This window comes from Sciurus carolinensis, unplaced genomic scaffold (assembly GCF_902686445.1).
Source record: "Sciurus carolinensis unplaced genomic scaffold, mSciCar1.2, whole genome shotgun sequence".
Lineage (NCBI taxonomy): Eukaryota > Metazoa > Chordata > Mammalia > Rodentia > Sciuridae > Sciurus > Sciurus carolinensis.
Window position 1 is genome coordinate 28,802 of NW_025920133.1, and position 72,089 is coordinate 100,890.

Below are 72,089 nucleotides of genomic sequence, written 5' to 3' on the forward strand. Positions count from 1 at the left end.
GCTTCGTTAAAGTTATCAGAGTCAGGCACATCCAGGGGCGAGACCTGGGCCAGACCCAGGCCTTTCAGAATAGCCTTCCAGGTTGCATCCTGTCACTTCTGCTTAGTGTCTTTGGAAAAATGGAAGTTCTGCATTCGAAGAAGCCCAATCTGTCTGTATATAATGACTAGCACTGTTGTCCCAAAAACCTTTGCCCAGTTCCAGCCATGCAGATGTCACACCTATGTCCCACCTAGAATCGATGCATGCCAATCTCCCTGCCAGCACATACATGTCAGTGCAGACCCAGGCATCAGGCCTCCAGTCCCGTTAGCATGTGTGGCCCTAGAGATAAGTTTGGGAGGAGCTGACAGTTTATATATTGGATTTTTCAGTCCATGAATATGCCACATTTTAATGTTAATTCTGATATCCTTTCTTTCAATAATGTCTCACATTTTCTATGCAGAGGTTTTAAATATATGTTTATTTCTACATTTTGATGATTTTGATGCTGTAATGAATGTGGGGGTTTAGGTTTTGTTTTCTCATCTTTTCTAATTGGGATATAGAAGCAAGGTCAGTTTTTGTATATCGACCTTATGTCTGAGAAGTGCTATTGGGTTGGTGAGGCAGTTACTTTTCCTCAGGATTCTCTGTGACGTTTGCTCCTGTAAGGTGCTGTTGTCAGCAGGAGCCACTGCCCTTCTATCTCTGTTTGCCTTTCTCTTATTTGGAATTGTCTGGTGAGGCTCTCATGCTTTATCATTTATGCATTCACTGTCAGCTTTTTTTGGTGCATGCACATTATCAGATTATAAAAATTTTCTGCAATTTCAAGTTTGCCAAAACATTAAAAACTTTTGTGTGTTGGTTGTATTTTATTAAATGCACATCCTCTGACTAAGACAATCTTACATTTATTCTGCTTTATTCTGATCATGTGTTGAGTTATAGTAACTTTTCCAAGTGGTTAATCAGTCTTAGAGTCCTAGAATAAACAAAACTGGTCAGGAAGCATTTTCTTTGGATATATTTTTGGATTTGATGGCTATATTTCATATAGGACATTCGTGTCTCTTTTCACAAGAGATATCAGTCTGTGCTGCAATTTTATTGTCCTATAATACTCTTCCCTAGCTTTGGAGTCAAGAAACCATAGACTAAGTTAGGCAGTATTTCTTCTTTCCTTTTTCTCAGAAAATTATCATTTTTAATGTATGACCATATTGGTGTTGTGTGTTTCTTTAAATGCTTAGAAGAATTCACCATCAAAGCCACAAGGGTGTATGGAGTTTTCTTTGTGAGAATAAAGTCACATTTTCAAAGATTTTGTCTGTTTCCTCCAAAATTTTCAGTTTACCAGCATAGAATCATCACAATTCCCTTCCTATGCTTAGGTGACTGTGGACCCTCTGCTGAGCTGACGTTGACCTTCTCCTTCCTGAAATGGGTTATTTTCTACGTGATTGATTTTACTAGGGGTGTATCAGTTATTAGTCTTTGAAAGTAACTCAGATTCTTTTGAGTGTTCTCCATTTTACTTCCCCTATTTTATTGATTTGTGCATTCTCATTTGTTATAGAATTTTGTTTAATCTGCTCATTTTTCTCTTGGTTCCTTGAGATGGATACTTAGGTTGGAATTTTTTATGTATTTAAGGACCCAAGTTTCCCTCTGAACTTAGTTCTGACTTCATCCATGATGAAACTGGACGCCATGCTTTTATTTTCATTCAGTCCAAAATTTTTTAAAGTTTCCTTTAGGACTTGTTCTGACCCAGGGGTCAAAGATGAACACATTGCCTGATGTGCAAGAATTTGGGGTTTTCCTCTTGTATTTTGAAATTTGTGGTTTTCTCCACAGTGGTCTGAGAACACACTGTGCCTGAGGTCAGTACTCTGACCCTTTCAAGACCCACTCTGAGGGTTACTAACTGGTTACCTTGGCGAATGCTCCCTTGCATTGGAAGCGGCATACTTGGCAGGAGTGGGTGTGGGCTGCTGTTGGAGCCCCTTGGGGCAAGGTCCCCAGCAGTGCACCCCACCCTTGGATCTGCAGGTGCCTGGTCTACTTTCTCACCCTCACAGAGGGAGAGCATGGCCATCTTGGGCAGCACCTGATTGCTAGAACACTTGGTGTCTGCCTTCCTCTTTCCATCCTTGCTCCTCTCACTAGGATCTGATGTTACACAACATCGTTTCTTTTTTGATAATATTAGTTATCTATTTGTCAAATTACAGAAACCTCACATTTTAATTAAATCTATTTTTCTATTATGCATCTTATTGATTTCACTACACCTTTACCATCTTTTCTGGGGGATGTGTGTATGTGTGTGTTTGATTTATACTGCTGCTCCTTTTCTAACATTTTGGACTGACAATTTAATTCATAATTACTTATTCATTTATATGGATACATATTTTTAAGGTTATAGATTTTTTTGTGCACACTGTTTAAAATATATCCCACACATTCTGTGACGTATTGCTGTCGATATCCTTATTTTTCATATATTCTGCTGTTTTAGTTGGCATTTCCACTTGGGCCCGCATAGTCAAATAGGACATTTGCATGTTGTTCATGTTTTCACTTTTGATGGGCACATGATAACACTGCGTACGTTTGGGGCTCAGTCTAACACCTGAATACTGATACTTGATTGATTAGGGTGATGGTGTATCTGTCACCTCGGACATATGTATTTCTTGGTGTTGGGAAGGTTCAAAATCCTCTCTACACCTATTCTGAGGTTTCAATTGATCGTGGCAGCCCTGGTAACCCTGCTGTGGTGCGGGACGTGGGCAGCCATCCCTCCTGTGCTGCTGCACTTGCCCCTGTCCATCCTCCCTGTGCCTCTGTGCGCTCTTCCCTGTGTCTTTGACAAACGACCCACTTACCTCCTTGAAATCTGCCTTTCAGCTTCTTCAGTAGGGCAGCTATGAGTGCTTGCTTTCTGCACTGCCTCCTTCCATTGACAGAACCTCCTCTGCTCCTGCCCACACTCTGGTCAAGGAGGGACCCCATCCCCTGCATGCATCCCTGCCCTGGCTCTCCTGCTGCCCCACCAATGGATGCTGGTTTGCTCCCTATGCTGGTTGCTGGGGTGCTGCAGGTACACTCATGTTCAGATGCCTGGGTACTGATTTCCACCCCTGGATTTGCGCTGGCAGAGGGAAGCAGGCATCTGGTTGTGGTGGTTCTCTTCTGAGGCACCTCCACAGGTTCCCACAGCCGTCCTGACTGGCAGCCCCATCAAGAGTGCAGGAGGCCCCTTCCCCCACACCTCTCCAGCACCTGGTTTCTGTCCTTTGGCAGTGGCCATTCTGAGGTGGAACGATTGAACTGTGGCTCTGAAGCAGTTTCCTGAGGGTTCTCCACAGGGAGCAGCTTTCCAAACCTTATCGGCCATTGCTGCATCTTGTTGACATCAGGGAGGTTGCTAATTAGCAGTAGGAAAGTAAGAAAGGACAGTTTCATTAATGATTCCTGGGTTTAGTGCCCTGTGATCAGACACCACTTGCTGTGATATTCTGATTTGTGAAACTTACTCCTGTGATCATTATTAACTCTCATGTGACTTTTGTGAATGCTCTGTGTGTACTTTAGAAGAAAGCAAGTTCATTGTTATCAGGGACACACACACACACACACACACACACACATACATACATACACACATATGCCTAGTTGATGCTTGTGCTGAGACACACTGGTATGCTAAGGTCTCCTATTATTTTATTTCTGTATTTTATTGCATCTAATTTGTTATTCTTTGTATAGTTGGCTGTTGTGTTATTTTCTGCAGATGATGACCTTTACACCATTTTGGTTAATCACCCTTTTATTATTAATGAGTGTCTGTCATTCCTGGTTACATTTCAGTGACATCGGTTTGAATTCTACCCTTTGATACTAGTAATGCTAGACTTGCTTTCCTGTTGGTTATTATATTATTAATTTTCTTTTAGGGACATACTAAAATTCAAATTTATACCATACCCATTACTTTTGAGACCTTCCACTTTTTTTTTCACTTCCATAATTTGCTTATGAAAGTCAACCTTTAGTGCTATTGTGGCTCTATTGAGGTAATGTGTCCTTTTTTTCTGGATATTTAAAAAGTGTTCTCTTTGTCTTTTTCCTCTAAGCAATTTCTCCATGATATACTTAAATATGGTCTTTATCTTGCCTTGGATTTGTAGATTTTTCAATATAATGTTTGCTGTTATTTTTTAGTCTAGAAATTTTTGATCTCTATCTCTTCTTGTTTTAGTTCTTCCTTTTTGTTTTCCTGGAGTTCCATTCAAAGAGTACATTTTTGAGTTTTGAACCATCTCATATTCCCCTTTTCCTTGCTTTCTAATTATCTGTCACTTTTCTCCTTGTGCATTGGTCTCAATATTGTTAGTAGATTTATTTCCCAGTTCACTAATCCTTCTTATGCTTACTTAAACTACTTTTTTACCCATCTATAACATATTTACTTTAGCTAAATTTTAGCTTTTAGCTTTAGAATTTCCATTCAGTTCTTTTTTATAGATTACATCCAATCATTTATTTTTTAAATGTATTGTTAATAGCTATTTTACATTGTATGTTTGCCAGCTGCATTCCATTTTTGCCAATATTTATGTTATCTACCTGTTTTCTTATGATAACTTCAGTGAGATGTAATTTATAAGCTATAAAACTTTTCTAAAAGAGCACAAGTTTGTAATATCAGTGTATTAAAGAAGTTGCACCACCCTCATCACAATCTAAATCATATCATGTAAATCATCACCTGTGAAGGAGCCCCTTATCCATTAAGAGTGACTTCTGTTCCATTTCACACCAGGCCCCTGTCAACCATGGGTACTGATTCTGTCCATATTAATGTGCCTGCGTTCAGCAACTTAACAGGTAGAGTCATAACTGTGATTTACTTCTTTCACTAAGCACAATGTTTTCAGGATTCATCCACATTGTAGCAACATTACATTTTACTGATGTTTTTGGATGAATAATGTTCCATTATGTGAATATAACACATTTTACCCATACATTCATTAGATGTTGAGTAGTTAGGCTTACATTTTGGGACACTATTAACGGCATTGTTACGAATATTTATGTGCAAGTTTGCATGTACATTTATTTTCATTTCTTTTGGGGAGGGAAGTGGAATTTCTGGATCTTACCTTTACTCTGCTTCCTGCCGGGCAAGGTGGCCAAAGGCACCCGATGGCTCTCAGCTACCACTGCTACCACCTCAGATGGCTCTGTGGGGGAGTGCCTCCAGGGACCCTCCCTGGGAATGCCTTCCCTGGCTCCCCAGTGGGGTCTTCCCAGCAGGACCCAGAGGTACTTCCCCACCATCCAGAGTGCAGGCCACACCTCTTCAGCTAGGTCTGGACCCAGCCGAGGGCCTTCCTGGCACCTCAGTGCAGCCCGGCTGGTGGCAGCTCTGCTCTGCTCTGCTCTGCTCTGCTCTGCTCTGCTCTGCTCTGCCCAGGGACGTTTCCTGCCCCATTAGAGACCTCTTCGCATTCTCAGTGGGTTGCTCAGTTCTGCAACCCTGGTGTGACTGGAGATCCTTCCTCCTAACCACCCCTCTTCCAGTCCCTACTCTGTCCTCTGTCCTGTGTGAACCTCAGATGACACACACTCACAGGTGTGCAGAGAGGTGCATATGGACAATGGGAACACCTTGTAGTGGGGTGACTGGCACACACATGTCAGCGCCTGGGGGACCTGGGAGTAAGTCTCCAACATGCTGCATGGTCCCCTGGTGGCATTTGAAAATATTTAAATTTCCTTTCTTTCATTACTGTGGATTGGACCTAAAGAACTTTAATTTCTTAATCTGCCCTCTGGTGTTCTGAAATTCTGTGATTCTGTTTGAATGCCTTTTGGTATAGAGTGAAACAAAATTTCTGCCATGTTTATTCAGGGTGAAATCATTTATAAAGTGAATGTATTCTATAAGATTCTGCACCAGAGGTAATCAGATGAGCATGTTTGACTCATACAAATAGAATCTTGGGCTGGGGATATAGCTCAGTTGGTAGAGTGTTTGCCTCGCAAGCACAAGGCCCTGGGTTCAATCCCCAGTATTGCAAAAAAAAAAAAAAAAAAAAAAAAAATTAGAACCTTATGGCCATTTTTTGGCATTTCTTGCTTTTATACTGGTGCAAACAAGCACAAACTAGTAACTCCTTGTAAGTGGGCAGAATGTCCACTGCATTCTGTAGCCTGCTCACCCTTCATGCAACTAGAGGCCAAGCTCTTGGAAGCAAGGCAGACACTTTCCTGCTGGTGGGTTGGCTTGTGGGGCAGAACATGCCAGTGTCTCAGCATTTGCCTGGAACATGAGTCTAAAAACCTCCTCAAGAAAACCCACTTTGCCTGGGCACCTCCACCCCATGGTGGGTCTGCTGTGGACACTCACATCCAGGTCCCCCGGGAACATGCAGTGTGTCTCCAGCTGCCAATATGCTCACCTGGCCTTGCTGCTGGAGCAGACGCTCTCGGAAAGCTCTGTGCTGCTCACTCGAGTCCAGAAGTGACCCGGTGTCTCAGAAGTAAAGGGCAGTGCCTGGTGCTACCCCAGTTGGCATCGCTGCCCAGCTAGGGGTTGACCCTTCGGCAGGGAAGTCTTCCCAGGAAGGCGAGTGTGGTTCCCCCCTCACTGCTTCCTTCTTGGTCACTTGGTGGTATCATGATATTAATCATTTAGAATGTAAACACTGAAGCCACATCCAGAGAGGAAGATTTACCCTTTCTGCTCCTTTGTTCCTTGAATCCAGAGCATGTTGGTCAAACTTTCTGAAACCCCTGAGGACGTCCTTCAGCCATGTAAGGGGTGGAACTTGAGCAGACCTCTGTCCAGCTGGGTGAGGCCAGAGAGTACCAGTGGCTGGTGGGCAGGTAGACCCCTGCACACTGGTCAAGAGTCGTGGGTGGTGCCTCTGGCCTGGTCTGTCTTCCCTGCCTGCTGACCAAGGCCTTTCTCTCCAGTTTATGGAGTCTAAGTTTCATACACTTAATAGTGGCGAGTGATGCCAGAGCTCTGTGGTATAGTAAATCTCTAGCGTGAGATAATCTCAGTTAATTATCAGCATAAAGCAGGGAGAGGTCACTTTTTTAAACATGGCCATAGAGCCTGCGTGTACTCTGATGGAACTGGAAGGAGACAGTCCCATTAACCTTTGTATTGTATTGATAAAATTATATACCTCCCACACACCCAGGGGGCCCTGCTCCAGGGGCCTTCTGAGCTGAGGACCCCTGACTGCCCCAGAGGCATGGGATTCAGCCTCAGGCAGCCCAGGCCCAAGCACAGTCTTGGTATTTATTAAGAAACATGACCTTAGACAAGTCTTTTTTTTTTTTTAATTTTTATTTTTTGGTACCAGGGATTGAATCTCCAGGGGTACTCAAACACCGAGTACATCCCCAGCCCCCTTATTTTCTATTTTGAGACAGGATTTTGCTAAATTGCTTAGGGCCTCAATAAATTGCTGAAGTTGGCCTCCAACCTGCAATCCTCCTGCCTCAGCCTCCCAAACAGCTGGGTTTACAGACATGTGCCACCATGCCAAGCTTGGACAAGTCTTAATCTCTCAAAGTCTCATATTTTTTATTTATATTTTTCCTTTCTAAATGTACTATATGTAGGTTTGTCTGTGTTTTACACGTTTTATAATTATTATGACTTTTAAAAAAACAAGAATTTCTTAACACATTTATAAAATGCTTAAAAGAGCATTTTTAAGCATCTCTTCATATTCTTTTATATAAAGAAAAAAGCAGTGCTGCGGGCGAGGAAGTTGATCCTAACAGTCCCCAGCTTCCTTATTTGTTTCATGGAACTGGCAAATCAATTGAATAAGAAAAGGAATTTGAAAGTGTGTCACCCATGTGGTCAGCAGCCCCACTTTGTACACCACAGACTGAAAGGCCATTCCTTGCCCTCCTGAGTCACGTGGACATGGGGGGCATGTGGTGGGATGTGAGTGGGGGTTGTTCTCTTGCCACTTGTCATGGGCTCCAGGTGACACCAGCGATGGCCGAGGTGCACAGCTAGGGCACATGGAGAGACATACAGGAGGTGGCAGCAGTGTCCCCTGCCACTGGGGACAGCACCACAGTCATGCCGCTGAGTTGTTGCTAGGAGATGAGGTGGTTTCCCCACTGATGTGCCCAGGGTGCTGCCAGCTGGGTCCTCAATTCTGGATCATAAGGTGTGAACAGGGTATTTGGCCCAAGTCCTCAGTTCCATCTCCAAATTCAAATGAAGAGCATTTGCATATAGTGCAAAATAGACTAATGTAGAGCTTTAGTTCAAAAATTTTAAGAGGTGACCATGCCTGCAGGAAAGATTGGAAAGGCCAAAACGAGGTTAATCACAGAAACCCATGAGGTGGCATGCCTGTAAGGCACATCAAGGGCAGCCATGGGCTTGCAGCACCTGCATGTGCAGGCTGATTCTCTCTCAGCAATTAGAGAATAGGAACAATAGCGTGCATTCTAGGTCGTATTCCCAGCCATCAGAGTTAATGCACAGAACTGATTGCGGTCAGGGTCCTCCTCACCATATTTCCCCGTCTTTCAAGACAGGCTTCCAGCTCCGTCACCTCTGGAAGGCCTCTCCGGCTATCCAGGTCTCATAAGCAGCCTTCCTCTTTCTCTCAGTTCTGAGAGTTGCAACATGATTTAGCATTCATTCTAAACTGCCCCTTATTATTCCTCCTCTTTCCAATTAAGGCATAAATTCTTTGGGGGCCTGGATTTCATTTTACCTTCCTTTATTATCCTGCCAGAGCCCAGGGCACTGTTCTAGAAGCAGCGCTAGGGGAATCTTCGGTGAGTGGGCCATTCTCCAGTGGCCCTGTGGTTCTGCCCCACTTTCTCTCACCATGGGGTGAGGACACCCTTCCTGCCTCAGGGCCGTGGGCCACATCCCCCAACTTTACCTTTTCTCTTCTTCTTTAATCTGTGATAGTGATTCTTGGAGAAGGAAGACTCTGATCCTGCTACATCTTTCAGGAACCCCAGTGTTTTTTACCCAAGGGCATTTCCTTTCTGGATTATTCCCAGGCAGATTCCTTATAGATGCATCTTGTGAACCTGTATCCCTGTGTTCCCTCCATCATCCCCCAAACCCAGCTTCCATGCCCCTCCATCATCCACTGAATCCAGCTTCCGTGCCCCTCCATTATCCCCTCAACATAGCTTCCCTGCCCCTCCATCATCCCCAAAACCCAACTTCTATACCCCAAACAGAGGTTGGTGTCTTTGCTTGGAGGATGAACCAGCTGGAGCACCAATTCAAGCTGAGAGGAGTGGGTTACTGGACAACTCTGGGTGACCTGCACTGCTCCGTGGACTCCTGGTCCTCTGGTCTCTGCAGAGTACACTAGAGGGGGATTCTGGGTGACCACCAAGCCATCTCTGCTTGCCTTTGTTAGCAGCTGGCAAATTCCACCTGAGTGATATTCTTCTGGCTCTGCTCATTAAGTTCTGGCTGTGTTCGGATCAAGAACTGGGATGCTTTATAGTCAAGGTGAAGAAAGGGAGTGCTGAGTAGTGACCAGCAGGGAAGGCCAGGGGGAATCTCAGGGAGAAGGTGGGAGCAGCCCCATACTTCCCTTGCTCTAGTGAGGAGACTCCGGATAGCCAGGCACCACCAGACTACAGCTGGCCACTGTGATGAGGGACCTTCTCTGGGAACTAGCTCTAATTCAATTCATCTGTTTGTCTGAAGTCCAGCTTGCCTATTTCTAAAGGGCTTAAATGGAGGACTCAGGAGGGGATTGAGAAGGTGATGTGTGATGTCACTGGACTGGACCCTGCCCAAAGCACCAGGGCGCTCGCCCAGGGGTTCCACAGGACAGTATGTCTGTAAGAAAGGCCCAGATATAATGTGTGGTGGACTCCAGGTTCTGCCCTGGGGCTCGGACCAGCTCTCTTTGTAGAGTATTTTGTGAACAGTGAAAAGAAGTGAATTCATTCTGTCTTCAAGGGCCTTAGAAAGAACTCAAGATGGTGAATGAGAGTTCCTCTACATTATCAAGCTCCCAGTCACCTGGCAGTAGAAGAGTGGAGTTCGACCCTGGTAGGCAATGAAATCAAGGGAACTTTAGTGCCAAGTTCAGACAGGAAAGCAGGAGGAGGCTCAGCATCTGCTCACCTGAAGGAGACCTGATATCCTAATCCAACCTCATCTCCTCCTCCTCCAGCATGACCCTGACTCCTGTCCCCGAGGCTAAGACGAGGCTCGCCCCATCTTCCCAGGTGCTGTGTTCTGTCGTGAAGTCAGTGTAGCATGGCTTCAGACACTAAGTCTGCTTGTGAGCACTGTGGGAACCAGAGTGCAGCAGAGCATTCTTGCCTGGGCTCTGCCTGGACACCGTAGCAGGACACAGCCCAGGGCCAGTCACAGCCTGGGGATGAAGAGCTGGTTCCTGCAGGACGGCTGCCACTTAGGCCTGGTCTCTCAGTTCACCCCTGTTCTGGGGGCTCCCTCCAGCCCAAGAAGCACACTGGTCATGTCTGAGAAGAAGGTAAACATGGTGCTGACAAGGTGACATTGATTGATGGCATCGCTGTGCACACCAGATGTGGGAAGACAACGTGGGCATGTAAATGAGGGCTTGGGTGGCTTTTACAAACACGTTGATGTGGCCACAACACATCATCCTGGCATGTGAGGTGACATATTCAGGACACAGAAAGGGAAGCAGACGGCCAGCCCTCTGTGATGGTGGCCTGCTTCTCGATGGCCCCTTTCACGAGGAGATGTTAGGCAAAGATGACTGGGCATTACAGACTAGTTGCCAAAGTTTTATAAGTGCTCGACTCTGATGCCATTTATCTAACCACCCAAGGAGCAGAGAGGACAGGAGAACTCAGGGGTCTGCCTTTTTCTAGAGTGCATTTGCCTTGAGCTGGGGAACTGAAAATGCACTTTATGCTCTCTTCTTGCTTCCAGGAGGGCTGCATCTTCTGGCCCCTCCACTAACTACTTTCTACTTCCGTTTCTAATTGCAAAAATGCTTGAGAGAAAGTTTATTGGCTGCATTTCTTGAGAACTGGTCATACAAGAAATGCACAACTTGGCAATCAGGGTAGGAGCCCCTGGGGCAGAGTGCCCTCTCCACAGGACTCAGCTCCACCAAGTTCCAAAGGTATTCTCTCCCTTGGGAACGACAGTGCATGAGGTCCCCCCAAGCTGGGTGCAGGCTGCATGTGTGTGACATTCACCTGAGAGCCCTGTCTGCACGCCCCAGCACAGAAGTGTCCAGAAGGGACCTGAGTGACAGCTCTGTGGTCAGGAGCCAGCACTGGTGTGCTTGCCTGTCCTCCATGTGCACTGCTCATGTGTTACTGTGTTCAGCACACACTGGATGTTTGTGAACTCTCAGGCCCACACATTAAGAGGCTGGAACAACCTGCCATCTAAAGTCACTTTTGGGACCCCTCTGGCGGTCAGCTGATGCGGGGACAGCACAGGGTCCGCAGCCTCTGCCACCACTCAGTTGACATTTCTCTTATCTGGAAATGTGCCTTGATATCCCACCTCCGAGGATCACTCAGGACACCCAGCAAGATATGCTAAGTCCACTTAGTGAACACTGCTGCATACCAGAGCAGCATCTTCTCATCAATACTACAAGTCACACTTCCTTCAAGCCTCTCAGACCTCTTTCTTTTTCTATGTCCAGGGAAGCTTCTTTCAGAAATTGACACCCACTTTCTGAGAGATATGATCTTCTTATGCCACGCCAGGGTTTTCACAAATCCTCAGCTTCAGCTCTGTAATTCCTTTACACCATTAACTCCCACATCATTCCTATGTTATTATAAAGTCCGAGCAGCCACACGGTACAGTTTAAGATGTGGACTCTGATACCCTCACTTCGAGGCATCAGGACTTCAAGTGTTTTAAGAAAGTCATCAGAGCACAGAGCAGAGATACTTCAGTCTTGTTATTTATTTTTTCCTAGAAAAGGAAGAGTACATATTTGCATAAAGTCTGTAAAGAGACCACAAAGTCTAAGGGAGAGGGTGTGATTTAACCCTGCAAATCCTTCCAAATGCTGCCTGTTGAAGACTGTCCCAAATGTTAAAATTCAAAGTCCAAGTGTGTTTTGTAAGATAATGCTAAGGAAATAATTAAAAATTTCCAAGGTAACTCAGAAAAACCTTAAGATATTTTCTTCCCAAATATCCCGAGTGGTAAAAACCTTCAGACAGCTCAGCAGAGTGCTGGAGAAGAGGCTGAGCCTCAGGTCTGTGAGGCAGGAGCCCAGGGAGGTGGCAGGCCTCAGGATCAGCCTAGGGCCCTTGGAGCCAGGCAGGCCAGGCAGGGCACCCTGCATGCTCTGCTCCTGCTTGTCTGTTCTGTTTTGTCTTGTGTAGCAGGAAGCATTTACAGCAAAAGCTGAACAACTAAAACAAAACCTATGATATCATGTTATCACTTTAGAATATGCAAGAAAAAATGGCCATGGGAAGGCCAGCAAGCGGTTCTGTCTGTCAAAAATGCCAAACTCCCAGGAACACCAGAAACCGCACATCCCCTATTTTCTGGAACTTCCCTGTGTCCACTCGCTCAGCATCTGCCTCCCTCCCATCTCAGGGATCCAGGGAGGTGAACTGGTTGGCGGCACTGTCTCCAAGGGCTTCCTGTCTTAGAGGCCGAGGTTCAGCTGCCCACGGCACAGGCAAGCATCCAGTGCCAAGTCAGTCAGCTTGTGGACTCAACTCACCTTCCTTTTAGTAAGAAGAAACTTTACATATTCATATGTGATCTATGGAAACAGACACTGTATGTGCTTATCCGTGTACATTCATATCTGCATATATGATATAAAGAAAAGTACATGCTACATAGTACCTGTGCAGCGTGCATATGTCACATGCAGATCCGTGTGCACCACATGCACACCCATGGTGGACTAGCATAGTGGCACACACCTAGAGTGAGACATCATTCAACCACAAAAAGTAAAGGAGCCTGGCTGGCTCTGTGCCGTGGGTGAACCCTGAAGTGTGAGGCTGGGGGACTGGGCCAGGAACGGGAGGGCAAGCATCCTCCACTCACTGGACACCTGGGCTGCGGTCCCCAGAGGTGGACCACAGTGACAGTGCCTAGGAGCAGGGACGGGGAGACGAGGAACTGCGGATTCCAAGCTGCAGAGTTTATGTCTGGGCAGAGGAACCATCTCATTGGCCATGGGGATGCCGCCACCCTGGTGAGCGCGATCATCACTGATGACTTGTACACGGGAACGGTCACCAACCAGGACCTGGTGTTGCATGTTCCACCACAGCAACCGCCATGGAGGCTCAGGGAAAGCACTGGGATGGTCACTTGACCTCTGTGGCAGTCCTGAGTGTGGGTCTCGTGTCTACAGCTGGGACTAGTCCCCTCACTGAGGAGCTGAGCAAGGTGTGACTCTGTGACCTTCCTGATCCACGTGTCCCCCTCCTGAGCCACCAGAAGATGCAGAAAGTGCCGGCCACAGGTGAAGCAGGTCCCCTGTCCCTGAGACCCCATGACTCCCTGCAGTTATGATGAGTCTCCGTTCCACATCGGGCCTTGAAGCCCTGGTTCCAGCAGAGGCCCTGGGAGTGAAGTGGCCCTGCTGGCCAGCAGCCTAGCCACATGGGCACTCCACCCTCATAAGGGACCCTGCTTTCCTATGGTCCACGGGCAATAGCAGCTCTGCTGTGTATACAGTGGGAAAAGTTCAAGCCTAACACAACAAGCCCAGCAAGGACACTTAAAGGGCCTTTGCTTTCCTCCTTATGCCAGAGATGCTCGGTATTAAAATGGAAGATAACAGAAAGTGTAAAGAAAAAGTAAGACCCTCGAAAACCTCATCACTCATAAGACTTCAAGAACACTATGATGTATTTATTGACAGTTTGCTTCTGTGTTGAGCCTGCACATGCACACACACATAATTCAGATCGTAAAGACTTTTATCTCACAAATGCCATGTATTTATTGTAGAAAACTTGGAAGGTACAGTAAAATTAAAGGACGATAAAATTATCTTATCATCACTTCAATGTAATAGTTTTATGTGTGCTTCCTGAAATTCTGTCTGTTAACATTGTTTTCTGATTATAGAAAACACAAACGTTAACTGTATAAAACTGAAAGAACAACTTGTTAAAAATCCTACTATGGTCGCTGTCCTTCCTGATATATAAGTGTAGCTGCAGTGATAGAGAAGTATTCTAAAGCAAATTCTACACATGTCACTTATGGAGAGGACAAGGCCTTCCAACAAAAAGAAATCTGCGATGAGGTGTCTTCATGGGTAAATCTATTGAGGATTTAAGGGAAAATGAGCATTAATCCCACCTGAGCACTTCCAAGGAAGAGAAGCAGAGGGAACATATCTTACCTACTCTAGGAGGTCCTTAACCTGACACCCAGGACAAAGGTACCACAGGACAACTATAGACCCAAACCCTTTACAAACACAAACGCATAAATTCTCAAAACACAGGCATGCCAAGTCCAAGGGCACACTGAAAGATTTATACACAGTGACCAAGCAGCATCTAGCCCAGGAATGTAAGGATAATGCAATTAAAGAAAATAAATCTATGTGATCAAATGCAGTTCAAGGGACTTGGCACAAGCAAGCTTCTCAGTAAGATTAACAGAAGGCTCTCCTAAGAAACAGTGGAGTCCAAAACCCTGGGAAGAAACACTTGAGTGGCCTCAAATAAAACATGATCAATCAGGTGTTCCACATCCATCAGAACTGTCCTTCAGAAATAGACACGTGAACACAGAACCAGAAAAGCCATCACTGATATGCTCTCTGTACCGAAAGTTGCTAAGAAGAGACTTTCAGGCAGAAATGAAAAGACACTAGACAGTAACTCAAATGAACACAAAGAAATAAAAAGCACTGCTAAAGGTAACTAGTTAATCATAAAAGAAGAGATAAGTATGTTTTTATTTGTTACTCTTTTCTTTCCTTGTCAGATTAAAAGACAAATGAATAAAGCAATGGTTACAGAGCTGTGTTGATATGCTATTAAAGAGTAATTTGTATGATGCTAGAGAAAAAGAGAAAAGAGGAAATGGAACTCTATTAACGCCAAGTTCCACATGCTATTGAAATCACATTGGCATTAATTTGAACTATCTTGTTTTAAATTAAAGATTAATTGCAATTCCCAGGAAAACTCCAAGAAAGTAGCAAAAGAAGCAGCAAGACAATGAAAATAATGTACCAGAAGATACACACTGAACACAAATGGAGATAGAAGGAAGGATGCAGGGGCAAAAGACCCAATAGATGCAGAAAATAAAACCAAATCACGCCGAGCTCCTCCCCAGCCATGAAGGCATTGAGTTCAGATGCCCAAGACTCTCAGTGGAAGACAGAGTCCAGCAAATGGATCTTAAAAGTAAATGTTGCCCTGGTTCCTGGTCCAACCTGCGGGATGCTGGAAGCCACGGTTCGCCCTGACACCAAATCACCTCCAAACCTTCAACATTATTTTCCACCCATCAGAGGGGTTCCCAGAGTAAACTCTTCCCCAAATTTGAAGGGAGCAACAGACAGAAGAGGAGACGCAGAGGGGACACGGCTACAAATCCAAAGCCTGAGTAAAAGCCTGAGAGGTTCCTCAGGGTCCAGCATGGACAAGACTGAGAGACCAAGGAAGCCATCAGACCAGTTGCTGGCAGGTCCAAACCCCTATGAGCTCTCCCAGCAGGATCCCAGGAGGGTCCTCAGTGGCCTATCACCTTCTGGCAGGGACAGAGACAAGAGAACCAAGCTTCATCATGCAGGAGCAACCCAATCTTGAAAGGCCCTGCCTTCAGTGGACACTACAGACCAGACCCTGGTCTGCTGAGGCTTCTCCAGAGCCCAGCTGACCTGGGGGCAGGGGAACACGCAGCTCCAAACAGCATAGCCTTGCATGTGACAGGATGTGCATGACCCATCCAGCAGACCAAGTTCCTCAAGGACACAGCTGAACTCAACAGTGCCACCAGCCAGCTGGACAGGATGGATGTCAACAGGCAGCACCACCAAACAGCAGCAAAGCACTGGAGTTTCTCAGGCTGAGGTGGGATGTTCACCCAGATGGACCTCATCCTGGGCTGAGGAATGCACCCCAGCGAGTCTTGGAAGAACAGGAAGCGTAGGGCATCTGCACTTTCACAAGGGAGCTCAGTCAGAAAGCAACTGAAAAGTAGAGCTGGGAACTGACAAAATGCTCAGAGATTAAACAACAGATTTCTAATTTGGAATCACAGCAGCATATGCCTGTGATTCCAGCATCCTGGCAAGTTCAAAGCCAGCCCCAGCGAATTAGTGAGACCCTGTCTCTAAATAAACAAATAAAACCAGGAGATGTGGCTTGGGTTTTATACTGGGTTCAATCCCCAGTATAAAAAAAATTAGATTAATTGAAAGTGAAAACAAACGTTTGAAAATTATGTGGGAGCAATGAAACCACATCCAAAAGGAAATTCATAGCATTGAGTGCTTGTGTTAGAAAAGAGAAAGACCTGAATAACCACCTAAGCTGATGCCATGGACACTTACGAAAATCAAAATAATAAAAATTAGAGAAGAAATCAATTCAATGAGAATAAATCAATGAATGAAAAGTTAATTCTAAAAAAAAATAATAAAATTAATAGACCCCTATCCAGTCCAAGTAAGGGAAGAAGAGGGATCACAAATTATTAAGGTAAGCAATCAAAGAAGGAGCCTCGTTTACAGGTCCCAAGACATCAGAGGGCGACAAGGACACAGAATGAACAGCTGCTGGACACCCACTGAGCACTTGGGTAAAAGGGACGCTTCCTCAGAGATGCAGCCTGTTGGAGAGCAAAATGAGTGAAAGGGACCGCTTCTTGGAGATGCAGGCCCTGCCTCCCATCTCCCACTGAGTGGGTAGAATGCTGCCTGTTCTCAGGGAACTCATCTGTCAGTGAATGAAGCTCCCTGGGAAGCAGCAGCAGCTCCTCCAAGGCCTGGGCATGAGCTGCAGGGCTGCCATCCTCCATCCTTTCAGTGATGGCAGCCAGGAGCTGGGCTGGCTGGGGCTCCACAGGCTGCTGAATGGGGAGCCTGGGATTCCACAGCAGCCATGCAGAAGTTCAGCAAGGAGCCTGCCACCTGAGAGTAAAGGGGCCATCCTCAGGATATGTGAACATCCTTCAGGTACAAAGGAGACGCCTCTGGCTTCCAACAGGACTGCTGGGGTTGCTCCCTCCTGGATCCGCCTGGGTGGGCCGTCCAGAGGCCAACATGCATGAGAACGCAGGGCCCCTTGAGGGATGGTGTCATGGCCACCACGTGCAGAACATGCAGGCCCCAGAGGGAGCAGACACCAATCTGTGTCCCGCCCTGGGCGCTGGCTGGCTAGGCTACGCTAAGGCAGACGGAACAGCGGTGCCTCCGTATGGACATGTGCCAAAGCCATGTCTGTGCTCCCTGGCAGAGGGCGCCAGGCAGGGCTGGGTGAGACAAGGCACACCCATGGCAGGTAGCATGCCAAAGTGAGAATTAACAAAGGGCTCATCCTGTCCTTTGAAAGAGGCTCCCACCTCACGACTGAGTCAGGCTTGTCCTCCATTCGGGCTGCTCCGTCTCAGCCCGGGGCACTCAGCTCGTGCCATCCTCTGCTGCTGTACCGCCGGCTCACCAGGTGGGCTGGGCACCACCATCAGCCGCATCTGTGTGCTTACCAGTGCCCAGACAAGGGCAGGAGGGCGGGAGGCAGCGCTTCACTCTGGCGGGATCTCCTCCCCGAGGGCGCCTTGGGTCCCCAAAGCGGACGTCACGGTGGTTTGGGACTCAAGACACACGCGGCAAGTCCACGGTGGGCGGAGCCACGCGGGGGCGTGCCCAGGCCGCCGGTGCTTTTTTGCGCATGCCTAATTCTCAGGCAGCTGAGTCAGGCGGGGCTGGACAGGCGGGATGTACAGCGCAGGTCCAGACCCGCCCACTCCGCGTGCGCAGGTGCTTTGGACGCCTCACTTTGTGTCTGGTGTTGGCGTCTGGCTGCTTCAGCGCTGGCGGAGACGTATTGCATGGACCAGTGCTGCCGTGGTAGTCCGACCGCCGCCCTGCCCTCTGGGAAGACCACCCTCGGGAAAGGCAGCCGCCCTCCAGTAAGGCTGCTGTCCCCGTGTAACGCCGCCCTCTGCTGCACTCAGGTAAGTCCGCCTGGGTAACGCAACTGCCCTAGGGGAAGGCCGCCTCTCGCCGACCCGGAGTCAGGACGCTGCCCTCCGGGAAGGCCGCCTCCCTCAGGTCAGGCCGCCCTGGAGGAAGGCCTCCACCCTCCATAGGGTCTCAGGTTGTTGTGTCGTGGGGCGGAGGAAGCGCTATCTGGGACCGACCCCAGGGATCTGGGCCTGGAGGTCGGGAATCCGGGACAGGGAGGCCTCGGAGGCTGGGCACAGACCGCTGGGAGGCCAGGGACTCTGTGTGCTCAACCCATCCTGTGGCAGCGACCGCCATCGGTGATGCACCTTTCTTGGTAAGGTCGCTGCCCTCGGGTCAGGCCACCCTTGGATCAGGGTAAGGCCAGGCAGGGCGGGGTGGGGCAAGGAGTAGCAGGGCAGAGCAGAGTGGGTTGGGGAGTCAGGGCGTGGCAAGAAGGGTGGAGCGACTTGGGGCATTTCCGAAGGCTGCTCAGGGTGGGTCAACTGTGTGCACAGTTGTGTGGCAGAACACTTACTTAACATGTGAGAAAACCTGACTTTGTTCGCCCGCACACACACAGACACACACTACAATAAATCTTCCTAATTCAGATGACATTATTCTAAGAAAAAAATTTCAAATCCTTTTTAGAAGATAGAAGTAGAATGGTGATATGTTTAATGTCAGCCATTTTATGGCATGATATTTAAAACCACTCTAGAAATATCCTTTGAACTCAAATCATTATAGTATTTAAGAGGCAAGACAGCCATTGCTTTTTGTAATTCCGATATATTTATAAAAACAATCTTTTGAAAGTTATTTTCTTTTCTAATTTTCAAACTTTGAAAATGTATCCATTTGTCTTCCTAAAGTTGTACATTCATCAGAAAGTTTTTCTTTTATTTCTTGCCATCAAGAGCCATGACTAGGTTTTATCATAATACCAGTGTCCCTATGGCTTTCAGATCAAAGTCATGTACACCTCTCATATTTGTTGAATTTATTAACAAAGAACATGCCATTTTTATTATATTTGAAAGATCATCAAACTTGAATTAGTAGAAGCAGGGGTTTGACATAGCTGAACACAGTGCAATTTAGTTTGATCATTTTGGGAGGTTGGCATAATGACTTCTGCCCTGTTATGTGATCAAATGTCTGGCCTGCACCATTTTTTGTCAGTGAGAATTGAACCAAGTGACCATTGTAGCATGTGCTAGGCAAGCACTGAGCTACATACATCCCCAGCTGTTGAAATGTTTTATTTTGAGACAGGGTTTTGCCTAATTGCCCGGGTGGGTCCCAAATATGTCATCCCCCTTCCTTAGCCTGCCAAGTGCTGGGATAACAGACATGTCAAAATGCCTGGCTTGTCCTGGAGGATTTGATGTCAGTATCATATACTTCTAATGTGTCCTTTCCTAAGCTAGACCATGTCAATTTTCCCTTGTTAACAGTCAGTAGAGGCTTTTTTGTTGTTTTGATGTATGCTTAAGATGAACATGCTTTATGATGAGGCACTACTGTTCACCCTGAGGGGATATTTTTATTTTGATAGTGTCCACTCTTTCAGGTCTAACACATTTTGCTAGAAGAAGTGATTATTCATTTTGTACTTGATTATGTAAATAAGACATAGTTCTTTTTTTTTCTTTTGTAGTGCTGGAGGTTGAACCCAGGGCCTCCCGCTTGCTAGACAAGTGCTCTTCTGTTGAGCTTCATGCCCAGCATCTAGATCTTTTAGTTATCGTAAATTTTATGACCAGATTGAGTGATAATAAAATCACTTAGAAGTTCAACTCAGTTTGGAACCATTCAAGAGTTTGGGCCTCCAATGATGGTTTGTGATTTCTAAAAGAAAAAGTAATTTTCCAAAACATAGCAGCATCTAAGATCATCCATGGACTATGTTTCCCCAGTTTCTTCACTTCCTGCAGAGCATCATGGAGGTAATGGACTCTGGTGTCCTTCTAACCTCTTCTTCTCACAAGGCATCATCCACTGTGGTTGCCAATCCTGTTTATCTTTTTCTTGTCTTTGACTATTAGTCAAATGAACAATTTGAATCTATTACTGCTAAAGAGTATGAATAGAAATAAAAATAGGACAAGGATTCTTTGGGATAAGTGATCTAGTCACAGTGAAAGTCCCTCTGTTGAGGAAGTTCAGTCTTGAATTGAAATAGTCTCTAAAATGTTATTTTAGTGCAAAGTGGTCAAGTTTTTAGAAGCCGGATCTAGTATCTAGTGACTGCATAAAAATATAAGTTGACCTACGTGTGTTCTTATTTCAACATAAAACCTGTAAAAGTGGTGCTGTCTTGAATCATATATTAGATGAAATGGTTTAATTTTCTGTTAAAATACTTTTTGAATTCTTAATAAAATACAGAACTAGTTAGAAAGTTAGAATGTCAGTTATCAGCAATTGTAATTGCCTAAACAACCAAGTGTTTGAAAACATATAACTATGTCTTAAGGATTGATTTTTGAGTAGTTTTTATCTTTATGCAGAAATTGCAAAGAAAGTGCAGAGATTTCCCAGGTAGCCTCATCCTTGTTTTTTTCTTGATATGATTTATGTGCTCTGTCTCAGATGGGTTAACATCCTAGGAAAAGTGTCATGAAAAACAAACACTAGTGTGCTGTCACTAAGTGCAGTTGCATTTCCTTTGAATTCTCAGTTCTGCCTCTTCCTGTTCCAGGACCCCATCCAGGATCCCAAATGACATTCAGTTCCTGTCCCTATAGACTTCTCTTTGTGGGTGAACAGTTTCTCAGAACTTCCTTGTTCCGATGACCTTAACAAGGTTTAGAAGGGTCTTTCAGATACTTTTTCATTGTTCTCTATTGGGGTTTACTTTTTATCTTCATATTTATCCTGGGGCTGCGGGTCTGGGGGAGGCAGGTCACAGAGGTGGACAGCATCTCTGTGTTCTCAGGCCTTGAAAGGGGAATATCCTGCTAGTACTGACTGTGCTCACCTGGCTGAGGCAGGACCTTTCAGGTTTCTCATTGGGAAGTGTCTGTCTCTGTGTGTCTACATTGTCTGTGATCTTCTGAAGGAAGTCACCCTGCATGGCCTGCACATAAGGAATAGGGAGTTAGCTCTACCTCCTTGATAGCTGAGTGTGTGCCCCAGTTATCTGAAATTCTTCTGCACAAGTGGTTTCCAGTCAACCCATTTATTTATCTATTCAGTTACTTATTTGTATCACTGTGAACATTGGATAGTTACCTTACACTGTTATTTTATTATCCAATTCTGTAGTTCCTCATTCCTCAATTCATTATTGGTTTAACCTTTGGAATCTTTCCACTAGGATCTTTTTTCAATTATCTCCTGTTGTCCTTTAGCATATTTTCTTGCTTTGTCCCAAGTTCTTTCTGACACTTAAATGTTACCCTGGCTTTATACTTACTCTCTTGGTTCTAGTATCTGCCACTTCTTCAAAGAGCCCTGACTCCTTAGATTAGAGAATGATATCAAAATCTTATTTCTGGATAGGTATGGTGGCACACACATGTAATCCCAGTGTCTTGGGAGGCTGAGGCAGAAGGCTTACAAGTTCAAAGTGAGGCCCTAAGCAACTTAGACCCTATCTCTAAATAAAGTAGCAAAAAGGGCTGGGGTGTGGCTTAGTGGTTAAGCCCCTGGGTTCAATCCATGATACCAAAATAAATGAATAAATTAATTAATTCATAATGCACAAATTTCTATTTAAAACTTTCATCTGGCAATTAATTGTGCCCATTTCATTTTTTAGAATGATGTTTTATACATATGTATTTTAGCTATTTATTTATTTTTAGCTGCAGATGGACATGATTCCCTTATTTTCATTTATTTAATTTCAAGTGGTGAGGATCAAACTCAGTGCGTCACAGGATCCAGGTGAGTTCTCTGCCACTGAGCTACAACCCCAGCTCCTGCCCATTGCATCTGTTTTTTTTTTTTTTTTTCTGTTTCGTCTCCTGGTTTTATTAACTAGCACGAGGCCACCAAGATGAGGGAGGTAGTCTCATTCCTCGGATACTTTAGTTTAAAAGGTGTGATTGCCTTAACCTAGCTTAAGCACCAACTACATATTTAAATTTATTCCTTCCCAAAGATATCTGTTCTTGGGGTACCTGAAGTATAACATCAACAGGATTACAATTAGCTATAGATTTTGAGTTCAGGACCTGCTTTTCCTTCCAAGCCACGTTCAATCACTGTCAATACACGTAAGGTAAAACCAGTTTGCTTTTACAAGAGCATTTCCCTTTCATAAGCAGTCACAGCAGTGTCAATATCCTGGTTTAGTATTAGTTATGTAAAACAATGCCACTTAAGGAAACTAGGTGAAGAGTATACAAAATGTATTATTTTACCAACTTCCTGGGAGACTGTAATTATTTTAAAATAGTGTTTTACTTTATTTTGTGGTGATGGCGTTTGACCCCAGAGCCTCGCTCACACTGTCAGTGCTCCACCACTGAGCAACATCCCCAGCCCTTTTTACTTTGAGACTTGTCATTAAGCCGCCCAGGGGGGTTTCCCAAACATGTGACCCTCCTGCCTTAACGTCCCAGAGTAGCTCATATTAGAGGTGTGTACCACCACACCTGGCTCAAAATGTCTTAAAAATCTAAACGAAAATGTTACTCATAGAAAAGAACAACAGGAGGAAAACACAGAAGTGAAAAAGAAAATAGGAATGGACTTAGAAGAGAGTTTGGGAGTCACCTGACCAATGGAGGACATCGTGTCACCCTGTGAAAAGGATGAAGGGTTTGATAGAACAGCTGCCCTGTGGCCTTTAAGATTAAGGTAATATCCATAATCTAGCATCTAAAGCTAACTTATAGCATCTCTGTGGCCCTGAACATCAATGAAATATCAATGCTATTACATGTTAAACTAACATAATAGCTGTCCCATGGCCTTTAATATTGAAGTAATCTCCACACTATAGCATCTTATACATATATATTTGCTGTCCTGTGGACTTTCATATAAATATGATATCTGTTATGTGGCATCTAAAACTAATATAATAGCTGCCTATGGCACTTCACACTGATATAATATTCATAGTATAGCAGCTAATGCTAATTTAATATTTGTCCAGTGGACTTTAGTACTAATATAATCTCCATAGTAGAGCATTTATACTTGATAAAATAGCTGCCCCATGGCCTTTCAGAGTTATATAATATCTATAATATATAATCTAAAACTAATTAGTAGCATCTTAAACTATTCTAACAGCTGGTCTGTGGACTTTGATAATAATGTACTGTCCATGCTAGAGCATCTAAAATCAATATAGTACCTGACTTTTGGTTTAGTGATAATATAATATCCATAGTGTAGCATCTAAAACTAATAAAATAACTTCCATGTGGCCTATGATAAGCATATGATATCCATACCATAGCGTCTAAAACTAGTATAATAACTTCTCTGAGGCCTTTTACTTTAATATAATATCAATACTGTGTTCCCAGAAACTAATATAGTAGTTGTCCTGTGGCCTATAATGGTACTATAGTATCCATAGTACAGCATCAAAAACTGCTGTTATAGCTGTTATGTGGCCTTTCATACTAATATAGTATCATATTGTGGACTGTAAAACTAGTAAAATAGCTTCTGTGTGACCTTCAATACTAATTGAGATTCACTATGGTACTGAAATTTTATAATGGGTGCCCTGTGATCTTTAATACTAATGATATCCATTCTGTAAAATCTAAAGCTAATAGAATAGGTATTATATTCTTTGGTCTTTAATACTAAAGATGTGCATCCTGTGCCATTTAAAACTAATGTAGTAATTGTCCTGTGGCTTTAAAAGTATTATAATACTCATTCCATAGTATCAGAGATTAATATAAGAGCTGTGTTGTGGCATTTATATGAATTAAATATCCATACTATGACATCCAACACTAATATAATAGCTGCTTTGCTATCTTTTACAGTAGTATTATATATGTAATGTACCATTTCAGTCTAAGGTCCTGTGGACCTTAAAACTAATGTACTATACAAACTGTCTCATCTCATCTAATCTAATAGATGCCCCTGTGTCCTCTACTACTAAGTAATGTTCATCAATAGCACTGACCTCCAATATATTTGCCTCTAATACTAATATGATGTCCATACTGAAGTGTCTAATATGAATACTACCCTGCAACCCTTAATACTTATGAGATATCCATTATATAGCCTCTATAACTAAACTGATGTAATAGCTGACCAGTGACCCTTGATATTACTGTTATAGCCAGACTATAGAATCTCATACTAATATATAAACTGCCTATGACCTTTAAATGGGATATGTATCCTACAGCTTCTCAAGTTAGTATAATAGATGCCATGTGTTCTTTAATATTAACTTAATATCCATATGATAGCATGTTTACCTAATATAATAGGTGCCATGTGGACTTAAACATTAATATAATATCTATAATATGATATCTTAATACCATCTATATCCTGTGCCCTTAGTACTCATATTATATCCATGCTAGTTTTAGGATCTAAAACTAGTATAAGGGTTGACTTGTGACCTTTAATGTTAATATGATAAACGTATTGCATTCTTTAAAATTAATACAATACCTGTCCTGTGGCCTCTGATATTTATGTAATATCCATAATATAGCATCTAAAATTAATATAATAGCTGTTCTGTGATTATTAATATTCATACAATATCCATGTTATAAAGTCCAAAACAAATGTAATAACTGATCTGTATCCTTTTGTAGAAAAATAATATCCATACTCTAACATCTCAAGCAAATAGAATAGCTGCCCTGTGGCTATTAATAGTAATGTAGTATCTGTATTACATTACAGTGGATACCTTGGGCCTTTGATATTAATGTACTATCCATGCTATAGAATCAAAACCTAACATAAAATGTGATATGTAGTCTTTATTTAATGTAATATCTCTACTTAAACAATTTAAACTAATGTAATATATGTCCTGTAACCTTATATACTAATATTATATCCATATTATTGCATCCGAGGCTAACATAGTAGCTGACATTTTAACTTTAATATTAATATAACATGTTTACTATACAGTGTAAAATAACATAATAGCTGTCCTGTGGCTTTCATTATTAATTTAAATCCATACCTTGGCATCTAAAACTAATAGCTTCCCTGTGACCTTTAATGCTAATGTAATATTCATATTATAGTATGCAAAACTAATGTAATAGCTTCTTTGTGCCTTTTAATATTAATATAATCTTCATATAATAGCTTCTGAAACTAATATAATTGCTTCTAGACTCCAACATTAGTCAAATATTCATTCTCTGGCCTCTAAAGCTAATATAGCAACTGCCCTGTGGCCCTTATTCTTGATATGATATCCATATTACATCATGGAAAACTGATAGCTGGTCTGTGGCCTTTAACATTAATACATGCATATTGTCACATCTAACACTAATAAAATAGCTATGTTGTGACCTTCAATACAATTATAATGCCCTTACTATAACATCTAAAATAAACCTAACAACTGCCCTGAATCTTTTAATTTGGATATAATATATATACTATAGCATCTTACATTAATATTTGTCCTGTGGTCTTTAATAGTAATATGATAGCCAGACAGTGGTACCTCAAACTGATGAAATAGCTGACTTTGACCTTAAACATCAATGTAATACCCATACTTTGCTATCTAAAATTAATATAATAGCTGCCATGTGTCTTTTTATACTAATATTGTATGCAGAGAATAAGATTGAAAATTAATATAATGGCTGACTTCTGGTCTTTGTGTTAAAGTAATATTGATGCAATAACATAGCTTATATAGTTGTTGAACTTTGGCCTTTAGTATTAATATAACATGTATACTACAGCATCTTATACTAATATATTGGCTGTCCTTAGGTCTTTAATATTAATATAAAATCCATGTATAGCCATTTGATCTAATATCTGCTCTGTGGCCTTAAATAATATGTAATATACTTCTTTAACTAATATGATAACTGTCATATGGACTTCAGTATTAATGTAACATTCATACTATAGCATCATGGCTGCACTGTGATATTTAATATTAAAATAACTAAAATAACCATCTATAATAAAGAATGGTTTTCCTTTGTTCATTTTTGGGTTTTGTTACCAGAAATTGAACCCCTGAAGCATATTTTTTGCTCTTTTTTTTTTATTCTTTTTTTTTTTGTGACAGGGTCTTGTGAAGTTACTTAGGACTTAGCTAAGTTGCTGAGGTTGACTTTGAACTTGTGATCCTCCTGCCTTAGCCTCCTGAGCCACTGGGGTTTCAAACCTGTGCCACTGCATCCAGCTCTGCTGTATGCTTTTAAAACTAATATAGCCACAGTGTGACCTTCAATACTAGTATAGTATACAAACTGTACCATCTAATAGTGATACGATAGCTGCCCTATAGTCTTTAGTAGTAATATTATATTCATACCATAGTATCTACAATCAATATAATAGGTACCCATGGCCTTATACTAGCATGATATCAGTAGTGTATCATTGAATATTAGTATAATAGCTGCCCTGTGGACATAAATACTAATATAATATCCACATTATAGCATGTTAAACAAACACAATAATTGAATGTAGGACTTTAATACTAATGAAATATGTGTACTATAGCACCTTAAAATACTGTAAGAGATGTCCTGTGGCATTTAATATTAGTATGTATACATATTGTGACTTGTGACCTTAAAAACTGAAGAAATAGCTGCCTTGTGGCCTTTTAATACTACATAATATCCATATAGTAGCATCTAAAACTCTTAAAATAGCTGTCCTGTGGCCTTTATGACTAATGCAATATCCATAAGGTAGCCTATAATATAATAACTATCCTGTGGCATTTAATAATATTATATTCACAATGTGAACTCTAAAACTAATATTATAGTTGTTCTGTGGCCTTTAATATTAATAACATATCAAAACTTGCCCCCTGAACATGAAATAGTAGCTGCCCTGTGATTTTTAAATACTATACTATATAGTACATACATTCTGTAGCAATTAGATTTAATATAATAGCTTGCCTATGACCATATTAATATAATAGCCAATCAAAAATAATGTAATTGCTCCCTTGTGACCTGTAATACTTACATGATATGCAAACTATGGCATCTACAACTAATAAAATAGCAGTCTACTGGCTCTTAATACTTACGTAATGTATATACTCTTAAGTACTATAGTAAATGCATTGTTGTCTTTAATACTAATATATTGTCCATTGTATAAACTCTTAAAACTAATACTATAGCTGCCCTGTGAACTTTATTATTAATAAACTATCCATATTGTAGCATATAAGAGAGACATAAGAGCTAACCTGTGGCTATTAATATTGAGGTAATATCCACACCATAGCATGTAAAGCTAATAACTGCCCTGTGGTTTTACTATTATTAAGATATCCATAGTATAGCTTGTAAAATTAATATGCTAGATTCACTGTTGCCTTTAATGTTAATATAGTATACATGACTTAGCATCCAAAACTAATATATAATAGCTACCTGGCAGCCTTTCACACTAAAATGCTAATCCATGTTTTATGTGTACTGAGCTTAATTATTAATGTCATATCCATATTATAAGATAAGAAACTAATATAATATATGACCTGTGGCTTTTAATGCTAATAAGATATCCATAGTAACCACCTAATGCTAATATAACAGCTGCCATATACCCTTTAATGTAACATAATAAAATATCCATAGTGTAGCAAGTAAAATTAATATAACTTATTCTGGTTATAATACTATTTTGGTATCACAATGTAGCGTGTAAAATTAATATCATTGCTTCCCTGTGGCCTTTTATGTTATTATGCTATCCATACTATAACATCCAAATCTAATGTAAAGGCTGCCTTGTGCATTTGTAGAAATGATAATCCATTTTACACGCCTGTGGCCTTATTGGGAACATGAAGTCCATATTATAGTATCAAAACTTGATAAAATTGCTGCCTGGTGGCCTTGCATATTAACATGTTTTCCATTTTGTAGCATGTAAAAATGATAAAATAGATGACCTGTGGACTTCAGTACTCATTTGAAATCCACCTTGTAGCATTGGAAACTGATAAGAAAACTGCCTTGTGACCCTCAGTACTGACATGGTATCCATATTATAGCTTTAAAAACTGATAATAGGGCATGCCCTGTGGTCTTTAGTATTCATGTTATATCCATAGCACAGCATCACATAATAATATCATGTATAAATTGTGGCCTTTAATTCTAATATGATAAAGTTAAAAATATCATTTATCACTAATATGATTGCTCCCTGTATCTTTTAATAATAATATAATGTCCACATATATCATTAACACTGATAAAATAACTGCACTGTGGCATTAATACTAATGTATTATCTGTATTTTAAACCTATATGATATTTCAGTTCTTCTGTGGGTTTTAATATTAATAAATTCTCCATATCATAATGTAAAAGTGATATAACGTGATGTGGCAAATCCTTATGGCGCCCATCACTGCTGGCCATCAGATTCCACTGCTGGCAGTTTTGTTTATGGGGTTGCTTGGCAACGGCTTTTCCACTGTTGACAGTAACTGCTCAGTTAGGGCACTTGGCAGTGATTCCTTCTGTTCTGGAGGATTAAGTCAGAGACTGAGGAAGTCCCCAGGAGAAAGGGATATACAAGGCTTCCTGATGAAGTCAGCCCATAAGAAATTGTCTGCCTTATGCTTGGAGGGCAAGATTCACAGATTCCATGAGGCTGTGAAGATTGGCAATTTAGCTGCAGTAAAACATTTTTTTATCTGAGAGAGGTGATGTTGATGAACCTGATAAAAGACACAGGTATGGGGGTGTCTGTGAGGACAGGGGCTGAAGGACAAGGGGCCAATTGGGGGAAGAAGGACTGATGGGGCTGCATCACTCAGGCTCTGTTCGTGGGGCAGAGCAGAAGGGAGAACAGCTCTCCTTTCACCAGAAGACGACTTTCAGACCCCCATGGAGGTCTCTGTACTGGGGACCTGCAAACCTTGGAGGTCTAGCACCCAGGCCCTCTTAATGAGCAACAAAACAAAAGCAAAATTTCAATTGGTTTCCTTGTAGACTGTTCAACAGTTAAGTACACGTAGCAGTTTAATGTTAATGTACATACTTTCAAAAGTACGTTATATACATTGGAGAAAAGTACATAATGAGAAAAATATTGCTCATAATCTGGCAACATGAGGGCTAAAAAAGATTTCTTCAGATATAATCCACTATGTGTTGTCTACTGAGAGAACTTATAAGAACTCTTTGAATGGAGAATATGGCTCCACTGTTTTTTCTTCTTTTGTTTATAACATTGCTGTGAAAGTTACAAAAGAAGAAGAAAAAACTTGCTTCTCACAGAATTGACTCACAAGTTAATCAAATTCTGAAGGATAACTTGTCCTCTTCACCAGCCAACCGTCTTCAGAGCAAGACTTGTGGAAGAGCCCTGAGTTTTCTGCAAAGACTTCATTGTTACTTTTCAAGAGAGCAGACAATAAAGTTCACTTGCAGATTGCCCACTTTCCAAAGCACCAAACATGATGCTTTTCCAATTTTGTCACCACTTTGACAGACTACACTTAAAAATAATCTGCCAAAAGCTTTGTGCACAGCATTGCTGGTTCCTCTATTCCAATAGAGTTTCCTGTAGTTGTACCTTACTGTTGTCTGTTTATGTAAGCAGGGAGAACAGAGCATTGCTACATAGCATCCAGGAAGTGCAGACTTTCAGTCACCAGGGCCAAGGGAGCAGTATACATAAGGTTCCAGTCTGCACAGGCTGCCTGCTGCTACCCTAATGTCTCTTGCCCTGCCTTGTTCCCAAGGGACTAAGGATATCCATATGGGCCTGGGCCCTGATGGTGGTTTTGTGGAAGGGAATACTCCTTGTCCCCAAATGTGAGATCTTTCTATGGTTATCAATATTGCAAAAATTTAAAAAATAATAAAATATCAAAGTTATAACATTTTGGAGTCCCACATGCATGCAGTATTTTAAGGTCATGATAACACTATGAAAATGTTTGTAATGAACAAAGACTTGCCAATGTGGGTATCAAAAAACATTATAAACTTTCACTAATTACTTTTTTGCCAACAGCCAAAAGATTAGTGCCTAGAACAGGATAAAATACAAAGTATGCAAATATATGGGAAAATATTTAGTATACTAGAATTGGTGGGTAGGGATGTATACATTTTTAAACGTTGCACAGAACTTACCAACAGTCATCTAGTTGAGGAGTGTTATGCAGCTTAACCTTAAGCAGCAGAGTCTAAGTACAACTCCTCTTGCATCCTCAAAACTTTATAGCTGAGAAATGTATTTCATTTAATGTTAGAATTAAATTTCTTCTCTTACTAAGGGCACAAATGTTTTTTCCAATATCCATAAATCACTTGAGCATCTGCAAAAGTGTATTTTGTCTGGTTTAAGTCAGTTTGACTTTAGCAAGCTAAAGGGCATGTGTCTAATCACCAGCACCAAAATGAAAGAAATAAAAGTTTTTAAAGAGGTAGAAATAAAGGAAGTCTTCTTTTCACTTCATTCTTTCTAAGGACAGTCCTTGCCAACACAAAATGTATAAAGAGGAATTTGTGTTTTCTACATAGAAATGTATTCTACATAGTAATGTAAAAGAAAACTTTTCATCTGTTTATAGGTATTACACATACACTTTTATATGTAGGGTTTGTTACATAAATGTAATTGTAGGTTAATCTACTTTAGTGGCATACTGACAAAAAAGAAGAAAGCAAGTGTTAAAGATTATTACTACTGCCAAAGTATTGCTTTACTTCCTAAGTTTTGCTTAAAAAACTGAACTTAAGCATACTTACCTGTTCTTTTATTCTATTCATTTATACCCATACACTGAATACCTGGTATATCATTACATAATGTCTCTTAAAACTCTTCCCTATAAGCTTTATGTTTACTACATCAGAAATTTAAAACTGAAGAGATAGGACTTGATATCAAGTAAACCCTTTCCTCACACAGAAGCACATCTGGAGGTAGGAAACTGTAAACTGCCTGTTTTAAAAGTTAGGGCAGTATTAAATATTGAACATTGGAAATACCTGATTTTCATGTATCCTGTAAGTCTAAATATTGAATAAAGTTAACCATGCTAGTTCATTTGGGTCCTACATTTCCTGTCACTCTAAGTTACTTGGAAAAAAATAAAATCAAGGATTATTTTATTTTAAATTTGGTCTTTTATTGTTGTTTTATCATTCATCTCTTTTTACCTATAATAATCTTAAGAACTAATATTAAATTAAATGCCACCCATATGACTAGAGCCACTATAGACCTCTTGTTTGCATTACATTTCACTCAAAGTAAGGCACTGTGGATTATGTGATGGTTTTTTATTTCATGTATGAATAAAAAAATTGAATGTTCCCAATTATACTTGTAATGCGGCCTAAATTTTAGTGGCATCTCAAAGTCAGTGATGTTAAAATGATAGAAAAAAGAGCATCTAAGATTGACTGAAATACATAGTCCTTATAAGATATCTGTAAATTCACTATAATAGTACTATTTTATTAATTGAAATACTCTTTTGATTTGTAGTAATAGTAATGATTACAGTAGCCAAGAAGGCAACAATTATTGAACTGTCGCTTGTTCTAGAAACTGTTCACATTTTTGCATAGATTCCCATTTAAGCATCACTGTAGTATCCTGGGAGATAACTACTAACTTTAATCCTTATTTTATTGGTGATAAAATTGAGGGATAGGAGGGCTAACTAGTGAGTCACAGAGGTTAAAGTAGAATTCCAGCCATTGTTGAACTAGATTCAAGGGCCATGCTCTTTACAGGTAAGTGGGATGCTCTGGGCTTAGAATGTGGTTGGTTCAGTGGTAAAGCTCTTACCTAGGAGACTCCAGGTACCTAAGGTCCATCCCCAGCACCACAAAAACAGAATAAACAAAAATAAAACATCAGAGGGACCAGGCACAGTTGCTCATGCCTATAATTCTCGTGATTTGGGAGACAGAGGCAGAAGTATTACAAGTTCAGTGCCAGCCTGGGCAATTTAGTGAGACTCTGCCTGAAAATTAAAAGTAATAATAATAAAAAGTTCTAAGGATATGGATTTTGGGTCGAGTGCCCCTGGGTTTGAACCCTAGAAGTACCAAAAAAAGAAGAGTAAAAGAAAAAGTCAATAGAATAGGCTGATAATTCATTAATTCAGTATGTAATAACAGCTGGTAAATATTGTACTTTCCTCAGAAGATAGTAGAGGACTTGCCTGTTATTTAATGTTTATAATTTCATTAATAATTGTAGATTTTTGAGAAGGTATTTTATAAGGTCTTAACAAAGCCTCTTACTTTCATAGGACTGCTCTACATTATGCCTGTGCCTTTGGCCAAGCAGAAATGGTGGATTTTCTAATAAAGAAGAATTGTAAGATCGACCTCAGTGATCTTGATCGCAACATACCATTCATGAAGGTAGAGGTAGCCATGGGTTTCTGTAGGAAAAAATTTGACTGAAATGTTTAGGAGAAAAATTGATTAATTCAATTTAAATGTGACTAATTAGTAAAACATATGAAATGTTTTTCTTTGATTCTCAAAATTTATAGTTTATTTCTTGGTATAAAACCAACAGACACTACAGTACATCGAAGAGCGGTGTGCAAATATCCTGTTAGAACATGGTGCCAATCCACATGCTCACAACATCAGGAATGAAACAACTCTCCACCTGGCTGTTGCTTTGAAGTCACCATCTTTATTGGAAAAACTGATTTCACTAAATGTGAATTTGGAAGCCGAAACCAAGGTTACACCAGACACCATTATTTGCAAAATACTTAAACTATGTTTATTTTGACTGTGACATTGGTCAACAAATGTGGATTTTTATGCAGGCTTTTTTTTTTTTTAATTAGAATGCAAACAGTTGTTGAAAGGTCTCTTCATCTTTTTCATTTTTTTAAACTCATGAATATATTTAGTTTACCTCTAAAAGTTGCCCATATTTAAAATTAAGGAGACTCATTCAGAAATATGAAATTTAAGCTTCTCTTAGGAATCAATGTGCCCCTCTGAGCCCCATTACTGTGTGGTGAGGGTGTGCAGTGTGCCTCCTGCATAGCATGGAGGAGTGTTCTGTTTGCTGCTGTCAAAATGTAGCATTCACTTAGATGACCTACTTTTCCTCAATAAATAAGTGTACAATTCCTGTTTTAGAGTATATTCTTATACAGATTTTATGGTTCTCTTGATAGTTTCTATTAATTTACAAGAATCTGGCCTATACAATAAATTATAAATCTCTTTGAAATAGATTAAAGTTTAGAATTTAGAAATTGGCATTTACTTTATTTTAAATTATTATAATAGTTTTATAGTTATACATGGGACTTGGTTTCATCCTGACAAACTGATGTGGATGGAAATTAATTTCAGTTCTTACCCCCTTGACCTCCCTCTTTGCCTCTCATGCTCCCTCATTCTTCTTCCTCTCCTCTGCTGAACATCATTTTGCTCATCCGTGAGTTTGCATTTGATTGGTCACTCATGTTATCTTTCCCTCCCTCCTTGCTTTATTTTACTCTAACTTCCATTTTTAAGAGAAAATGTTTGACCTTTGAGTTTCTGAGTTTGGCTAAATTTTACATGGCGGATATTCTCTATTTCCACCCATTTACCAACAAATTAAATAATTTTATTTGTTTTATATGTGGAATATATATATCATTTATGTATCTATAGTATATATTAATTTACATATTGTCATGTATATAATACATATTATGTAACAAATATGCAATACAATATATATTTTATATCATATACATATACATGTACATTTATGTGTACATATACATCTACATGTGTGTATGTATATAACATACCTGGATATACCTGGGTCAATCACATAATATAGCTATTATGAATTTGTTACTGTAAATATTGTTGTGGCAGTGTTGCCATAGTGTGATAATTTTAGATCTTTCAGGAGAATAGGAAGGTGTGAAATAGTTGCATTATATTGTGGTCATATGCCTATTTTTGGTTCTTAGCTATTGTGACAGTAGAATGTATTTTCACATATCATTCATTCATAGACTATCTTTTCCTGTATTTGTGGTTGTACGTGATGTGGAGTTAGATTGGTTGTGCTTTCATATATGAACATAGGAAAATTAGGTCTGATTCACTCTGCGGTCATTCCCACCCCTTATTCTCCCTCCTTGCCCTCACTGTACACAGTCCAATCCAGTGAACCTCCTCTCTTCCATCACTCTGCCTATCATGAGTCAGCATCCAATATTAGAAAGAACATGTAGCCTTAGGATTTTGGGATTGACTTATTTCACTTAGCAAGATAGTCTCCAGTTCTATCCATTTACTAGGCAAATGCCATAATTTGTTTCTTCCTTTTGACTGAATAATAGTCCATTGTATATGTGCCACATTTTCTTTATCCATGCATCTGTTGAAAGGCATCTAGGTTAGTTTCATAGCTTAGGTATTAAGAATTGAACTACTGTAAAATTGATGTGGCCATATCACTGTAGTAGGCCAAATTTAAGTCTTCTGGATATATGCTGAGAGTGGGATAATTTTGTCAAATGGTGGATCCATTCCTAGTTTTCTGAGGAATTGCCATACTGCTAATGTGCTACAACAATTTTCAGGCCCACCAGTAATGTATGAGTGTAACATTTCCCCCATGTCATTACCAACATCTATTGTTACTGTAGGCTTTATAATTGCCATTCTGACTGCAGCGAGAGGAAATCTCAGTGCAGTATTAATTGCATTTCTCTAATTGCTAGTGATATTGGATATTTTTTCATATATTTAAAAACTGATCACATTTCTTTTGTGATGTGTCTTTTTAGTTATGAGGCCCATTTACTGATTGGGTTATTTGGGGTTGTTTGGTGTTATGTGTTTTGAATTCTTTGTATATCCTGGAGATTAATGCTCTATCTGAGAGTAGGAGTCAAAGATTTCCTCCCATTCTGTGGGCTGTCTCTTCATGTTCTTGATTGTTTCCTTTGTTGTAAAGGGCTTTTCAGTTTGATACCATCCCATTTATTAATTCATGATTTTATTTCCTTCACTTTAGGAGTCTTGTTGAGGAAATTGGTTCCTAATCTGACATGATAGAGAGTTTGTCCTACATTTTCCTCTAGTAAATGCAATGTTTCTGGTCTAATGCCAGTTTGAGTTGAATTTTGTTCAGAGTGAGATATAGGAGTTAAATTTCAATCTACTACATATGGAATTCCTGTTTTCCAGCACCATTTGTTGAAAATGCTATTGTTTCTTCAATGTGTTTTTATGGTGTCTTTTTCTAGTATGAGATAACTGTATGTATGTGGGGTTGTCTATACATCTTCTCTTCTGTACCATTTGTCTTCCTATCTGTTTTGGTGCCAATACCATGTCTTTTTTGTTACTATTGCTCTGGAGTGTAATTTAAGTTCTGGTATTGGAATGCCTCCTGCTTCACATTTCTCATGGAGGAATGGTTTGGTTATTCCCAGTTTCTTCATTTTCCCAATGAAATTTCATGACTGATGTATTTATTTCTATGAAGAACACAACTGGAACCTTAATAGGAATTGGATTAAATCTGTATAGCACTTTTTGGTAGTCTGGTCATTTTTAAAATACCCATTCAAAAACATGCAAGATCTTTCCATCTTCCCAGGTCTTCTCCAACTTCTTTCTTTAGAGTTCTGTAGTTTTCATTGTAGAGGTTGTCCACCGATTTGGTTAGGTTGATTCACAAATATTTTGTTTTTTTTAAGGCTCTTATTTTTAAGGCTACCATTCAAGAGAGTTTTCTAATTTCTCTTTTATTCATCACCAGTATATAGGAAAGCAATTGATTTATGGGTGTTAATTTTATATCCTGCTACTTTGTTGAATTCATTTATTCTAGAAAATTTCTAGTGGAATTTCTGTGTGTATTAAATATAGAATCACATTGTCAGCAAATAGGGATAGTTTGAATTTTTTTTCATTCATATCCCTTTATTTTCTTTTTTCTGTCTAATTGCTCTGACTAAAGTGTCCAGAACTATGTTGAATCGAAAAAGTGAAAGAGGACATTCCTATCTTGTTCTGATTTTTAGAGGGAACACTTTGAATTATTCTCCATTTAGAATGATGTTGGCCTTGGGTTTAGCATACACAGCCTTTACAATGTTGAGGTGTATTCCTACGATCCCTATTTTTTTTATACGAATGAATGCTCTATTTTGTCAAATGCCTTTTTGGCATCTGTTGACATAATCCTGTGATTTGTGCCTTTAAATCTGCTGATGTGGTGAATTATATGTACTGATTTCCATATGTTGAAACAGCCTTGCTCCCTGGGAACCTCACTTGAGCACAGTACACTAGCTTTTAAATATGTCTTCATAGGTAACTTGCCAGTATTATATTGAGAATTTTTTCATCTATAATCATCAGGAATATTGATCTGAAAATTTCTGACATGCCTTTTTATTTTTGTTTTTGATATCAGGATGATACTAGCTTCATATAATTACTTTGGAAAGATTACCCCCTTCTTTACTTCATGGAATAAATTGAGGAGTATTGCTGTTTTCTTTGAAGGTCTGGTAGAACTGAGTTAAAACCCCTTCTGGTCCTGGGCTTTTCTTTCTTGGTAGACTTTTGATGGCATCTTCAAATTCATTGCTTGAATTTTATCTCTTTAAATTTCTTATGCCTTTCTGATTGAATTTGGGTAGTTCATATGTCTGTAGGAATTTTTGATGTCTTCAACATTTTATATTAGAGAATAAATTTTCAGAATAGTTTCTGAATATCATCTGTATTTCAGTAGTGTCTATGGTGATATTTCCTTTTTCATTGTGAATTTTAGGTATTTGAATTTTCTCTTTTTCTTGATTAGTTTGAAAGTTTATCAATTTCATTTACTTTTTGAAAGAACCAACTTTTTGTTGTGTTGCTAGTTTATTTTTTTGCTTCAAGTTCATTTATTTGAGCTCTGAATTTCTAAAATTTATTTTTATTATAAACAAGTGGGATACATGTTGTTTCTGTTTGTACATGAAGTAAAGGCATACCATTTGTGTAATCATACATTTACATAGGATAATGGTGTTTGATTCATTCTGTTACTTTCTCCTGCCCCCCACCCCTCCCACCCCTCTTTTCATTCTATACAGTCCCTCCTTCCTCCGTTCTTGCCCCCCTCCCACCCTCCATTATGTGTCATCATTCACTTATCAGCGAGATCATTCGTCCTTTGGGTTTTTGAAATTGGCTTATCTCACTTAGCATGATATCTGCACTTCCATCCATTTGCCTGCAAATGCCATAATTTTATTATTCTTTATGGCTGAGTAATATTCCATATATATGCCACAGTTTCTTTATCCATTCATAAATTGAAGGACTTCTAGGTTGGGTCCACAATCTGGCTATTGTGAATTGATGAACATTGATGTGGCTGTGTCTCTGTAGTATGCTGATTTTAAGTCCTTTTGGGTATAGGCCAAGGAGTGGAATAGCTGGCTCAAATGGTGGTTCCATTCCAAGTTTTCTAAGGAATCTCCACACTGCTTTCCAGAGTGGCTGCACTAATTTGCAACCCCACCAGCAATGCATGAGTGTACCTTTTTCCCCACATTGTCGCAAACACCTATTGTTGCTAGTATTCTTGATAATCACCATTCTAATTGGGGTGAGATGATTTGCATTTCTCTTATTACTAGAGATGTTGAGCATTTTTCATGTATCTGTTGATTGCTTGTAGATCTTCTTCAGTGAAGTGTCAGGGGTGGGCTCTGAGGGCCCCAGAGCCGCACCGTGGCCTGATCTCTAAGATGGAAATTCAATAAAAATTGAGAAAAGAAAGGATTTAAAATGAGATCTTAAAAGGTTTTTGGATAGCAACTAAAAAATGGAATGAATTTCTCATCAAAAAGAATGATCCTCCCAAACTGAACCAGTATGACATACACAATTTAAACAGATCAATATCAAGCAATGAAATACAAGAAGCCATCAAAAGCCTACCAACCAGGAAAAGCTAAGGACCAGACAGATTATCAGCCAAGTTCTACAAGACATTCAAAGAAGAGCTCATTCCAATACTTCTCAAAGTATTCCAGGAAATAGAAAAGGAGGGAACCCTACCAAACTCATTCTATGAAACTAATATCATAGCCAGAGACGTCCCTAAGTAGCCCTGCTCCCTCCGGCAGCAGGCTCGACCCACGCCAGCAGGCCGCCCAATGAGAACTTTTCCGCCCAGAGCCAACCCCAAGCCCCAGACCCAGCGGTGGGCCCCAGCCCGCAGGCGGCTTCTGGGACCAAGGCAGGTCAGGGAGAGGCTTTCCCCTCGCAGCCTGGCTTCCCCAGGCGGGAGCAGGCCCTGTCTATAGCTAGTTTCTAGGAGCAGGACTGCCCAGTGAGAGGATTTCCATGCAGAAACAGCCCCAGCCCTGGACCCAGTAGAGGGCTAGGGGAAGCTTTCTTCGAAAGCACTGCATTATCAAATTCCTCCAAGACTTCAGGTTACTGAAGGCTGGGAGGTGATATACCGGAAATCTACAGGGACACTAAAAGCCAAAGAGGAAATCTGCAATATCTCAGAGTCCCACTAATATCTGACCAATATGGGAAAACAAGGGAAGACAATGTCCCAAACAAACCTAGATACTATATCAGTAAAACCCAATGACAGTACAGCAGAAGAAATGTCAGAAAGGGAGTTCAGAATGCACATAATTAAAACAATCAGGGAAGCAAACGAGGAGATGAAAGAGCAAATGCAGGCATTGAAGGAAGAGATGAAAGAGCAAATGCAGGCATTAAATGATCGCACCAATCAACAGTTAAAAGACCAAATAAGGGAAGCAAAAGATCATTTCAATAAAGAGTTAGAGATACTGAAAAAAAAAAAAAAAACAGAAATCCTTGAAATGTAGAAAACAATAAACCAAGTTAAAAACTCCATAGAAAGCATAACCAATAGGACAGAACACCTGGAAGACAGAACCTCAGACACTGAAGACAAAATATTTAATCTTGAAAACAAAATTGACCAAACAGAGAAGATGGTAAGAAATCATGAACAGAATCTACAAGAATTATGGGATATCATGAAAAGGCCAAATTTAAGAATTTTTGGGATTGAGGAAGGCTTACAGAAACAAACCAAAGGAATGAACAATCTATTCAATGAAATAATATCAGAAAATTTTCCAAATCTGAAGAATGAAATGGAAAACCAGGTACAAGAGGCTTATAGGACTCCAAATATGCAAAATTACAACAGACCCACACCAAGGAACATTATTATGAAAATTCCTAACATACAAAATAAAGACAGAATTTTAAAGGCTGCGAGAGAAAAGAATCAAATTACATTCAGGGGGAAACCAATAAGAATAACAGCAGATTTTTCAATCCAGATCCTAAAAGCTAGAAGGGCCTGGAACAACATTTACCAAGCCCTGAAAGAAAACGGATGCCAACCAAGAATCTTATACTCAGCAAAACTTACTTTCAGATTTGATGATGAAATAAAATCCTTCCATGATAAACAAAAGCTAAAAGAATTTACAAAAAGAAAGCCGGCATTATAGAACATTCTCAGCAAAATATTCCATGAGGAAGAGATGAAAAACAACAATGCAAATCAGCAACGGGAGGAACAAGCCTAAAGGAATAGCCAAATAAAGCAGAAACCAAATCATGTCAAAAAACAAAAATGAGTCAAATGACTGGGAATACAAATCATATCACAGTAATAACCCTGAATGTTAATGGCCTGAACTCATTATTCAAAAGACATAGACTGGCAGATTGGATTAAAAAGAAAAATCCAACAGTATGCTGCCTTGCAAGAGACTCATCTCATAGAAGGAAATACCCACAGACTAAAGGTGAAAGGATGGGAAAAAACATACCATGCACATGAACACAGCAAAAAAGCTGTAGAATCCATCCTCATTTCAGATAATGTGGACTTCAAGCCAAAACTAGTCAGAAGGGATAAAGAAGGACGTTACATACTGCTTAAGGGAAGCGTAAATCAGATGTTTATCTTTCTAATGTGTGATCTTCCTGACAAACACTCTGGTCCATGGAGCCAGGTAATGCAATTCCCACTGTTAGACTCCTGCCATCAGTGATCTAGAGGTGGAGAAAATTCCATGTGTCTGAGGGTTTCAGTGCAACCAATTGGGGTATGGCAATCATGGCCTGCTTGCCAAATCTGTGATTTCTTCTAGGAACTGCAAAAAAATATATCACCTGACACTGCCTCTGCAATCCTGAATCCTTCTGTCACTTGAATTCTCAAAACCTCTTCTCCCTCACTATTCTTATTCTAAACCACCTTTTAAAGAGTCAGTACTCTGTGGACTTCTATTCAAATAACTTTTCAACAGACACAACACATTTCTGATAAAATGTTCAGCTCATTCCAGACCACCACTATCCTGAGACCTTACGATCAGGGTGAACCCCCACCATTCTGTGAAGAGATTTGGCTATATATCTTGGAAATGCAAACAAACTGTGGTTTCTGATCTCTCCCTGGCAATTACTGTCACAGAGCTGCAAGCAATATGTTTCAATGAAAGTGCCCATGATGTTTTAATCTTTAGGCAGACCACAGGACCAAGCTGTTGTTGCTCAGAGCTCTCAGCAGATCTCTGAATGAATTTATATTTTATTACCACCTTAATCTTGTTGTGAATGCCTCCAAAATCACACTTTGTGCCCGAGTTCGTCTTATAAGTTGATATATAATGTATGTTTTTTCTGATATCCCAGGGCAAATACCTATATAAAATAACAAGCGAAGGGCTCCCAGATGCCCATTATAGTTCTGCCCAGGTGTTTTGGCAGTACTTCAAATTATGCCTGATATCATTGCAAAATTCCAAGTCTCTCCTTTGCTGAAGATGTTGTATATGAATTGAGAGGAATCTACCTTAGTTTCCTATCTTGCTCTAAAATTAGTTCCTTTATGAAATTAAGGAGATTTTGCTGTTACAACTTTATATTTTTGAAAGTTTTAGGACACTGATGTCATACCCTTTGTGTGGGTTCACTTTGACATAATGGTGAATCATGAAAAACTAATTTCCTCAAAGTCAGTCTCAAATATCTCCATTTTTTAAAATTCACTCTTCTGTTAATGGTAATCTGAGTTAGTTTCATAACTAACTGTGACTTGTAATGCTAAAACATTGAAATTCATATGTCATGTGTGCAAACTGATTTTGTTAACGTTGGTTTGAAGGTCAAGGAATGGGAAAGCTGTGTCATATGGCAATCATATTCCTAGTATCCTGAAGAATCTCCATATTGAGATTTCCAGAGAGGAAGTCTTAATTTTCATTCTCAAGGTGTAAGACTGTACTTTTCTCCCCAATCCTCCACTGCACTTATTATTTGGATACTTGATAAATGTCACTCTGACTAGGAAAACCTGAAAAGACAATGCAATCTTGAATGATATTTCCTTGAATGCTAGTGAAGTTGACAAATTTTTATATGTCTGTGGGCAATTGGCATTGTTATGAGAACTGTCCATCTCCTGCTTTTTTCTATTTTCTTCTTGGGTTGATGAGATTCTCCTCAGCTCAACAGAGGGGAAATTTATCTCTTCTACGCAGCCAGTCTTCCCTGGCACTACTGCAGCCTCTTCCTTCTGTGAATGCATTTCTTCTTCCAGATGTCACTATTTGTTTTTTTCCTCTAGTTACTGGCTCTCCATTGTGGCTTTCCTGTTTTCCACCACCTATCCTTTTCATTATGCAGCAGTACAACAGTTTTTCTGGATGCAGTCTCTGAAAATAGTCAGTCAGTGAACACATCATGATGCTGTGCTCTGACTTCCTTCCTTGAAAATCTATTTATTTCTTTCTTCAGTGAAAATTTTTACAATCTCCACCCATCTTCTTTCTGAATATCTTTTCTTTTAAAGTGAAGTTTTCTGGAACCATGTGTTTTGCCAAAAGATATTAATTTTTCAAGCCTCTGGTGACACAAAAGAATTAAGTCCCTGAGTGTTTTCTTCCTACACAAAGTGAAAAAATTGAGTCTTTTATTACATCAAGTATAATTTTTTTACACTAGAAATTTGGCCCTCCCTTGTTTAAATTATTGAATCTGTATAATATCAAGTTCATTTCTCCAAAGAGTTTATAATAAATTTTCTACTGTATTATTGGATTTCCTGGGAAATGGAAATTTTGCTATCTAAGCACTGAGGTTAGTAGTTTTGGATATGCATATCAATGAGTTTGTTATCCTGGAACACATTTCCCCTTTCATTCATCCTGGATTTACCCCCATTGAAGAGAGGAGCTCAGCTTCAGCTGAACTGCACAGGATGTTGTCTCATATAGAAATTATTATATCACCAAATGTAATGGTCTAATCTCAAATTCCAATGACTTCACATTTATAAATATGAAAATGTCTAAAGAGTGATAATCAAAACTCTATGCAACTCATTATTGCCATTATATTTACCAGAGTGATTCTGAGCAACATATAGAGGTGTCTGCTTCTTGTTTATCTGGTCAGTTCCATCCAAGTGCTAAAAAAGAAAATAAATGAACATGTACAAGGTAAGAACCACATAGGATACAAAATACCTTGGGGAGAATATGGCCAAAAAATATGGGCACTAGTATATATAATTATTCAAAGAGTGTGCCTATTAAATAACTAGTAAGGATAAAGGAAGGTAAGAAATGTCAAATCTTGTAAGGTTTCAGCCACAGGTTAAATTGAGGATACTGCTAAAGAACTGAATTGTGAATTACATTAAAAACATGTTTCTATCACAAGTAAATTTGAAATAAGGAAAAGGACAGAAGAAGAGGCAAAGACTGAGAAAGGCAGTAAGTTCATGGGGTCAAAAAGAAAAAAATCTGTGTTATTCAGGAGAGGGTAGGAAATTCAAGCCACATATGAGAAGTGAAAAAAGCAGGGTTTTCAAAATGTAAAAAGAATGAATGTGTTTCTAGTTCCAAAGTAGAATGAGAGAAACTTTCACAAACTTCCTGAATTATTTCCAGTTAGAAATGAAATGAGGAGTGAAGACCTGATCCCCCAGAGCTATGTTCATTTACCATAAATGGTTAGACATGCACACAATTTAATGACAAGCAGCTTGTTTATACATGCTAGGACACTTTTAGGAAAGAAATAACAACTGGAACAATAGAAAGAAGCATGAATGTTTATGGAGCATTCTCCAAATCCACAGATATATAAAATTAATGTTGGAAATATTACAGATCCTTCTAAACTTTAATTTGAGTAGATATCCTAGTGAGGAAACCAGAACTACATTCAAATGAACGTAGAGGAATTGGAATCAGACAAAGATCACACTGGAACTCTGAAACTGTAAGGAATCATCTCTCGGGGAACATGTTCAAAAGCTCATTCTGACTCAGCAGGTCCTTCTACATGTCCATAATATTCTAATTAGATTATAGTGATTTGGGTCCATAGAAAATATGTTTGCGAGTCAGGAACTAGATGTCCATTGAAGAAATATACAAAAACTGGTACAGATTTCTACATTTTAGGACACAAGCAGATCAAGTGCAAGTATAAATATTGCTTTCATTCTGAGCATCTCTCGTAGAGTAAAAGGGACTCAAAATGCCAAGAAGAAACCACTCTGGAAAGCAGTGTGGAGATTCCTCAGAAAGCTTGGAATGGAAACACCATTTGACCCAGCTATCCCACTCCTTGGCCTATACCCAAAGGACTTAAAATCAGCATACTACAGAGATACAGCCACATCAATGTTCATTGCTGCTCAATTCACCATAGCCAGATTGTGGAACCAACCTAGATGCCCTTCAGTTGATGAATGGATAAAGAAACTGTGGCATATTTATACAATGGAATATTACTCCGCAATGAAGAATGATAAAATTATGGCATTTGTAGGCAAATGGTCGAAATTGGAGAATATCATGCTAAGTGAGATAAGCCAATCTCAAAAAACTAAAGGACAAATGATCTCGCTGATAAGCGGATGAGGACATATAATGGGGGGTGGGAGGGGCTAGCATTAGGTTTAGGGTTAGGTTTAGAGTTAGGCTAAGGAGAGCAGTAAGAATGAAGGAAAGAAGGACTGTGTAGAGGGAAAAGGGGTGGGAGGGGTGGGAGGGGTGGGAGGGGTGGGGGGGAGGGGAAAAATATAATAAACATCATTACCCTATGTAAACGTAAAAAAAAAAAAAAAAAAAAAAAATGTTAAAAAAAAAAAAAAAAAAAAAAGAACAAATTTGATATATTGGCAGACAAGAAGGAATGGCAAAAATCCATACAATGTAAAATGGAAGGAAACAAGCCCCCTCCTCTAGAAGTTCTTTTGGAAAAGCTAAAGGGAAGGGAAAATGAGGGAGGAACACAAGAATTTTACTAGAAAATATGAAGTGGAGAGAATGCTTTCCAACTCTTGTTTGCTTTCAAATCCAAATGTGGTATAGAGAAGATTGTAACCCTGGGGACTGGAAGAATCAGGGCAACATATAGCTACCAATTACTCACCTCTTTATCTAGTAGGCACCATAATGTGTGAGGCTTCCTTAGGTGTCATTTGAATGAGTGATCTTGCATTTTTGAAGCATTCATTGTTTTAAAGAAGGCTAATAGTTCCATTCTTACCATTCTTCCTATTACCATTAATATTAATATTTTTATCATTATTTTATTGTTGCTTTGTTGAGAAACCATGTTTCTGGACATTTCAGGAATACACAGTATCACTGAGGATAAATTCTGAAATCTAGAAAGTAAATGTTGTTTTCAACTGGGCTTTTTGTGCAAATATATGAAAAAACTGTCTAGATATGCCACACAAAACTCATTTTTTAACCAGAAATCTTTATGGAGATTACTCCTCAAACACCAACACTGTTACTCTTACAGGATTTACCAATTTATTTGAAACAAAATAGCTTAATGTTGTCAAATGATTCTATAAGCCGTAGGAACACCTTTTCTTTTGGATTGCCATGTTAGTCCCCTTTATGACTTACCCTACAGTTTTTCATAGATGTTGGACCACATTCTTAACACAAAAGAGGAAAAAGAAAATTGATTTTGTTTAAACCTGAGAACACAGTAAAAGAAGATGAACCAGTTTCCCACATGAGTATGAATAAATACTCATATGTTTATTATCTGTATTTTTAACACGTATCTGAACTAATTGCTCAGAGTGCTCTCTCAGATGAGCAAACAAATTTACATTCTCCTGAGATCTCATCATAACTTTGGAGCTATTGTAAGAAAAATGAGGGACAGGAAACATATTCATAAAAATACATTAAATTATTCTGATAGGATTCACAAAGATATGTGCTGCCACATTCTTAATTTGGCTTTGACATTAAACTTCTCAGGGTCCTTTTTTTCTCTTCTACACACAGATCACTGTGCTCTCCAGCATTCTGCATCTTGGCATGGATATACGTACCAATGTCTTAGTATTAAACATCATTGCAAAACTGATTTTACCATAGAAAAATTTATGGCAAATTTTACTAAGCCTATATTCCTGATTTTAATTTAGTACATTTGAGTCTTCTGGCTTTACTCAACATGAAGGCACAATAGAATGAAGAAACCTAAACATAAAGTGGTCTTCACCAATGCTAACTCCCAGCACTTTGGCCCATATTCATTCAGTAGGAACTTGAGGGTAGTTTTGTTATATTCAGGTTTTGTTGAGTATATATCTCAATTTCTTTTCAGTACCTCAAGATTCACATGCTTCCCGTAAGGTAATTCATCTTCTATATTTCTGTTACACTATTAAGTGCATGCTGGATGAAATGTAAAACGTGTAATATCTTGTCTCCAAGCACATCAAGCCTATGATTGAAATCAAAGTTTCTCTTCCAAAAAGAGCAAAATGGAAGAAGGAAGCGTGTACACTCAAATCAGATAACTCTTGAGGTACAACTTCTCTGGAAATCCTACATGAAAACTTTGGAAATTATAGCAAACTCCTCACATATGACATGGAATTTTTTCCACAATGGGTTGGGAGGATTTCCCCCAACGTGTGTGTTGATGATTGAATGTACATTTCAAAATATTTCTGTAAAGGCATGAGGAAAAGATGTTTAAAAAGACCTTTTATTGTAGATATTTCTAAAATTAAATTTCCTAAATTGGAGTCACTACAAAGGTAAGTTCTATGAGGTTGATTTTCTTTCCCCTGCTAAATTTAAAAAGAGCTTAAGAGGAGCAGGGATAGAGTTGAGATACCTGGGAGAATGATATGGTTTTGGCTTTAACCGAGGAGGTCAAGTCCAACCTGAGTCACATAAAACACCCATCATCTACATGAGAATGTCTACTCTACTCTGACACCTTGTATATTGCCTAATTTCATCAAACCTGTGTTGTGTTTCATGCTCCATGTTTTATGTCCTTCACCACTGATGTGGTCGGTCTGAAGCATGTAAGAGTGGAATGTGTGATCATGTGCAATTTATGTTACTCCTTTCCTGTGAAATGAATCCATTATTTGCTGGAGAACAAGCTTTCCAGAAATTTTGACTTAGAGTTATAAATCAAGAAGGTACTTGCACATTCCAATGCAGTGTTTACTCATATTTCCGTCCAGGTTCTGTTTATTGATTTTTTTCTCAATGGTGTACACTGAGTGAGAACCTTTTGCCTGGTATTCGCTTGCTCTTTCACTGAGCCCCTCCCACAGACCTCTCTGATTCTCTAGTGGATTTTGTATATCCAAATTTAAAATATTTGCTCGCCAATTTCCTAATTTATTTCAACATAGGAAAATATTGCCATAGGAGAAACTGCATGGTAAATGAAAGCAACATTCATATTTGTGGTGTTTAGTACACATCTCATTTGAAATCTTGAGTTTTAGTCAGGAGCAGAGTCTTATATTTGTGTGCCCAACATTCTTTCTTTATTCATGTAATTAATCTTCTCTCACACAGGTGACTGAAATTTTTCTATTCCCTGTATTTCTGGAAATATTCCCTCCAATCAGGCCTGCATCAACTTCCTAGTGCACTCCTGCCTTCTCACTATTTATCTCCATTCACAAACACACCCCCACCCCCCTCATGTTCTGCTTGTAGCATTAAGTTTGGTCCTACTCTTTATGCATATACTGCTTATGTATCTGTTGGCCTTCTCTAGACCATGGATGTTCAAACATCTTATATTTTGTAGTAATCTATCATAATCAGAATTCTGCCTCACTCTATCTTGATTCTCTCTCTGCCTGCACTCTCTCTTCTGGCAGTTCTATTTACCAGTTCCTATATCACCATAAGATAACATTTCCATTTAAACCCTGTCTGTACGTACAACATTTTCTACCTTTGGTAGTTAAACTCATTTTGCAGTCTCCATTTACCTCTGTCTCTGGAAATACTTCATCCCTGGCACCTATTATTTTCTGTAGCTCTTACTACAAGCTCAATTATGTGTGTAAATAAATAAACCTGTTGACAGTAATTTGATGTTAAAGCAGCCCTCTCAGTTATAGAAACTGCTGGACTACACAGGTAAAGGAATACTTTACATATCACCTCTTTATTACCCAGCATGGATACTAGAAAATGTCTTCGGTAGCCCCAGGGAAAGTAAAACCAGTGTATGTCATGAATTACAGGTATAATCATGAAAGTTTCACAACAGAGTGATGGAGTAATCCATACAAAAAATAAATAAAATAGGAAAGAACCAAGCCTCCAACTCTAGATGTTTCTTTGGAAAACCTAAGTAAAAGCTAAAGTTTGGCAGAAGTCTTAGATGTTAGATAATTTTGGTTGGAACCATGAAGAAACTATGATAATGCAATTCAGCTCTTTTCAGTGTATACCCCTCAAAGCAAACTTTCCCCCCCTATACCTACCAACCTACATGATGTACATGGCATCCATTTGAGTCATTTGGATGAGAAACCTATATTTAAATCATTGTTTTCTTTTTAAAAGTTATTCTTAAATATTATGATTATCATTATGTTTACCATTATTATTTTATTGGTGCTTTCGAATGAAACCAAGTTCTTTGGCTTCAAAGTAATTCACTCTATTAACCAACAAAATTCTTATCTATAGATACCTAATTTTTTGATCAGTCATCCCTTTTATTAAAACTTGATAAGCTGTCAAGATAAGCCACAGCAGACTCAGTTTTCAACTCGAAGTTTTTATGAAGTATATTCCTTGAAAAACAGTACTATTACTATGAGTGCATATACCACTGACTGAAATACAAAACCTTATTTATGTCTGATAATTCTGTGAACTTTCAGTTCCCTTTTTCCTTTAGATTCCTGAATCTCAATTCTTTCTGCCTTCTCATACATTATTTTTTATGTGGAGTGTGTATCTTTGCAAAAGAGCGGAAAGAGAGAATTGATGTTGGTCATACCTTAGGATATAGGAAAAAAAAAACACACCAGTTTCACTTGTGGGTATGAAAAACAAGGACATGTATATTAGTTGTTATTCCAAAGGCATATTTCGGAGCTAATTGGTTCAAAAAACTCTCTGATGAGAAACTATGTATACCTTATTCTGAGAACTCATCACAAATTTGGACTTACTAAATAGCAGACAAATGGACAGAAGTTCTGTATTTGTAATAAAATGAATTAAATAATTCTGATCTGTTTCATGGAAGAGATGTGTGACTACATTTTTACTTCAGCTTTCATGTTAAACTTTTCAAAATTTTTGTTCCTCTGAATAGGGATCACTGCTCTCCAGCATTCTGCATCTTTCCATTGTTATATATACTCTTTGCTATGTGTTTATGGTCATAGAAACTGTGATCTTAATGTTGGAAACATAACTGTATGTTTTACTAAACCTATATTCCTAATATTTATTTGCCACATTTTAGACATGAGACCATTTAACAAAAAATCCTTAACAAACACAGAAACCCCAAAGTTAATATCATCTTTATTATACATAACCACTGGGACTCAGCTCCACATTCATTGAGTAGGAAGATGAGGGTGGTTTTTTTATATATTCAGATTTGTTCAGTGTATATTTTCTTTGCTTTTCAGTAACTCAGGATTCACATGCTTCCTGCAAGGTAATTAATCTTCTATGATTATTTTATGTTATTAACTGGATATTGGAGTAAATACACACTGTTTATGTAATATCTTGTCTCCAAGCACATGAAGCCTACCATCATAATCAAAGATTCTCTTCCATATAAATCAAAACTGAAGAAGGAAACAAGGACACTCAAATCAGGTAAATTTTTGAAGTACAATTTTTCTGTAAAGTTACCTAAAAACATTGGAAATCCTGGCAGTTTTCCTATTCCTATTTTTTTAACAACTTAATGAGAGGATTTATCCTCCAAAAGACCAAAGTCAATATTGGTATTCATATTTTCTTAAATGATATATTCCTGCATAAGAAAGATTTTTAAAATTTGAACTTTTTCTCAGATTTCTTTGTCTTATGTTCTCCAAAGTAATCCCTTTTCCATTTATGAATTCTCCAAGGTAAATTATCAGACCACAATCTTTTAAAAATAATACAGTTTAAAAATTCTTATTGCAGAGATAGGCAGTGATGAAAATTATATTCCCAGCTTCCTAAGATTTAGGCACAAATTTTACTAGAGGCAGAATGTAGGGTTCAGTTTGGTAAATATAGAGAAGACATCTCTTAAAATAATTTAGTTTATTTCTAATACAAGACCCAGCCTATTGAGTAATTACAATGAACATATGTTGTACTTTAGGTAACATTGTTTTTTTTTCATTTCTAGGGAGGGGAGGATTGAAACCAGGCCTTTTCACATGCTGCACAGTTGCTCTACCACTGAGATTGGCTGCCAGCCTTTTCTTTAAAGTTGATGATTCTGTAAAATTCTTTTATCTGATTTGTTCAGAGAAAATACTTAATTACTTCACTCAAAATAGGAAGATGTTTAAAGAAAAATCACATGATAAACAAGCAACTAAAATAGCTCAGGTGCTTAATATTACATCTTATTTGATTCCTTTTGTTGGTACAATAATGAGGGGAGTCTCATTTTCCAGAGACCCAGAATTGATTTTTACTCATTAAATAAAACTTGATTCTTCTCTAGGTTACTGAAAATTTTGTATCCCAAATGTCCTGGAAACATTCCCTTAGTTCAGATCTGCATCATCTTTATTTTTCACTGATGCGTGCTTATGCCCTCACCTTCATCTGCCCACATGCTTGGTGATCTCCTTCCAATGCAATTATGATATGAACCACTCTTTAGAACAAGAATGTGAAAGCATTTTACACTTATCTATCAATATTTCTTCCTAATTATCTTTTTTTCCTTTCCTCCCTGTGCCCTTTCCTCTGGCATTACTCTTCACAGATTCATATATATTTAGAAGGATATAGACCCAATTTAATAGATATCTTCCTAAATTTCTAAGGATTTTGAAGCTCTTATCCTCTCTTACCCACTGGCTGGTAATCTCAGTTTTTATTTCTCTGTTCAGGCATTGCTACTAAAGATTATCTCTGACATTAATTATCTACCTTAGCACTTACCAGTAACTCAAAAAATAATGAGTCAAATAAATAAACATTAATTTCACAGAGATGACTTAAAAGATCATTTCCTCTTCACAAGCAAAAGGGATTTACAAGTAAAGAAACAAAGTACAGTTTAAATCATAAGGATACAGTAGAAAAATTAATAAGGTGCTAATGTTGGCTTGAGTAAAGAAAATTTATTAAGAGAAGTAGAGCACAAATCAAGTAAAGGTGCATGAAGCACACTGAGTAGAAAAATATTTGTCAAAAGTTTGGATAAAAACATTTCAGATAAGGAACAGGGTGTTCACAATAGAGGTGTAAAAATTATCACTTACTTTGGAAACCATTAATGATGAACAGGAGTTACTTAAAAGTTATTTTTGGGAGGTAGAAAATAGTGAACAGTGACAATTTCTGTTTCTATTTGTGTATGAGAATTGTTCCATTTATATTGGTTAGGATTGTGGATGAATCTTTGAGTCATTTCTTTGCATTGAACCTGGTAACATCCTCTTGCCCCAACAAGTGGATTTTCCAAGTTTTGAGTAATCAAAAGTATTATCTAAAGAAGACAAGATTTATTGTGCACAATGGAGCACATCCACAAGACTTCAAGCTGAACAAGAGAAGGAGTCTTATACCCTCTCTGATCTGTAGAACATAGTACACATATGTTTTAGGCACTCTACATTTTTTCAGCATATGAATAATGCTTGAGAAAATATATAATCAATTGTATATGTAAGTTACTCACATATTATATCTTTTTTGTTTCCTTCCTGATATAGATTCTGTTATCCAATTGAGACATCTGAATGCAGATTCTTCATTTCACATAATAACAAAACTTAAAAATATTCACTGCTCACAGTGTTCACTACATGCAGAAAAATGGCAAAACTGGAAACTGAGCTTTGTGAACTTAAAAAGGAGTATTCTGAAGCAAAAATAGTGATATCAAAGGCTGCACAGGAAAATGTAGTTTTAAAAGAAAAACTCCAAAATTTGAGGTATGTGTAAACTAGAACTCCTTCCTTTATACTACTGGTCCTTGGGTGAACATTTGTAACTGCTGACTTATTTCTTGGCATTTTGCAAGAGAGAAAACATTTTACTCATGTGAAATATAGAATTCTAACGAATAAGATAACACACTGTTAATCATCATTACTTCTAAAAATTAAATGAATATTCTTCCAAATCACAGTTCAATGGGTGTACAGACTCCTAGCTTATAGGAATTTATTTATTTATTTAATTTTTTGAGACACTAAATTGCTTAGGGCCTTGCTAAGTTGCTGAGGATAGCTTTGAACTTGAGATACTCTTGCCTCAGCTTCCCTAGTTGCTGAAATTAGAGGCATGTGTCCCCACATCTGAGTAGGAATCTATTTATATAACAATTAGAAATATGGATTTTTAAAATTTATACTTTTTCTTTTTATAGTACAATCAATGTTTCAAGGAATGCCATTTAGAAAAATCATTTTCTATATATTTTTACTCTGAATATATTTTCAATGTAGAATTACTTGATTAGAGAAACTTTTTTAAAGGTATTTGATCAAGATTTCTAAATTGCTCCCAAGAAAGCTTATGTTAATTTAAATATATCTCAAAGATAATAAAATGGGCATTTTTCACTGCCCAGAAACATGTTTTTAAACATTTATAGTTTGTCTTCTGATGTTTGGGATCAAACCCAAGGGTTAGTTCAACTAAGTAGATATGCTAGTGCTGAGCTAGACCCTCAGCTAGTTTTAAGGCTAGCTTCTATTTAAAAATGAAATGGAAAGTGATTACTGTTTATTCACTGTAGTTTATAAATAAAATTTCTTTTTTCTTTATTGACAAAATTCATACTCTTTATTATTGGATTAAATAGTAAGTTTGGTCTTGTTCCAGATGGGATTTTGAGTTGTTTATAATACATAATGTTCAACAAGGTAAGTCAAAAGTCTTACCATAAAAGAAACATCAAAAGTTGAATGAAGTTACTTTTATCTGGAAAATAAAATTTAAAGATAAACATTTTGTTACAGATGGGCCTTAGAAAAAGAGAAGAGAAGAAACAATTACCTGTTATTTGAACAAAATAAGGACCAATTAAAAGAAGAAGAAAAAGAATACAATAAAGAAGTGAAAAAGAAACTTGAAATATCTGTTACAAAATCTGATGCAGAATTAAGTACTACAAGAAATAAGTTTAATCAGGTAAATGAGTTTCCAGTAAAGTTCAAATTTTTTATTTTATTTCAATGAACTTATTTATAATATCCCTTTAGCATACTGTATGCAGCCATGTTTCACTTCATGATGGGGGTATGATCTGAGAAATAACACTGTTTGACAATTTTACCAACATGAAATGTCCATGTGTGTACTTCCACAAACTTCAGATATCTCCCACAATACCAGGCATTATAAACTCAGTATCTTCATTGTATATACAGTGCATTTTTTCCCACAGCATTGAAATGTGGGTGTGAGATTATTATTTAGGTTTAAAACAAAATGTTATTTTACCCTATAATTAAGTGATGACATTTGTGGTAAAATTAATTATTGCACATTTTGGCATTTGGTAGATGTTCAGCATTTGTTTCCTGAATGAAAACGTTAGGTTTAATCACTGACATAAATATCAACTTGAGGCTTTTTATATTAAGATACAGAGTAAATAGATTTGAAACTAGTTAAATATTTAATTATTACCTCATGTACATATATGACTGCATGACTGATGTGATCCTATAATATACTCAGAAAAAATGAGTGTTTACATTCTATTTTGTATGATCTATCAAAATTTATAAAGCATTCTACTGTCAGGCATGGAAGATTAGAACAAATAAAATTTTTTTTTAAAAAATTCTTTTTCACAATTGCATCTCTGCCTGTATTTAAGAAATATTTTGACTACTTGAGGATTTTTTCCTGTCATTTATGCAGTTGAAATTTGAGCAATTAATGTATGATACAGATTTATGTGTTTTAAAAATCTACTTGTTTTCAATGGTTATTTATTTTGAAGATATCACTCTTAATTAAGGTTTTTGACTTTCTATCCCCTGCTGGGACAAGGCCAAAACCTTCTAAAAAGAATCTCTAGATTTCATCAGAACAGGTCCTTGAGAATAGAATTTACAGGACGGGATTCCAGAAAAACATCTTTGCAAACAAAAACCTATAGACATGGCAAAAACTGAAATGATTTCTGAATTATTTTCCTCTGTTGCTTTCAAGTGTGTGTATGTGTGTGTGTGTGTGTATTTGTGTGTGTGTGTGTGTGTGTCTTTAAACATTAACTATTTCCATCATGGAAAATTATAGAGGATTTTAAACCCATATATGTATTATGACCATAAGTTGCATATTTAGGGAGAGTGGATGACATTTTTGTCCCATTGGATTAATTAATGTTTTTAATTCAACTCCATTTATCTGCTGCAGTCCAGTGGTGGCTTTCACAGTGGTCTCAGAGAAAAGGCTTTTAATATTTTTCATGATAATTGATGATTTTTCAAGGATCTTAAAACCCTTGGTTCTAACAATAGATCTTCTGGTTTGAGGAAGTAAAATCACTTCCCGATGTGTTAATGTAGTGGTGTGCTTATTATTCCCATTGTTAAGTAATAAGGAGCAGTGTGGCCAGCACAGACCCTGAATTGGAATATCATTTTCTTACTTTTGAGAAAAAGAAACCCTTTGCAGTAAGCAATCTCCCGTTTTATATAGAACACTTTTGGAAATAATGATGCACCATAAAATGTACTTAGAAATAATCTACTGATACTTGTTCCTAATAAGTTGGTCAGTTTATTTTCATATTTCATACTTATGTTTCAAACTTCACTAAGAAGAAATAGATTATAATGAGTAGAAACAGGGATTTTTTTGCAGTAGAGCTTTGCATATTTTACCATTAGTATTTTGCAACACAAGCCTACTCTGGTGTTTATACATTCACAGGCTAGAAATAACTGGCTTGGTGGGTGAACACTAGAAGCAGAAGTGGAAGACATAGAGACAATCTCACAATTTGCCTATATTTTTGGCCTCACCCTACTTTCCAGAATTGTGTTCATTGATGAACATGAATATACTTAGTGTTCTTCCTAGTTTTCTCATATATTAATATGTGTAATGCTCATAACTACAAAATTTTTAAACAACAGAATATGCATAGAATATTTTCAGGGAAAGAAACTTAGAAAAATTCTGTGTGCTAGAGTACATGTAGAGCTAACGCTCTTACTGTGGACTCGTCATATACACAAGATGTCAGAGAGTGAAAAAATTTTCTTTTACATCCAAACTTAGTAATCACTTATTCTATGCATTGTATCTAATGTAATTTAGAACTTTTTCAATTTTGAGATTCTTTAAATTGTAACTTTCTTTTACTCTCATGGATCCATTTTCTTGAATTAACTTTTTGAACTCTTGGGAATGTATACTTTTATATGCTCTGAAGATTAAACCTAATATTTCTCCAGTGGGATACCTATTTATAGAAACAGTTTCATTGTACAAATAATACAGGATATTGTCTATAATTTCAGAGGAAATTTTGATATGTCATTTTGTTATATGCTAGCTAAGTGTATTCTTGATTTTACTTAGGTTTCTACTAGTGATATGACAGAAAACAAGCTGTGGCATGAATATGACAGGATGAAGGATAGCTCTATGATGATACTGGAAAGAGAGAAAATAAAATATCAAAACCAGGAAAAGAAATGCCTTGATATTAATGAAATTTTAAGAGAAAAGAGCAATGACCTTCAAAGGATACACAGACTGAATGAGGAAACACTTACAAAAACATCATTCCAGCATAATGGACAGTTCGATATTCCAAAAGTGGAAAATGCAAAGCAAAATTTTATACTGGAGAGTGAGAAAAAAAAATGCAGAAAAAATGGAAACAGAGGTCAAATTATACCCTGCCACACTGGCTGCTGCCCCACATCATTGTGTTGAAAGTCAAACACCAAAAAGACATCTAGAACTTGCTTTCCAAAGAGCAAGAGATGGGGGCTTTAGTTCACAGGAAAAGAAGAATTTTGATGTATATAACTTAAAAGATAGTAGTGATATTCCTTCCCAACAAAATTCGAAGTCTGAAATAAAAAACAGTGACCTTGAAAATGAGATTGGTCAGAAAAGAGATACCCTCAGAGTAAGGACTTTGATTTCAGAACAAGAAAAAAAGGCTCCTAAAACAAAGAAAGTGCCAAATGAAGGGGATGGAATGCAAGTGTCAAAATGAACAAAGGAAAATGAGTGAATACAGCAGAGAGCAGAAATTTTCTATAAAGGAGATATTATCTAAACTCCAAAGTAAAATTACACTGCTTCAACAGCTATTGCATGACCTTTCGCAAAAAAGAAGAAAAGCAAAATAATGCAGTCATTAATATCCAAAACCAATTTCATGATATTATAAAACGATTTCAAGCTCAGACTGAAAGACACAAGCGCCTGCTAAAAACTAGAAATATGAAATTATTCAATGAAAATAAACATTTAAAGGAAAAATGTCAACATAAAAATAGAAACATAAAAAGAAGTACGTATCAAGCAAGTGAACTATTTCAGGTATCTTTGTAGGAATACTCAAAGTGATCTTTGGTTATGGTTAAATGTTGCATCTAGATAAAGTAAAAATTCACATAAATATGTTTTCTGTCTCAACACAAAAACATAACCTGGTTTCCCCCCAATACAACATACACCTTATTTCCAACACAAATAAATCATCTATGTTTGAAGTAAGAAGCCTTCCAATTTTTCTGCTCTGATTCTTATACATCGTGTACATATTTAAAAAATAACACTGCCTCATAAATATGTACAGTTACATGCCAATTAAACACAGAAGACTTAGTGGTACATAAAACTGATTTTAAAATTTAATAAAGGAAAAATATCAAAAATCTTGAACCTAATAGATGCTTCATTTTGAGTAAAGAACTGTGAAGTTCTAAGAGGTTGAATTACAGATTTTTAGTAGCCATATATGCTGACATTAGGAATATATTCTCAGCAACAACTATTTTTGGTGCTGGTAATTGAATCCAAAGATTTGCATATGGTAAGCACATGCTCAATTAGGAATACACATCATCTCCATGACTTTCTGTTGCCGTATTTTAAGATTGTGCTAAAACAGATACATATAAATGCTTATACCTACTTTCACTTAACATTTCTTTACAGATTTCCCAACTGAACTGAAATGCAGATGCTGTGTTTCATAATAGATTTCCTTCACTAAAATTTTATATATTTCCAGTTGGTAATTTTAATTATATTCATGTCAATTTGACTTAAATGAGAAAATAACTGTCCAAAATAGCTGTTGACTTCTCAACTATTGAAAAGGATCTACTTGTTATTATCATAAATTGGGATAAACGTGATGAATTGCAGCAACACCATAGTTTATTCAATCTAATTTTTTGCATCTGTCCATAATAACTTGCTCATATTTTCTTCAAAACTCAATTACTAATATGAAAAGGATAAAGACTCTTCTAGCACAAAGATAGTTGCACTTATCTATAGTTCATTAATTTGGCACTGAATTTCCATTTCCAGACTAATGAGAGTGACAGGATTTATGTACAGCAGGAACAGTGTGAGGATGGGTGGGTTTTTTTGTTTGTTTGTTTGTTTTAACAAATGCATGTTATTCAGGGAAAAAATTGAAATAATAATTGTGCAATTCTCAAAGAATCAAAAAACCTACAGGAGGGTTATACTAGCAGACTCCTTATGGAGAAACAGCAGAGCCAAACTTCATGTGGTCCTCTGTGTACAAGTTCTGTCCCAAGTCACCCTTGGATTACATATAATCGGGTACCAACAAAAGTTTTATTTAAAAAAATCTAGTGAATTCTACCTCAAACTGTGAGTCTTCATGTCAAAGCATTGAGGTATAATTGGCTGAGATTAGTTACATTATGCTTCTCTTTTGGATTTCAGATTTGATTTCTTTTAGTTTTGTTTTGACTTTGCTGAAATACTGAGATGTTTAATTGAGTTGTGAAAGTTAAGGTCACAATATCTATATTAAAACAAACACATTTTTCAATTTTTAAAAATTGCTGGACTATCTCACTGGGGATCTCATTTTTAAGAGATGCTTGTTAACTGTATTCAATAAATAAAACTGAAGTGATAATTTGAATTTTCCTTAAATGCTGCATTTAAATTAGTTTTCAAAATGAATATCACTGTCTATAATTGAAGATAGATGTTGATGTAATTGACATACCTTCTGTGTGATTTTAGTTTGTGCTTTTAACACTTTCATTTATCGTGCACCACCCCTAGGTTTTCATCCCTAATCATAAGTGTATGATGGGTCTCATAAATTTCACCAATGTGAATGTTTATAATATAAAGGAATATTAAGTAATTTTATAAATTCAGTAAAGTAACACTAAATTGTTTAATTTCTGCTTTTGCTAAAATGTTTTGACATGTTCTTCAATGCAAATGTATCTTTAGTTGTTTTTACTCACAATATTTATCATACTTTTGGTACAATATGTTTATTACTGAACTTTTACTGCTCTTATAATATATTTAAAATAGTTGAATTAAGCATTTATTTGATTTTGTAAAACAAGGAGCCCTTAGATGATTCATATCTAAGATGGCAGTGATATCAAGAGTTTTGAAAAGCAATGACCATTAAGAAGAATCAATCATACTCTTCCTATCCACCATCTTATGTACATTGAGCACTGTTCCCAACTCTCTTGGGATGTAACAGGAACCTTGCATTCCCACCATGTGATTTCCTTCATACTAAGACTTCTTTGGGATGTTTAAGTTTTATTCCAAAAATGATGAACTCTATCTATATAAGAGTTGATAAGAAAAAGATTTTCAACAACTTTGGATGCATTTTAAGATATTTTTATAATGTTCAAATATTTTTGATAGGTAGAAATATTACAGCAATGAAATATCTGTTTGAAAAGTATTTAAATAAAAGCCAGCATCTTGTTTTGATTATGTGTCATTGCTAAACTGTCAGTTTTATTCCCCCTTGGGTTAGAGCTTTGATGGTGTTTGATGATTTTAATTCACAATAATCAGCAAATGCCTATGTTAAAAGAGACCTCACTTTTTTTTTTTTGTTTGGCTTTGTGTTCTAACAAAATCTTAGAAGAACAAATATAAGCTTTATAAAACACCATTGTAGTGAACTAATTGAACAGGAACATATAATATATAAATCACAATGTCATAGGTTGGTGAATCATATTTTAACACTATTAGCTTACGTGAATACTTTTTGAAAAGTTGGGATAATCAGGTCCGAATTGCTTCAGAGTCATAAAATTGGATGACTGTATAAAAAGAAAATGAAAGTTAATTTGTAATTTGTTAAGCACAATGCAAACAAAAGATAGTCTCATTAGTTCTTGCCAGAATAATCATGTGATTGATCATTTTATAAGACAATGATGAATGAGTGTGTAAAGGTAGACACAAGGCAAAGGAAGATTTTGTGGTGTCAACTATTTTCCAATAACATTTCTGGGAGAAAGGAATGTTTATTATTTACTGTCTCATAGCTAGTTTATTTGAAATTTAATAGGTTGTAGATTTCCCTGTGGGGCATTTATTTTTCAAATCATATTAGCCTTAATGAGAGTCTTTAAAAAGCACCCTTCTATCCAGATGCAGATATGTCTCTTTAATCGCTGCAGCATGCCTTCAAATGTGAAGGGAGGAGAGGAGAAGAAAAAAGGCACTGGGGAGGAAGAGTGAGCAAATTATTTTATGGTCATCTTTGAATATTTCATAATTAATACCACTACTATGTATAATTAAATGCAATAGTAAGAATTTTTAAAAATAATTTCACCTAACCAAGAAGAACAAGACTGGGAAATTTGTCAATTTTTTTTTTTTACAGCTTAAAAATGTAGTCATTAAACATCACATTATTATTATCATAAGAGTACTTATTATGTTCCATAGTCTACTTTAGAACCTGCTTGGAGAATTAGTAAGAGAGTTGCTTTTATACAAAAAATAAATAAAACCTGTATATGGTGACACTTAGCAAAACAGTTGGAATTATTTCCACACATTTCTAATCAAGCATATAACCTTTGAGCCAAATGTTTAAAAAATGTTGGTTCTAACTTCTGAAAAGAAATCAGTTACAATTAAAGAGCTATATATTGCTTTCAAATATGGGCAGTCAACAAGTTAAAGATCCTAAGTTTGAAACTGCCTCTTTTTACACATCTGTCCTACTATGAAACTGTTGGCCTATACAATGAAAATATTCATGAAAAAAAAAGGCATCACCCATTTTCTGTGATTTATGGCAGAAAGCCCAGACTCACCTGGTAGCACATACTCAAGCATCTAAATCACCCTGTTCATAACCTTGGCACTGGTTTATCTTTGCCCTCAAGAAAAGTTTGAAATTTCTTAGCAAGAAATTTAAATACCCAAATCAACTGGGTTTTTGTCAAGTTATTCAGGCTTCTCTCTTCCCATTCACTCTATTGTCATTTTGCTCTGACTTCTACTAACACTGGACCACTTACAAGTGTTTTGTTTCATCTCTCACTGTCTGCATGTATCTCTTCCCATCACAATTTCTCTGTAACCTTCAGGTGTCAGTTGATACAGCACCTTCAGAGAAGGACCTCCTACACTGCCACAAAATTGGCACAGAATTCCCTTCTCTCTGTTCCAGTAGTACCCTATTCTCTACACATCATACTGCCCATTATTCTGTATGAAAATTTCCAGTATATGATTGTTGAGAAGTGGGCCTTTTTTATCTCCATCTTGTCATCCCAGTGCTTGCCATAGTATCTTAACACATGATTGTTGTATTCATGAAGGAGGGGTGGAAATCCTGAAGTTCTGATACTCAGTCACAGTGACAATTCTGTGGGCAAACTCTTTCATAGTAACTTTGTAATGTGATCATACATAGGTGTTTTTCATTCTTAGGAACAATGAAAATTTTCCAACATGTTTTTCTGATTCATGCTTATGAAATCTTTGAGATTATAAATACAATTATTTTTCTCTCTACTTGTTACAAAATTTGAATCTTTATCAACAGAAGACTCTGCCTTTAGATTTACCAAAAAATCAAGACAAGATCTACTCATGGAAGCATCACATGAATACAAAGAGGTTTAAAGCAAAAGTAGCTATGATAGATAACATTGCATTTGCTAGAATATTGCCATAATATTTTAAAACTTTATTGAAATATGTTTATATCATGCATGTATGGCAAAATTCTCAAAATATGAAGCTATTTCTTTGCATCTATAACAAAATTTAAAATGCAAGTGCACTTTAAATGTATTTAATGTAAATGTATTATTGTATTACAAAAATTTTGTTACCAAATATGGACCTAGAAATTTAGACAACATTATTTTGGTATGCCAATTACTGTAGTCACTAATGTTTTAATGTATTTAAATTATACTGTCATTAAACTTGCATTATTTAATTTTTTATTTTGATAAAAAACATCATTCTTTCCTGATGAGAAATATGTGCTTAATGCTTTTTACCTTTTTTTCTTTGTTTATATAATCTTAAAAAATAATAGTGAAGTTGCAGCTTCTAGTATAAAGTACTTTTTTCTCACTGAATGATTTTAGAGTAAGTGGCTGGCATACAGCATCCTTTATGATATCATCAATATTTTCAACAAATCAGAACATGCTACACAACTACAGTTCCACTTTCATAATGGAAAAGTCAATACTAATATATTCTATCATTTTGTCTTCTACAACTGAATTCTCAGATTCTTTTCATGTTTTGCTACTTGCCTGATTTTGTCTTTTATAACAAAGTGTTCCATTCAGGTACACGAAATATACATAATTTTGTATTTTGTAGACACCTTCAGATTCAAACATTCCTTATTCTTTCCTTAATCTTCATTAATGTGACTCTTTTAAAGGATTATGTTTGTAGGATGTGCCTAAGATGGCTTTTTCCACTGTCTAAGGTAGGTTTTTTTATGATTGGAACCAGATTACAGTTTTGACAAGAGTATCACAAAAGTGATACTGTGATTTTTCTCTTTAAATCCCTTCAGGTGCCCAATTGTTTTAATTTCTCCAATACTGCTGATAATAACATTGATTACTAAAGGTGGTATCTACTGTGTTTCTTTTATGTGGGGTCATCTTTTCCCTTTATTGTTGGGTCTAATGACACGTTAACTAACTCAGGCCGACTCCTTACTTCCTGGTGAGTGAGCAGGATCAAGGCCTCAAAGGCGGTTTCAATAGTTAATGACAATAAACCGGACCACCGTCAGGGATTGGTTAACAACAGTTTTGCGAACGTGATCAGCTCATGCTTGCCATATAGTCCAATGGGACTCTCGCCTGCGTGAACCCCGCTGCCTTGCTGACCTTTAAGCTGATTGGTTCCCACCTAGCCCCCACCCTACATAAAAGCTGTGTGATTTCCTCAATAAACGAGTTCCTGCTGTGACAGGGTCTCCCTGACGCATCTGATTGTCCTCCACCCGGAGGACTGGGAGCAGGCGGTCAGTTGGCCCTACCTATCCCAGTCTGACCTTGTTGGGGAGTGTCCCCTTCCCTTGCCGCTGGTCGAAAAGGGCAAGGGGGCTTAAGACTCTGACACTTTATAATTATTTAGTGTTCTGTGGGGAAATAATTTCAGACTACGTAAATGTTATTCAGCCAACATTCAATGAATTTATTTATTTGTAACTACACAGACCCATGGTTTATTTTACTGAGTTTATTGCTACTTGTTAATATTTATTTTATTTTTATTAAAAAATAAAAATTTATTATTCTGTCAAAAGTGTTGTATTTGGACAATTTCAGCTTTATAGAAGATTTGTAAATGAAAGCACAAAGAATTATTAGGAAGCATTCCCCCCAAATTAACATTTTTATTAACTTTTTAAATTTTCTTCCTCTTGTTCTAATAAATATAAATATAGGTATATAACAAAGTTTCTTTTTTCTGAACCATTTCTAAGTTGCAGACAGGATGCCTTTTTATTGCTAAATATTTATATTTCTATAAACAAAGATTTATCTACAGTGTAATAATCAAACTAAAAAAACTGTTCATTATAAATTTCTAATCCATAAATCTTATTCAGAATTATTTCAACAATGTTCTTTATAACCAAAATAAATACAAGCTTGAGAAATTTTAAGTTCCATTATTGGACTTATTTCTTTTGCCTCTTTTATTCTGAGACATTTCCTTAATCTTTCTGGACTCTTCTTGGCATTTACATTTTTGAAGGTGAATTTCAGTAATTCTATAGATTTTTCTTCAGTTTAGGCTCATGTGATGTTTCCTCATGAGTGGATTCAAGTTATGCAATTTGATATGGAATATCATGAATTCAATGCCATGTTCTTACAAATGCAGCATATTCCTGCTGCATTGACAGATATGACTAAGAATTGGGAAAAGCCTCTGGGAATGTTTGACATCTGCTAGGATCTAAAGTTAACATCCACTCAAGAGTGAGTAAATATCTGGGTCCTCAATCACACAGCACAAGAAAATATGCAGTTACATAATGCGACTTAATTCTATCACTGGTCAATGTTGACTCATTGGTTAATGAATATCAACCAGGATGGTCCAATAGTAAATAAACTATTATTTAAACTTTGTATTGCAAAAATATTTTGTGTGGGGATATATTGGACTCTGTAAATATCTGGTTGCTCCTTAAAATTTCACCCACTAGAGTTATAGTTCATTCATGATTCTTACTTGTGTCAAATTTTACTATCACGGTGGTCAAATCGTAATTTTTCAAATTTTTTCTACATAAATAAAACAAAACAACCAACAAATGGGGACAGAAGGGAAAGCTTATCAATTTGTGAAGAAAATGCCCATTTTTTTGTGTGACATGGAATATTTCAGGAATATTGATGTACAAGGTTTAATTGTGTGAACTGATTACAATTCATTTACTCACATAACAGTTGATGGACTTTGAGCTAGGTCCACATTGGAATTATGATAAACTGCTAACTATAATCATTCTAGAGTGAGTTGGGCTTGTAAATCTGTCAATTAAAACCAACAAAACATTAGTAGCAAAACATAAATCATGTTAGCTGTAAATGGCCACAAGGTATGGGACTAGCTGAGTTTTGCCAATAACTGAAGCATGGCATGGTGGGTGTGATGTAAAGAAGGTTGAGTTGATGCTTGGGGTCCTGAAATGTAAGCCCACTGTACTGCTGATGAATCATATGTTTGAATAATAACATGCAGCTCTCAGGTTTGGGGCACTTAGGTTGAACACCCTGAACAGTAATTGTGAAATTCAGATAACATACTTTTTAAACATTCTCAGTTCTAAAATTTTTTGAGACTCTCAACACAAAACGTGTTAGGCAGCCAATTAGATGTGTTAGGCATCCAATTATTTGAATTTCAAATATTCCCCAAAAGTTGATTGTGAATAAAAAAAGAGTAATTCTAAAACACCTACTAAAACCATATAATTTCTGCAAAACAGGAACATTTTGAGAATGAAAGCTGTCTTTAAAATCAATTATACATAAGTAAGCTTTAAAAAGACATAATAAGACTAACCAATTATGTTATTTTGGTGGACCTAAATTATATTTATTTTAAAAAATTCTGTTTAAAAATAAATTTCAAATAATATTTTATGAATTAAGGCTATGAAAAATGATTTTTATATAGCTTAGCTTAATTTTTAGAAAACATAAAGTACAATATTCTTAGTCCATACAGAAGAACTTTAATCATGTTTTAAAAATCATGTTTTTCTTGAGCACTGTGTCATTAGTATTTTTCAAAAGAATATATTTCTTATTGCAATATGATATCATTGTTATTTTCTATGAAATTGTGTTCAGCATTATATTCTGGAATTAAAGCAACTCAGTTTTTAACAAGTACTTTTTAACTTTATTTGTTTACTTATTCTTTTATGTGGTGCTGAGGTTCGAACCCAGTGGCTCACACATGCTAGGCAAGCCCTCTACCCCTAGCGACAAACCCAGCCCTAAGTGATTTTTTTTTTTAACATCTGACTCTTCTCTTTTTTTTCTGCATATACCACAGTTTGTTAATTCAGTCACTTACAGAAAATCATTGTAGTTCCTCTCATGCTTAGGCAATTACAATTAAAGGGCAGTATTATTAATATTCAAGAACTATCATGGTTTTATAAATTTCTATATCATGAAGTCTGAGTTAATGCAGACCAACAGAATGAGTGTATTCTGCACTAATCATATCAAAGTAATCACAATTAATATATGATAACAATTAGAATTTATTTTTATTTTTATTAAGGCTTTATAGCTATACATAGTAGTTGGGTTCATTGCAACAAACTCACTCATGAATGAAATTTGATTCAGTTCACTATCATCTCTTTTCCCTCCCAACCTCCCTCTCCTCCCACATTCTCTCTCCTCTACTAGACTTCCTATCTTCCTATTCATATTTGATTGGTCCTTTTTTACTTATGTATAAATATGAAATTCCCAGTGGCATATTTAGATATGTACATCATTTTTTAAAATTCATTTTTCATTCTCTCCCCTCATTCTTCTCACTCTCCCTCTAGATCTACATTACTAATCTTTGTGTTATCTTTATGTTATTCTCTCATTTCCTCCCTCTTTCCTTTATTCTGCATATGAAAGAAAACATTCAATCTTTGAGTTTCTGAGTTTGGCTTAGTTCACTTAGCATTATAGTCTCCATTTCCATCAATTTATCAGCAAATGCCCTAATTTTATTCTTTGTTGTAACTGAGTAGAACTCCATTGTCCATATATATATATACATACATGTATGTATATATATATATCCAGTCTTCTATTTGCAGGCACCTGGGTTGATTCTATAATTTTACTAATAAGAATATTGCTGCTATGAACATTAACTATCAGTATTACTATACCAATTTAAAATCGTTTGAAAAAATACTGAGGAAGGAAGTATTTGAGTCATTTGGTGGTTTCATTCCTAGTTTTCTGAGGAATCTCCTGACTACTCTCCGGAGTGGATGTACTAGTCTGCAATCTCATAAAAAAATGTACAATTGTACGTTTTCCCCCACAACCTCACCATCATTTGTTAATGTTCGTATTCAATATCCTTTTGACTGAAGTGAGAAAAGTCCTTAATGTAGTTTTTATTTGCATTTTCCTACCTGCAGAAGATTTTCAACATTTTTTCATACATTTTTTAACCGGGAATTTTTCTTTTTTTAATAAGTTTCTCTTTAGTTATTTTGCCCACTGATTGATTGGTTTATTTGTTGTTAGTTAATCAAGATTTTCTCCCATTCTGTTGACTCGCTCATATTCTTAATTGTATCCTTTGTTGTGCAGAAATTTTATGGTTTGATGATATCCCACTTATTGATTCTTGCTTTTCTTGGTTTTATTTCATACACTTTGGGCATCTTATTAAGGAAGTTGGTGCTGGCACCTGTTTGACTTTTAACCCTAAGTTTTCTTCTAGAAATTTCCATGTTTCTGATCTAATTCATATGTCTCTGGTCTGTGTGTGCAGGTTGAAAGGTAGAGATCTATTTTCATTTTTCTGTGTATATCTATTTGTTTCTCCTAGCACCATTTGGTTAAATGACTTTGTTTTCTCCAAAATATATTTTGGAACCTCTGGCAAGGATTAGATAGCTACAAGCATGTGGATTTACCTGTGTCTTCTCTTTTATTCCCTTGGACTTTATATCTATTTCCTTGCCAATAATGTTTTTTTTTCTCCTGCTCTGTAGTATATCAGATCAGGTTTGACTGCTTCCTCTTTTTTACAAGAATCAATTTGTTGATTCTTGATCTCATATTTTTCCCAATAAATGGATTTTTTTCTAACTCTGTGCTGAATGTCATTGGTGTTTTGATGGGAACTGCATCAAAGCACAGTCATTTTGACAATACTGTTTCTGTCTGTCCAAGAACTTGGGATGTTTTTCATGTGCTAAGGTCTTTTTCAATTTCTTTCTTCAGTGTTCTATAACTTTCATTGTAGAGTTACTTTACCTCCATGGTTATATCAATTCCCAGATATTGTTTTAAGTTATTGTGAAAATGATGTTTTTCCTCTTTTCTGCAAAGCTGAATAACTGTTAGCATATAGGAAATCTATTGATTTATGGGTGTTGATCTTGTATCCTCATACTTTTCTGAACTCATTTATATGCTGTACAAGTATTTGGTGGAATTTTTGGGGGTCTTATGGGTATAGGGTCTTGAAATCAGCAACTCCTTTCTCTATATGTAACCCTTTGATTTCCTTCTCTTGCCTGATAACACTGGCTGATGTTTTGAGGACTGCATTGAATAGTAGAGGAGAGAGTAGACATTTTTGGGGTGTCACAGACTTTAGAGAACATGTTTTCAATTTCTATCTATTTAATAAGATGTTATCTTTGGGTTTGTCATAAGTGAATTTTACAATGTATAGGTAAGTTATTTGATCCCTAGCTTCAGCATCATTTTTAACATGGATTTTATCAAAGACTTTTTCAATGTCTATTGAATTTATGTGATTCTCATTCTTAATTCTGTTTAAGTGGTGAATTGCATTTATTGATCTGGGTATATTGAACCAACCTTGCATCCATTCAATGATATTCACTAGACACTGTTTTATCTTTTTGATGTATTTTTGAAGGATTTTCTTAAGAATTTTTGCATCTATATTCATCAGTTATATTAGTTTGTACTTATCTTTACTTGATGAATCTTTGACTTTGTTATGAGGGTTATTCTGGCTTCATATAATGTATACGGGAGTATTCAATCCCTTTGAATTTCATGGAATAATTTGAGAGAGACTGGTGTTAATTCTTTAAATATCTTGTAGAACTTGAATGAGAGTCTATCTGGTCCTTGGACTTTCTTTTTTAAATACTATTAATTCGTTTCAATTTTTTTATTTGATATTGGTCTATTTAAATTTCCTATATCTTTCTTTTTCAATTCGTGTAGGTGGTATATATTTAGAAATTTTCAATATCTTCCAGAATTTTACAGTTTTTTGGAGTATACATTTTCAAACTATGTTTTGATAGACATTTGGATTTCCGAAGGGTCTGTGATAATATCGCCTTTTTCATCTCTGGTCTTGTTGACTTCGGTCTTCTCACACTTATTTTCATTGGCTTGGCTAAGGATTTGTCAATCTTCTTTATCTTTTAAAAGAACAAACTCTTCATTACATTGATCCTGTGTGGTGTTTTCTTATTCTCTATCTCAATAATTTCACTTCATTTTAAAAATTTTAAAAATTTGTTCTAGTTAGTTGTACATGACAGTAGAATGCATTTATACATTCTGATAGATCATAAATAAATGGAGTTTAATATATCATTTTTCTGATTATACATATTGTAGGATCACATTGGTCATGAGGTCATATATGTACATAAGGTAATAATGTCTGTTTTATGCTACTATCCTTCCTATGCCAGACTCCCTTCCATTCCTTCACTCCCCTCTACCTAATATGAAGTAACTCTACTCTTCACTATCCCCACTGCCACTTATTGTGAATTAGCATCCACATATCAGAGAAAATATTCAGCCTACAGTGTTTTGGGTTTGACTTATTTACTTAGCAAGGTATCCCCTAACTCCATCCATTTACCAACAGATGTCAGAATTTCATTCTTCTTTAAAGCTGAGTAATATTCCCCCCACACACACACATACTGCGTTTTCTTTATCCATTCATCTGTTGAAGGGAATCTAGGTTGGTTCCATAGTTTAACTATTGTGAATTGAGCTGCTATAAACAATGATGTGGCTGTGTCACTTAAAATATGTTGTTTTTAAGTACTTTGAGTATAAACCAAGGAGTGGGATAACTGGGTCAAATGGTGGTTCCATTCCAAGTTTTATGAGAAATCTCTATACTGCTTTCAATAATGGTTGTACCATTTTGCATTCCCACCAGCAATGTATGAGTGGACATTTTCCTCCATATCCCAAAATTTATTGTTGCTTGTATTCTTGATAATTGCCATTCTGATTGGAGTGAGATAAAATATTAAGTGCAGGTTTGATTTGTATTTCTCTAATTGCTAGAATGTTGAACATTTTTTCATGTATTTGTTGATTGTATTTCTTCTTCTGTGAAGTATTTGTTCTGTTTCTTAGCCCATTTTGATTTGGTTATTGGGTGTTTTTTTTTTTTTTTTGATGTTAAGATTTTTGTGTTCTTTATTTATCTAGAGATTAATGCTTTATCTAAGGTGCATGTTGTAAAGATTATCTCCCGTTCTGTAGACTCTCTCTTCACAGTAATGGTTGTTTCTTTTGCTAACAAGAAGTTTTCAGTTTGAGTCCATCCCATTTATTGATTCATGATTTAACTTCTTGCACTTTAGGTGTCTTGTTAAGGATGTCAGATCCCAGGCTGACAGGGTGAAGATTTTGCCCTATTTTAGTATTCTAGTATTAACAGGGTCTCTGTACTAGTGCCTAAGTCTTTGACCCACAGTGAGTTGAGTTTTGTGCAGGGTGAGTGATAAAGGTTTAATTTCATTTTGTTACATGTGACTTTCCATTTTTCCCACCACCTCAATTATTTCACTTCTGATTTTAATTGATTACTGTCTTTTAGTAATTTGTTCTAAGACCTTGAGGTGGTGCATAAGTTCATGCATCTGGAATCTTTTTTCTTTTGGTACTGGGGATAAAACTGAGGGGCACTTAACCACTGAGCCACATCCCCAGCCCTATTTTGTATTTTATTTAGAGACAGGGTCTCACTGAGTTGCTTAGCACCTCACTTTTGCTGAGGTTGGCTTTGAAATCAGAATCCTCCTGCCTCATTCTTCTGTGCCACTGGGATTATAGGTGTGTACCACTATGCCTGACTGGAATCTATTTTTTAATTTAGGCACTCAGTGCTACAAGTTATCCTCTTAGAACTGCTTTCCTAGTATCCAAAATATTTTGATATGTTGTTCATTTCTAAAATTTTTTTGATTTCTGTTCTCATTTATTTGCATAGAAATGAGATAGAAATAGGTAGTTAAAAATTACGATTTTCAAAGAGTTCTCTAGGAACTACATGTGGTGCTGGTAAGTGTTTGGCCACATCTCTCTACCCCATAATGTGCTAAAGGACCATGTCTTGAAGAGGCACATAAGATTTTTTATATTTTTAGAATCTGTCCTCTGCTGTCTGTATGTGTCCTTGGATCAAACTGTGTCTAAGATTAATGAAAAAGTGAGAATCAAATGTGCCATATTTTTGACCTTCTACAGTCTTCCAAACCTGCCATGAATGATAGCACACATGACAGTTTTCCTCAAGATAATTATGTTCTAAATGCTGTTAAAAAGTTCCAATCCTAGGTATACAAACATATTTACTATAATAATGGATCTTAGCAGGGTTGGATTCCACATAAGTGGCATGAGTCATTATATGCCCTTTGTAAGAGGTGTATACAATTTTGTATAGATGTGTAAGTGAAGTGTTTTGTTTTCTCATTCATAGATCACTATATGAAGTTTTCAGAGATTCAGGAAATACAGTAAAGAACAAATTCAAAAGATTTTAATCACTACATTCTCTTCCAAAGATATAATATTGTGGCTCTGATTACCAGAACATTACATGACCATAGCCTTATCAGGAGTGGAATGTCCTAAGTTTAAGTAGCAGACATCATTGGGATCTCTTCCACTATCTCTACACTTCCAAGACTTATTAGAGCTCCCCTCTGAGGTGCATGCTTACTATCAACTGACACAGCTATCAGGTGGCCTGGTCAGTGATGGCATCTGCCTCAGATCAGTCAGTGACCCTCCTCCAAACAGAATTCTAAGCTTTTATTTCCACTCATCACACTCAGAACATATCTTGTAATATACCCAAATTAATAGCACATTCTGAGTAGTTGAGTGTTTTTTTTTTTTTTTCTCGCACATTCTGTGTCCTTTTAGGTTAATTATACTGGCATCAGACATTTAAACAATATACAAAATATCTAATTTTCTTCTGATTTCATTTTTAGTATTTCCAGAGCATGGAAAATAATATTAGATTCATATTCATAAAATTGTAATTGAAAGGATAATTTCATCTCTAAAGATATCTTAATTACAGCTCATGAGAACATCTGTGACATTATAAAAACTAAATGTTGTGTATCATAATTCAATCAAATGGACCCACTCTACTGACAACCACATGCTTTTTTTTCCCAAGAAGCAATTTATCAGTAACTCTGCCTGAACTCTGTGGACAGGATATATTAAATTCCTTAGAAAGCTACCTCTTTCCTGCAGGAGAAATGCAGCCCCAAAATATTGTTGATAAGGGGAACACAAGTTATCCTGAAGGAGGAGATTTTTGTGACCAGACCCTGAAACTCTGACTGATAAGGACATTTCCTCCTAACCATAAAATCTGTAAGAATGTGTGGTTGGGAATCCAATTAGAACCAGTCATCATGGGCCAAGTTGACCTAGAATCGCCATGATAGTGGAGACATAAAAGTCTGATGTCACCTTCTGTCAGTCAAAAGTCAAGAGGTGGACCTGTGCTGTTCTCTCTAGAAACTTCTCTGGTGTTCCCATTAAAACTGGAGTGCAGCAGAGGTACATTGTCCCTCTCTCTTCTCATTGAGTGTATCCACTCTCTCCCTTTAGACTGTCCCATTTCCTAAAACTTATTTGTCACTTTTTGAATGAATGAAAATACCCAATAATTCCTTCATGGTTTATCTGTGGTCTCAAAATGAGCACTCATTTGAACAATGAAATCATTGTTCATTTCAATTGCCATTTTATAAAACTGAATTCAAAGATATGTCCCATCACTCTGGAAACACAAGTGAAAAGAAAATCAGAAAATCTAGAGATTATGTTGAATATCTTAAATCTCTGATACAGGTATATTTGATCCAAAGGTACCCAAAATATATCAGAGAAAAGATGCCATAAATGCATATTGGAGAAATGATAGCCTCTTCAATATATGGTGCTGGGAAAATTGCAACTTCATATGGAGTAGAAAGAAATTTAAATTCCATCTCTCATCCTGCACAAAACTCAAAGTGGATCATGGATCTATGCCTTAGACCAGAGCCTCTGTGCCTTCTACAAGGAAATGTAGGTTCAGATATCCATCTTGTGAACTTAGGAGCCAAATTCCACAAAAAGTCTCTTAAAACATG

At 37.4% G+C, this 72,089-nt stretch overlaps 1 long non-coding RNA gene and 1 other non-coding gene across 3 annotated transcripts; both read left to right on the top strand.

The window, feature by feature from the left end:
* Window positions 1-6,012: 6,012 nt before the first annotated feature.
* On the top strand, window positions 6,013-6,086 carry Trnaa-cgc (transfer RNA alanine (anticodon CGC)). The gene has a single exon. It is a non-coding gene; the product is annotated as a tRNA-Ala (tRNA).
* Window positions 6,087-18,029: 11,943 nt separating this feature from the next.
* Window positions 18,030-56,670, top strand: LOC124974147 (uncharacterized). Of its 2 annotated transcripts, XR_007106751.1 has the most exons (9): window positions 18,030-18,184; window positions 32,624-32,738; window positions 46,041-46,069; window positions 49,360-49,388; window positions 49,474-49,555; window positions 50,082-50,287; window positions 51,628-51,849; window positions 52,882-53,053; window positions 55,466-56,670. It is a non-coding gene; the product is annotated as an uncharacterized LOC124974147 (long non-coding RNA). The 2 variants fall into 2 exon arrangements; XR_007106750.1 differs by lacking the exon at window positions 46,041-46,069.
* The last annotated feature ends 15,419 nt before the right edge of the window (window positions 56,671-72,089 follow it).